Source organism: Rutidosis leptorrhynchoides, chromosome 7 (genome assembly GCF_046630445.1).
Source record: "Rutidosis leptorrhynchoides isolate AG116_Rl617_1_P2 chromosome 7, CSIRO_AGI_Rlap_v1, whole genome shotgun sequence".
NCBI lineage: Eukaryota > Viridiplantae > Streptophyta > Magnoliopsida > Asterales > Asteraceae > Rutidosis > Rutidosis leptorrhynchoides.
Window position 1 is genome coordinate 310,363,619 of NC_092339.1, and position 72,089 is coordinate 310,435,707.

Genomic DNA, 72,089 nt, shown 5'->3' on the forward strand with positions numbered 1-72,089 from the left:
CCTGTTGCGTCAGCAGCCTGAGCAGTAGTCATGGAAAAGATGCGTCCACCAGGAGCTGGAGGAGGAACCCTCACAACAAACCCAGGTCTAGGATTCTTGTAATCCTTAGCTAAGTGATGAATCTCTCCACAAGTAAAACATGAACCCGCACTACGATAACAAACTCTTCTAGGATGATTCTTTCCACAAGTCCCACAAGGTGCATTGGTATTAACACCACCATTTTCGTTACCCCTTTGTTGCCCTTGAGGACGGTACACTTATAATTGACCACGGTTATTATTATTTGGCCCGTTGTCAATCCTAGGCTGATTTCCTCTATTATTCAATTATTACTACGATATCCTTGGTTCCCAGATTGTTGACCCTGTTTGGTAGTCTGTGGCGGCACAGATCGTAGTGGTTGTACATTCTTAACCCTCTTATTTTTACCATCATCATTTTTAGTAGTCAAATACTCGGCTCGCTCCATCTCCAAATTCCGAGCATAATCGGCTGCCTCAGCGAGATCAAAACATTTCAGATTAATCATTTTAGAACGGTAACGCCTATGAACAGCCAATTTGTACTTACGGGCTTGGTCCTCGGAAGACCCAACAGCAGCCCCAATCAAACCCACAAGCCTCAAAAACTTCTTAGTGAAATCCTTAATAGACTCATCACTCCCTTGCTTAATATTCGCATACTCCCGAATCACAGCCTCTTTCTCCGCCTCAGAAAAGTACTGACGAAAAAATAACTCCTTGAAATCAACCCAATCTAACGAATCCTCAAAATTGATACCTCCTTTTGCTTGTCTCAAAGCGATCCACTAACGCTGAGCATCCCCTTCTAGTTTATAAACAACCAATGGAACCCAAAATCTCTCTTCACAACCAAGCACTCGATATATCTTCTCAATGTGAGTGATCCAATTCTCAGCTTCAACAGGAGTACTAGCAGTGCTAAATGACAAAGGACACTGTTTTTGAAACTGTCCTAGCCAAACATGAATAGCATCCCCCGTTACAGCATTCATCTCCACATACTCATCCTCATCCACATCTTCATGCTTAAAAGTCTCACCACCTTGCTTACGCATAGCGTCAATAGCTTGAGCTACAATGTTGGGTAACAAATTCGTGATTGTTTGGTTAATCTTGTTTTCTATCTCCTCCTCAGACATCCCCTTTCTTTTTGGTGCCATCTATGAAGGAGATGAGGATATAACGGTTACGATTAGTAAGAAGAAAACAAGAGAATATGAGAAGTGGAAACATATTATTAATGCGGAAAGAAAATCCTAACCCAAAGTCTACCCAAATCTCACAGGCCATAACTTAGGACGTAAGTTTCTACAAGAGGGAACCTAAGCTCTGATACCATCTGTAAAGACCCTAATCTTACAAATTCCAATCATCATTAACAAAAGTAACTTAAAAGATAAAAGTGCATTATTCTTATTCGAATTTAAACCATAGTCAAAACACCAAAGTTGACAAACTTATTCAAAAGTACTACTAAACCAAAATAAACTACTAAATCTTGATGGAAATCTCTAAGGCAAGGTGCTAAGTTCACTCCACTCTACACTCTTCCCTCGTTCCCAACGCCCCCTTGATACCTGTCGTATAAGAAGGAAAACAAAGAATACGACTGAGCTAAAGCCCTGTGAATGGATATAACAAAGAACATAATACATTATGACATGCAAAATTTAATTTCAAAACGAACTTATTTTCAAAATAACTTAGTTGCAAAACAAAGTGCGAATATGTATAGATCCACAATACCATATATCATGATGCAAGTTTCATAAAATAATGCACTAAGAGTAAAAAAAAATATGTATCAAAGTATCAAACTGAAATCATAGGGTAATTACTCCACTAATCATCCATATCGGTGACGTTTCGTATAACACTACGATGAACGTACACCGTCAAAACAAAATCCTAGAATCGATCTATACGCCTCCTATCAAAATATAATAATAAAGAGCTCGTACCACCACCGGGCAATCAAAAGGAGACGTCGTATATATAACAAATTACACCGCTACGGTTGATGCCACGTTACCGGTGTCACAATAACGCGCTCATGGGACCTCCACGAATAGGTTAATCTTAGGCACATTTTAAGAAAACGTTTTAACCGATTTATAAATTATAGTTTTTCAAATACCCTTTAAAGTGATTAATAGACTTTAAAAGATATTTAAAAAGAATTAATGATATGACTTAAATATTTTACGCATGACCAAATACTTAAAATGTTTATAATATTGTATGTCGTATTATTTTTAAAATCAAGTGTCAACCCAACCATTCGGTCCAACCTTTGTCACGAGTCATGTTACATAATATTTTAGCTCTTAACAAATTAATAACTTAAAACAGGACTTAAAGGGACATGTAAAGTCACATGGAATGAGGGACACTCGATACGAATCACCGTACCACTCGCAACACTCACACATGTTTTTTACAGGAATGTTTTTGACATTTTTCGGGGCTGTTTCGAGGCATGATTTTGACACAATTTTCACAGGCCAAAATATTATAATTTCCTCAATTAACAAACATAATTAGCAACCTTGTTAGTACATCCAAAATGAGGAAAACATAACACAATATATAGACTAACAAATATAATGAATTTCCAAATAAACATGTCATACTAATACTTTTTATACACAATTCGAAACAAGATTTTTAGAGGAAAGATATACCGAAGCGATCCTAAAACCACCTAGAATATCCGTACCTTATGTTGAATGATGAAATTCCAAGGACAACAAAATACCACCAAAGGAGGCGATCACCGAGCCAAACCTAATGAATACGCACATATGAGTACAAAACACATTCAAATAGGGAGTATGTAATATCCTTTATTAATAGTATTACTATATGATTCTTATGTTTTTATTTCTATCCAAATAGTTTCATTTTTTTTTTAATTTAAATATAGTACTAGTAATTTATTACGAAGTATTATTAACTATTAACTGATGGTAATCTGGATCTAAATTAACAAAAACTATTGAAAGGAAAATTGATACTCCGTATTAGATTATGAAAGAGCAATAAACTAATTTTTATTGCTAAATACTACTTCGTACTTCAAACTTAGTATTCAATACTGAGTGGAACTTATACAATACCAAATGATATGTTGCAAGGGTATTAATTTACATGTCGCTTTTCATTTAATTCTATAAGTTCTTGTATATATGTTTAAAAAAGGCATAGAGTTACTACTACCATAAAAATTTATACACTTTAATTTAATCATGTAATAATTTGATGGACTAGTTACATAAAGGTTTTGAATAATCCATTACTAAATATATGACTACCATTTCATTAAGATTAATATTCACAAAAGATGCTTATTTTGTACTCAAAATCTTAACATCTCATCCCTATAATAATTCATGTGATATGTAGTAAATCTAAACTAGTAAGTTGATAAACAAAAGAAAAACAATAAACAAATTATACATCAATAACAAAGATGGTGATTAGTAGTTACCTTTAAAACATGTTCGTGTTAGAACCGAAACTAGACCCGCACATATATTGTACTCTTCTTTGAATATCGCTATTCTCTTCTTCTTTAAAATGATGTTAGGTGGTAGTGAGTAGTAGTATGGGTCTATGGATAGTTTAGTTCATTTCATTTAGTAAACAGAATACTAGATGGATGGTACTAGTAGATATATAATTTTAATAAGACCTATCTCATTCCCTCTTTTAATATATGTTGGCCAACGAAATTTCCATCTAATCTGATGATATGACCTTTCACATTTAAATATTGAATTAAAAATTTTGGTTTTGCATATTAGTACAAAGTTAGTGACAAGTTTGGTGATCTTAATTAATCTATAGCATGATACAAAATCAAGTTAGTTGAGTAGGATACAAAATTAAGTTAGTTTAGTAGGATACAAAATTTAGTTAGTTTATGTTAATTAATTTACCAGTTAACTTATTTACCACTTATTACTTATGTATCTATCTTATATATTTTAATTATTTTAGTTTGAGTTATTTTAATTTGTATGTAAAATCACTAGTTATGAGTTATTGGTTTAGTTTTATAGGATATTACAACTTCACCTACTTAAAAAAATTTCATCCTTGAAATTGAACGAAGTTATAGAATTGAAACGCACCAATTAGCAAACAAATGAGGGTTCTCGGCCCGCATGGTTTTCTCGAGTTCCAAAGTGGCCTCACTAGCAGGATGATTCTTCCATTGCACTTTTACGAAAGGGGTGGAGCTTTTATGAGTTACTCGCTCCTCGCATTCTATAATAGCCTCGGGTTCTTCAACATAAGAAAGATCAGCTCGAATTTCAGAAAAAGGATATTGCACCACGTGCAATGGATGATAGTTGTAACCCCGCAACTGAGATACGTGAAATACGTTATGAACATGAGATAACTGTGGCGGTAATGCTAAACGATAATACACTTCACCAACTCGATCTAATATCTCAAACGGTCCAATATATCGAGGACTGAGCTTTCCTTTCAAACCAAAACGACGTATACCCTTCCAAGGTGACACCTTTAAAAACACCTTATCACCCACTGATAATGCTAAAAACGAACACATATTTCATAGCATTATCCTTCAAGAAAGACAAGCTTTTAGTTGCAATTGTTCTATTTACAAGTGATATTCGTTTAAATAATAAAAGGAGAAGACAAAAAACAGATTCGACGATTTGAAGACGCAAATGACCAAAAAGCTAAAAAGTACAAAGTACAATCCAAGTGGTTCAAATTATTGATGAGAAACGTCTAGAAATTACAAGAGTACAAGCCGCAAAACGCAAAGTACAAGATATTAAATCGTACGAAAGGACGTTCGAAAATCCAGAATCAGGACATGAACCAACTTTCAACGCGCGATGCAGCGGACCTAAAATTACAAGTCAACTATGCACATGAATATAATATAATATTTATATAATTATATAAAATTATATTATAAAAAACCGTCGGCAAGCTAGAAAACAAGATGAAGTGAGCTATCCCAGGAGGCCATGCGATCGCATAGTCTGGTAGTTATAAATCCATGCGATTGCATGGGAAGAAATCACAGGCCAAGTGCTATAAATAGCGAACGAATTGGACGAGTTATTTACACCTTCATTCACTGATCTCTTACTCTCTCTCAATATATTTATATTTATATTTTATAATTATAATTTTAATATTAAGTTAATAATAATAAGGTTATAGTGGCAAATGTTTTAAGTTTGTAAGTCAAAATTCTGTTCGTGTAACATTAAGCGATTAACACTCATTGTAAGTTATGTTCAACCTTTTTAAATTAATGTCTCGTAGCTAAGTTATTATTATGTTTATTTAAGCCGAAGTAATCATGATGTTGGACTAAATATTAAGATGGGGTTATTGGGCTTTGGACCATAATTGGGGTTTGGACAAAAGACCGACACTTGTGAAAATTGGACTATGGGCTATTAATGGGCTTTATATTAATTAAATGATATCTCGTTGATTTAATATAGAGATTTATAATTTGACGTGTTTATATATAACCACATACGCTTGACTGGGTACGGTGGGCGGGATATCTATAAATACTAATAATTATTCATTTGACCGGACACGGGGATGGATTAATAGTCACTGGACTTATTAAAACTGGGGTGGATTACATTCAAGGGTAATTGGTATAATTGTTAACAAAGTATTAAAACTTTGGATTACATGCAGTCGATAACCTGGTGTATTCATTAAACAAAGTATTAAGACCTTGTTACGGTTTAAATCCCCAATTAGTTAGAATATTTGACTTCGGGTATAAGGTTAATTTGGCGAAGACTCTCGCACTTTATAATTATGACCGATGGACTATTATGGACAAAACCAGATATACATATCGAATAATCCAGGACAAAGGACAATTAACCCATGGTAATAAATTAAAATTAACACGTCGAACATCATGATTACGGAAGTTTAAATAAGCATAATTCCTTCAATTTATATCTCATCGTACTTTTATTTATCGTCATTTTATTTATCATACTTTAAATTATTGCACTTTTATTTATCGCATTTTTATTTATCGTCATTTACTTTACGCTTTAAATTAAGTTATATTTATATTTAATATTTTACATTAGGTTTTAATTGTGACTTAAGACATAAAATCGACAAACCGGTCACTAAACGATAAAACCCCTTTTTATAATAATAATAATATTACTTATATATATATATATTTATACAAATATAGTTTAAAATAAATATAGCGTTAAAATTAGCCAGTTTGCTGTAAAACGAACCGGACTTACTAAAAACTACACTACTCTACGATTAGGTACACTGCCTATAAGTGTTATAGTAAGGTTTAGGTATATCCCATTCAATAAATAAATAAATAACTTGTGTAAATTGTATCGTATTTAATAGTATTTCGTAATAAAATTAATAGTATTACGTACCCCTTCGCTTCACACATCAAGTATTTTTGGCGCCGCTGCCGGGGACGCCATAGAATGCTATAAAAAAAATTTATTAGTTTTTAAGCTATTTCTGGAAAAATATATAAGTTTTAAAAAAATATATAAAAACATAAGAAAAAAAATATTTTTCTATATTTTTAAGTGTTTAAGTAAAAAGAAAATATATTTTATTTAATTTATATAAAGTTATAAAAGTATTATTTTTAGTTCTTAAAAATATTAATTTATTTATAATAAATATTACTTATATATTATTTTTATAAATTAAAAATCAAATTAAAATTAAAAGTATTCAGGCCGAAACTGTAGCAGCCCAACAACAAAGGCCTGGTATCCGAGTCCATGCGACCGCATGGCTTTTTATCCCTAAACTCATGCGATCGCATGAGCTGATGGGACAGTTCTGAAACCTCAGCCGACGAATTAGGGTTACGGTTTAATTAATTATTATTATTAATTAATTAGAATTAGGGTTTTAATTTAATAATAATTAGTATTAGTTTTTAATTAAAGTTTTAATTAGTTTTATTAATTTATAAATTAGTACCTTTTTATTAAATAATATAAAAATAATATTTTTATAAAAATTATATTTTTATAACTTTAAGTTTTATTTTTATATTTTGTATCTTTTTATTCGTTTAACTCGTAATTTGTATATTTTTATCGTTCGTAATTAGTTTTAAAATTAGTTTTTGCCGTAGTATTTTATATTCTTAGATTTTTAAGCTTTGCCGTAAAATCCCTTAAGTGCTTTTTCTTTAGATTAAGATTTAGGCGCTTTAGAATTTTACGACGTCACTTATCGCTTTAGTTTTAAATAGATTTTAGTGCCTAATTAAGTTATTGCCGTTTTGGATATAGAATTCCTTGTAAGCTTTAATTCCTTTAGACGCAATTTTTAATATTTAGTTTTTAGACTTTTAAGTTTCGACGCTTTACTTTCTTATTATTATTTTTCGACCTTTTATTTTTCGATGTTTTTCGACGCACTCTTTTTCTTCCTCTTATTTCTCGACGCTCTAGTTTCTAGGACATAGATTTTATCTTCAAAATTTCGGCGAAAAATTATTTTAAGCAGTTAAATTGATAGACTTCGAAATTTTCTGGTTCGTAGTAATAGTTGGATTTGTTAGTGGCGAATTGTGGGCTTCCGATTTAAACGGTCCTGGCTACCTGCTGCATCTATTGGCTATTCGAAACATGGGCAAAATCAGAAAAGTTTATTAATTTGATAACTTATATAATTTTTTATCTTTATAACTAATAGAATATTCAGTAAATGCACCGAGCAAAACGTTCACCACCTTTCATACGTTCCCCACCTGTAACTCGATCAAGACATCTAGCCAACATTGTTGCCGTTGATTTTTCTTTAGAATCATCATCTAGTCGACCAAGTACTCCAATTCAAATTTCTGATAATCCATTCTTTGAACCCGACCTCACAATTGAGAACCCGGAGGATATTCATGGACAATTCAGAGATCCTGAACCACTAATCATTCCTCCTGAACCACAAATTACTCATCCAGAGATTGTCGAGGAAGAAACTATTAAATCAGAATCCTCTAGTGATTCAGATTCAACAAATTCAATCATGGAAAATCAGGAACCTCTAAGTATGGAAGACCGAATGAGGGCTACACGCACTGGCCAAGGTCACGCAATTACCCAATCAGACATTAATGCGCCAGATTATGAAATCAAAGGAGAAAATCCTACACATGGTAACTAATCAATGCCAATTTAGTGGTACACCGAAGGAAGATCCAAACGAACATCTTCGTACCTTTAATAGAATTTGTACTCTATTTAAGATCAGAGAAGTTGAGGATGAACAGATCTATCTCATGTTATTTCTCTGGACATTAAAGGGAGAAGCCAAAGATTGGTTAGAATCGTTACCTGAAGGGGCGATTGATACATGGGATGTATTAGTTGAAAAATTTCTTAAAAGATTGTTTCCGGCATCTAAAGCCGTGAGACTTCAAGGAAAAATTGTTACGTTCACACAAAAGCCAAATGAAACTTTATATGAAGCATGGACAAGATTCGGAAAGTTGTTGAGAGGATGTCCTCAACATGGTTTAGACACTTATCAAATAGTACAAATATTCTACCAAGGATGCGACATTACTACACGAAAAGACATCGACATAGCAGCTGGTGGTTCCATTATGAAGAAAAACGCAACTGAAGCTTACAAAATTATTGATAACACAGCCTCCCACTCACATGAGTGGCATCAAGAAAAAGACATAGTTAGATCATCTAAAGCGGCTAGAGCCGATTCTAGCCATGACTTTTATTCCATTTCCACAAAGTTAGATGCTTTCGAAAGACGAATGGAAAAGATGACTAAAGATATTCACGCAATACGAATTAGTTGTGAGCAGTGTGGAGGACCACATTTGACACAAGATTGTCTCAGTATTGAACAGACAATGTAACAAAGAGAGAATGTTTCATATATGAACCAAAGGCCTGGAAATAATTATTAGAATAATTATCAACCGCCAAGACCAAACTACAATCAAAATCAGAATTATAACCGAAATGTTCCATACAACAACCAACAAGGTCCTAGCAATTAACAAGTATCTAACAATACTTACAACCAGCAAAGACCTATTTTTCCAAATAAACCACCACAAACCCATGATAAAAAGCCAAATTTAGAAGATATGATGTCGAAGCTAGTTGAATCTCAAACGCAGTTTTTCACATCTCAGAAACAAACCAATGAACAAAATGCTCAAGCATTTAGAAATCAACAAGCTTCAATCCAAAATCTGGAACAAGAAGTGAGTAACCTAGCCAGGTTAATTGGAGAAAGAAAACCGGGGAGTCTAACTAGCGATACAAATGCTATCCCCCGGAATGAAACATCTAAAGCCATTACCACAAGAAGTGGTATTACACTTAAACCACCTGAAATACCTGTAATTTCTGATAACTCTATTCCTACTCCACAAGCACCACAGCCTGATCAAGAGAAGGAAACAGAACCGGTAGTTGAAAAGGTTAATGAAGATAACACAGTTAAGGCAAAACCTTATGTTAAACCATACCGACCATCGCTTCCTTACCCGAGTAAAATGAGAAAAGAAAGACTTGAAGCCGAGCAATCCAAATTCTTGGATATGTTTAAACAAATAAATGTCAATCTTCCTTTCATTGATGTGATTTCAAGAATGCCAAGATATGCTAAATTCTTGAAAGATATAATCACAAATAGAAAGAAAATGGAAGAACTCTCGGCCGTTACAATGAATGCTAACTGTTCTGCAGTGTTGTTAAATAAACTACCAGAAAAACTTTCAGATCCAGGAAGTTTCACAATTCCATGTTTTCTGGGTAGTCTTAATTCAATAGAAGTATTGGCAGACTTAGGTGCTAGTATAAATTTAATGCCGTATTCATTATACGCTAAACTAGACCTCGGAGAATTGAAACCAACAAGAATAAGCATACAAATAGCCGATCGATCAGTAAAATATCCTAGAGGGATAATGGAGAACATGCTAGTTAAAGTTGGTACTTTAGTATTTCCAGTAGACTTTGTTATTCTGGACATGGAAGAAGATTCTCGAGTTCCTCTCATATTAGGAAGACCATTCTTAAACACGGCTAAAGCAATAATAGACGTGTTTGGTAAGAAACTGACCCTAAGTATAGAGGACGAGAGTGTTACCTTTTCCGTCGATAGAGCCATGCAACAACCACAATCTGCAGATGATACATGTTATTATATTCAAACTATAGATCCACATGCAGAATTGTTACAAGAATTTCCAGAATTACAAGGAACAGGAGAATGTTCTTTAGGAGAAGGATCTGAACCAATTGATGAAGTTGAAATCTTAGCCGCACTTATGGCTAATGAATACGAACCAACAACAGAAGAACTTCAAATGCTAAAAGAGGAAGACATATATCGATACAAATCATCGATAGAAGAACCACCGATATTAGAGTTAAAGCCACTTTCAACCCATTTGGAATACGCTTATTTACATGGTGAATCTGAATTGCCTGTAATAATATCATCTTCTCTTACTGAAAATGAAAAATCTCGACTCATTTCTGTGCTAAAAGCTCATAAACCAGCTATTGCATGGAAGATTCATGATATTAAAGGTATAAGTCCTTTGTATTGCACATATAAAATCCTTATAGAAGAAGGTCATAAAACATATGTGCAACGCCAATGAAGACTAAATCCTAATATGCAAGATGTTTTTAAGAAAGAAATTATTAAACAGCTAAATGCATGTTTAATTTATCCAATCTTTGATAGTCCATGGGTAAGCCCAGTTCAATGCGTACCTAAGAAGGGTGGCATGACTGTCATCACAAATGAAAAAGATGAGCTTATTCCTACTAGGACTGTAACAGGATGACGTGTCTGTATTGATTATAGAAAATTAAATGACGCCACCAGAAAAGATCACTTTCCCTTACCTTTCATTGATCAAATGTTGGAAAGGTTAGCTGGGAACAGTTACTATTGTTTTCTTGACGGTTTTTCCGGATACTTTCAAATTCTAATCGCACCCGAGGACTAAGAGAAAACCACATTCACGTGCCCTTATGGTACTTTTGCTTACAAACGCATGCCATTTGGACTTTGCAACGCCCCTGCAACCTTTCAAAGGTGCATGATGGCGATTTTTCACGACATGATAGAAGAATGCATGGAAGTTTTCATGGACGACTTTTCAGTCTTCGGTGATACTTTTAAAACATGTCTAGTTAATCTTGAATGAATGCTTATTAGATGCGAGCAATCAAATCTAGTTCTTAATTGGGAGAAATGCCATTTCATGGTTAGAGAAGGCATCGTTCTTGGTCATAAAATTTCAAAGGAAGGAATTGAAGTGGATAGAGCTAAAGTAAATGTAATTGCTAAACTTCCACATCCCACCAATGTTAAAGGAGTTAGGAGTTTTCTAGGGCATGCCGGTTTTTACCGACGTTTCATAAAAGATTTTTCTAAAATTGCCACTCCTATGAATAAACTCTTAGAAAAGGATGCTCCATTCATCTTTTCAGATAAATGCATCAAATATTTTAATATTCTTAAAGAAAAACTCACTAATGCGCTTATCATGATAACTCCAAATTGGAATCTACCATTTGAACTCATGTGCGATGCAAGTGATTTTGCAATGGGAGCCGTTTTAGGACAAAGAATTGAAAAACGATTTCAACCTATTTATTACGCTAGTAAGACGTTACAAGGAGCACAAACGAATTACACAACTACTGAAAAAGAACTCCTTGCTATTGTATTTGCTTTTGACAAATTTCGTTCATATCTTGTTCTAGCTAAAATGGTGGTTTATACCGACCATTCTGCTCTTAGATAACTATTTTTAAAACAAAATGCCAAACCACGATTAATCCGTTGGATCTTACTCTTACAAGAGTTCGATATTGAAATCCGAGACAAAAAGGGAGCAGAAAATCTCGCAGCTGATCATCTTTCTCGTCTTGAAAATCCCGAATTAGAAGTTCTAAATGAATCAGCTATACAAGATAACTTTCCTGATGAATATCTTTTGAAAATCGATTATAATGAAATTCCATGGTTTGCAGACTATGCAAACTACTTAGTATGTGGATTCCTTGAAAAAGGGTTGTCGTACCAAAAATGAAAGAAATTCTTTAGTGACATAAAACACTATTTTTGAGAAGATCCACATTTATTTAAAAGTTGTCCCGATGGAATAATACGCCGATGTGTATTCGGAGATGAAGCTAGTCAAATCTTAAACCATTGTCACACAGGACCAACACGAGGGCATTATGGGCCTCAACTTACAGCAAGGAAAGTCTACGATGTTGGATTCTATTGGCCTACGATTTTCAAAGATGCACACCTTATTTGTAAATCCTGTGATGCATGTCAAAGGGCCGGAAAAATAAGTCAACGTGATGAAATGCCACAAAATGTCATTCAAGTATGTGAAGTATTTGACGTTTGGGGTATTGACTTTATGGGTCCATTTCCAAAATCTCATAATAATCTTTACATTCTCGTTGCCATTGATTATGTATCTAAATGGGCGGAAGCACAAGCTCTCCCAACTAACGATGCACGAGTTGTAGTCAGCTTCTTAAACGTCTTTTTGCAAGGTTCGGAACACCGAAAGCTTTAATAAGTGATCGCGGTACTCATTTTTGTAATAATCAACTTGAAAAAGTTCTCAAAAGATATGGAGTAACTCATAAAATCTCCACTGCTTATCATCCACAAACAAGTGGACAAGTTGAAAATACCAACCGAGCTTTAAAACATATTCTAGAGAAAACCGTAGGATCAAATCCGAAGGAATGGTCCATGAAATTGGAGGATGCACTCTTGGCTTTTAGAACAGCCTACAAAACTCCAATTGGCACCACACCTTTTAAACTTGTTTACGGAAAAGCATGTCACCTTCCAGTAGAAATTGAGCACAAAGCATTTTGGGCTTTGAAGACATGTAATCTTGATTTGCATGAAGCCGGACGTTTACGATTAAGTCAACTAAACGAATTAGAAGAATTAAGACATGATGCATATGAAAATTCGTTAATCTATAAGGAAAGAACGAAGAAATGGCATGATAAAAGAATCAGAAGTTCAAAAGAATTCAAGGAAGGAGACAGAGTCCTTCTTTTTAATTCATGATTCAAGCTATTTCCTGGAAAATTGAAATCAAGATGATCTGGACCATTCATAGTCAAAAGAGTTTTCCCATACGGAACAATAGAGTTAATAAATTCAAATGAGATTGAATTTAAAGTTAATGGTCACAGAGTTAAACATTACATACATGGTCCGATGGAAGTTGATAATGAAGTTAATCATAATTTCACCACCCAAGAAAACCCTCAGAATGAAAACATAAATATGTTGTCAACGACATATGAAAAACCAAAATTGGAAGACCGAGAGGCTTCAAATTGGAGAGGTGAAGAAGAATTTCTATATAAACCTCCCATTCCAAGAAACAAAGAAAAATGTGAACAAGAAGTTAAAGTAGAAGTGAAAAAACCAAGAAAAGATCACCCGAAAAAGGTTAAAAAACCAACTCTACTTACTAAAGTAGGAGACCCAGGTGAATTTATCATTTCTTGCTTGCTTAATGACGGTGCTATGTATAATGGTCTCTCAGATTTAGGAGCAAGTGCAAATGTTATGCCTCTTTCCTTATACAAAAGATTAGGTGTGGGTAAATTAAGACCAACCAGAATAGCTGTTCAATTATTTGACCAAACCATTAAACACCCGGTTGGAATAGCCAATAATTTACTTGCTAAAGTGGGAAGTTTGACCTTTGTTGCAAATTTATTAGTTATTAATATGGAGGAAGACCTTGATATTCCTCTAATTTTAGGTCGCCCATTTTTAGCAACCACCGAGGCATTCTTTGATGTAAGAGAAGGTAGAATGACACTTAGGCATGGTGATAAATCGGTCACCTTTGTGAACCGAAAGTTTAGATCTCCACCAACCAAAACTGTTGAACTAATAAAAACGCCTAAGTGTGGGGAAGATGAAGAAACACCTAATGATGACCCGATAACAAAGAATCCCGTTATTGATACGAAATTAGATGAACCCATTTTTAACAGTGCAACGAAGAAACTTTATAAACGGATTCAAGATGCTAGGATTAAGGGAAACTTTAAGTTATGCAATCGATTAGTATCAAATTTGTCGCCTAAAGAAAAGGCGATATTAATTGAATTTGTGAATGTTACAGAGGAAATCAACAAATGGCTTGAAGCAAAAGTCAGAGATATGCAAGCTGTTGATGTTCCAATTGAAGTTAATAATGAAGTTAATCACAATTTCGATGCCACAGCTAACTAAGTGTGAGGAGATTCAAATATTTTAAAGGATAATATAATGCTGTCTAGGGTTAGATTTTCTTTTTTCGTGTAGTTCTCGAAAATGGAATCCGAATGGTCTTTCCCTGGCAGACCCTAAAGAACTAGTCTTCTCCCTCCATTCTGAATTTTTATTTCTTTTAGGTTTTACGAGATGAAGAATTCCTTTGATCTGACCCATGGTCTACTACTACACGCTATGATTACTAAACGTAATAATAACACTTTCCCGAGTGAATTGGTATCATTCATAAGAGGAAAAATGGACGAAGTAAGAAAAGAACTCAGGAAGAATCATAATAAGATACATTTTGGTAAAGGAAAATCAAAATCCGCAACAAAAAGAAGAGCACGACACCTTGAAAGATGTCATAAATGCGGAAAATGGTCACACGAAGGGAAATGTTTGAACAATCAAACACATTCCAATACCGAGTTCGTTACTTTATGCAGAGAAGGACCATTCATATGTTTAGAAGAAAAGTTATTGAAAATTCGAGGTTACGCTTATGTAGCTATGGAAAACCAAATCGAACAACTCTCTTATGATTCGACTAAAGCAGGTCTCTGAGAATTCTATCTCACAGGTAAGTATGTACAGTTTTTATTTATTTTTATTGCTTTTAACCTTTTGATAATAAACGCTGAATCGTTCGCTATAAAGTATTAAATTGATATTCAATAAAATTAGGTATGCGAAACCGAAATTATTGATATCATACAAAAATTTAATTCATCACTGTGAAATTTACCGTTTATTCATAAGGTATAAATATCTTTAATCAATCAATCCAAAATATTTCAGAAATTCGTCAGGAGTAAAACTAGGTAATATAGCCGAAATTACTTTACCCAAAAGAGGGACGTATATTATTGTAAATATTTGATTGATTAAAGTGGGATAAAAGACCAAAAAGATTTTAATTTTTATTTTTACCTTGTTTAAAAAAAATTAATATATAACTATATTATTTTCAAATCTAAGATTGTAAAAATATTAATATTTATATAAAATTTTATGCATTTTAAATTTAAGTTTGGTGTGAATTTAAAAACAAAAATGTACTTTATTTCATTAAGTTAAAAATTTGATATCTAAAATTCATCGTGAGTTGAAGACTAGGTCGTTGAACCGAAATTGCTTTACTCGATGGCGGGGCGAGAAATTTTATTATCATTATTTTTAATTTTATTGATCTAAAGTATGCCAAAAACATAAAAAAAAAACAAAACCAAAAATCTTTGCTTTTAAAACAATCGCTTTGAAATTGAAAATTTTAAAATTTTGACAAGGGACAAACTAGTAAACGTACCGAAACGACCTCATTCTAAATATCAAGGAACACAAGATTTTAAAATTAATTAATTAATTGTTTTTATTAGTTAAAGATTTATATATAAAAAAAAGACCCCATGCGATCTCATGGGGTTTACCCAGAAAAACCATGCGATCGCATGGAGCTTAAAAACAGATCAGATACAAAAAGCTCAACGAGCTGCTCTCTGTCTCATAACACCCACACACACATCCACGAAAACACACACACAAACACCCTAAAATCTTCAATTTTTCACCAAAATCATTCAAATTTCGTGCTATAATCCGTTCCAATCATGCCTTTCTTCTGATGGGGAAGCAAAAAGGTAGAAATTTCACCTCTAAACTCCTAAATTTCCTAATTTGTGTGATAATTATAATTAATTGTTCTAATTTAATTTTGATGATTTCTAGCTTAATTAGAGTTAAACTGTTAGTATATTATGCTTGTATAACCTAGATTGATGTTATTTGTCATGATTTGAAGCCTTAAACTTCAAAATTTTTAGAAATCTAGGGTTTGTGTTCTTGAGCAATTTGGGGCTTTTTGATATAAACAGGTTATGGCCGATTTTTGTTATGAATTATTGCTAAATTAAGTAGTGTAACATGTTTAGGTTGCTAAATAATCCAAACTTTGATCCTAAACATGATTTTTGAGCATCAAAGTGGACTTTTTAAGTCTAAAATTCATGAACTTGATTAAATTGATGTAATTGCCATTTGAAACTTGTTTAATTGCTAGTAATGGTTATTTTAACATGTTATTTGAGTTGAGTGTTTATGAACTTTTTATACCTTTTCATATATGCTTATTTGAAAAATTGTAGAATTGATAAAAATATGAAAATGAGTATAAGTTTAATATGGATTAAACATGTTATTGTAATTGTTTTAATTTGTTATTTTGCTAACACTGATGCATATTTGGATGCACAAATTTTGTGTTTAATGTATTTTGCAGAGAAATACAGATACGGATGGTGCATCATCGTCTAGACATCTTGAACAAGAACCTGAACAAGAACCTGATCAAGAACCACAACCGGAACCACAACCTGAGCAACAACAACATTATGATCAACACATGCTATATTATGAGCCGGAACCACTATTTTACACTCATTATCGTCAATTTCAGCCTCACCCGAGGATTATGCACCCACTTATCGATGACCAACAGTTACATCCCAATCTAAGATTCGATCGTTGTTGGACAGAATACCCTAAATTTCAAAAGAACGTGCACATTATTTACCACAAAAATATTGAAATGCCTCGAGTAATCGATTGGGAGCCTTTGGAAGCGGTTAACCTAGCCAAACCGGTTAGGGATTTACTAGTTCAGAGGTATGGTAGCTCTACATTTGACGATTGGATCCACTTATTTACTACACGTAGAACTATATATAGAGAATGGTGTGTTGAATTGCTTAGCACTATAGAGTTAAATAATGAAGTTACTATGATAGGTGATAAAAGTTTTATTAGATTTCTTTTAGGAGGTACAATGTACAGAATGTCCATGTTAGACATGGCTAGAGCTCTATTAATCTACACCCCCGCTGAAATTATTACACCTGATTGTAATAGTTTAATTACTGAAGGTGAAATAGTAGATAGGAATTTTGACGCTAACGTCATATGGAGGCGTATGTCAAGATTTAGGGAATTTATGCGGGGTGGAAGACACTCCTACTTAGATATTGATAGAGCAGAGCTCCAAGTAATACATATATTCTTAGCGAACTCGATTACACAAAGGGGTAGAAACAAGGAAAAAATGACCTTAAACGATTTATTTTACCTTAAGTGTATTCGAGACCCGAGGAGCTTTGTTAACATTCCTTATTGCGTAGGCCACTATTTGTCTAACGTTGTTGAGGGTATGCAAGCAGGAAGTATTATAGGAGGAGGTATTTTTGTTACTCTCATTGGAGAGTACTTAGGTGTAGATAAAGAGCATGGGGGTCTGATGGTAGAGATTGAGGAACAAGCCGAGAGCATAGGCTTGCAGGTTTATCAAGGTGCAAAGGTACTAAAACGGAGGCACAATATGCCAATACCATATCAGGGCACCCATCCACAGGTAGAGAGGGGTTCGGATGAGGAGATGGAGGAAGCAGATGACATTAGGGATGTCATTAGGGATAATTATACTGATGTCTTCCAGCATGATGAGGTGGAAATGAATAAGTAGACTAGGCATCATCAGTATGAGCAGTGGAGAGCCAGGGATGAGTATGAGCACTCCAGGCGACGCCAACACGATAGCTGGCAAGTTCATCAGCACCAAATCATGAGCCAGCTATCATATCAGGTACCACATAACTATATCCCGACTCGGCCTGCTTTTTATCCACCACATCAGCCCGACATGCGACCACCCTTTGACCTGTACGACCCCAATCAAGCCTACCAGGATACCTATCACCAACCATGGAACCCAAGCGATGATATGAACTGGAATCAGTATCCAAATCAATAGTGTTCCATTGGTGATTTCTTATTTTTTTTTATTTTTATCTATTTATGTTAAACATTTAACATTTTGATACTTTTATGTAATGTTTAACATTTTTATTATTTTGTACTAATATTTCATTTTTGTAAATTGAAAGTGGGATATTAAGTCCCATTTCAAAATACCATGCATATTTATATTTGTATTGTACGTATTTTATTTCATGTACACAACAGGGTAAAACAACGAACTTTCAAAAACTGGCATTAAGTTCAGCAAAAGTAACTAATTTTGACGACAAGATGCAAAATAAATGTGATATAACAACTGCAGGAATGAACAAATGATGTGCACCATTTATCATTCAAACAAACAACAATATATTTGAAAACTTTGGTAAAATTTAATTATTTTTCTACGCTAATCACCCTCACTAATTTAAATTGTTACTGATTTCTTGCAAATGAGGGCATTGCAAGATCTTAAGTGTGGGAAGGGATTAAATTCTTTCAGTTTTAAAAATTTGACTTATACACTTGGTTTAATAGTCATCGTTAAACTTTACTAGTAACGCAGTAGTTGTATTAGAATCTAGTGCTCTCTGATAATAAAGAACAGCCCTAGTCTTATATACTGACTAACCACTTCTAGTAAAATTTTTAAAAATTTTCAACTAAATGAACTCAAAATCATGTTTATACATATTTATGAACGATAAAACTAGGTGTTAACACCGAAATTATTGTTACCTCGGAAAGGACATAAATTGAGGAACAACCCAAAACGCTTGAATTCATTTAAAATGGAATAGAAGAGAATAAAAAGGCAAAGAAAGAAAAACAAAACCCAAGTGTGGGAAAAATTTACCTAGTTATTTAAAACATATATCACATATTTTTGTACAAATAATTGAAGATACTTTTGTTTTGGACAATAATAATCAGTTTTACCAAGTTTATTGTAATATAAATGGAATTTAAAAGGAAGTAAAGTCTTCCGAGAAAAAGACACGCGCTTCTTGATTTAGGTCAGAAAGTTGTCGTCCAGAACAGTTGTAGAGTCTACGAAAAACCTTGAAAAGTTTTCTTGAATATCAGCTGGAAATCCACGGACTTCAGCATCAAACAGGGTCGCCATGTGGTCAGACATTTAATAACCATGAGAGGTTCTGTCTCGTACAATGGGGGGCACCGTATAAATTAGCTTATAAGACTAATGAATCAGATCCCCAGAAAGGATAATCTCCTTAAAGATCAAAAAATCAGCTTTTAAGCCTGATATTACTCAATCCTTGAGATTGACCTTAAAGATTGAGAATTACAAACTCATGGAATTCGATGATATCTAAACTCGAGCTTGAACGAGAAAATATTTTGATCAAATTACAAACCGATTTGTTTTCTGAAAACCCATTTTCAATGCGTTCATTACCATTGAACGTAAAATCTTAGGAATTCACCAAAATTCATTAGGTCACCTGAACCAAATCGGGTGTCAACCGTAAGAATGATGGTTGCATAGCATGGTCGAAGACAGGACCTTGTGTCAGACCAAAAAATTATAGGGTGATCTTTGCTATTACTCCTACAAAGGATAGTAATTGCATCCGACACATTTTTGACCATAATTATCTGCATGTCATGAGACATTGCCTTAATAGTTGCTTGTTCAACGCTTTCCTTTACAACCGGACGGTAGTTTACCGAAAGGTAATATACGGAGCAAGTATACTGGACATGTTGCTTTCCTAATACAAGGTTAGCAAGCGGGTGACACAAAACCATAAGTTTTGAGCTAAAATTTTAAAATCTGAAACCCACAAAACCCACAAAAATATTTTGCAAACACCGATGAAGGGTTATTCCGGAAAACTTATCTAGGGTAAAAGCTAGATTGAATTTTCATTGATCAGATGTTTTCATAAAGATCCAATTTACTAAAGGATCTAAATTTTTATAGTCATGTGGGACTGTAAACCACAACGTTACTATCATTGTTCATACCGCCGTATCAAAATCACTGATGTACAAAGTGTGAAGAATAAAGAAGTGATTCTAGTAAAGTTATATTCAAGTTCTATATTGATTGAGGACAAGCAACGCTCAAGTGTGAGAATATTTGATAATGCTAAAAACGAACACATATTTCATAGCATTATCCTTCAAGAAAGACAAGCTTTTATTTGCAATTGTTCTATTTACAAGTGATATTCGTTTAAATAATAAAAGGTGAAGACAAAAGACAGATTCGACGATTTGAAGACGCAAATGCCCAAAAAGCTAAAAAGTACAAAGTACAATCCAAGTGGTTCAAATTATTGATGAGAAACGTCTAGAAATTACAAGAGTACGAGCCGCAAAATGAAAAGTACAAGATATTAAATCGTACGAAAGGACGTTCAAAAATCCGGAACCAGGACATGAACCAACTTTCAACGCGTGACGCAACGGACCTAAAATTACAAGTCAACTATGCACATGAATATAATATAATATGTATATAATTATATAAAATTATATATATTATATTATTAAAAACCGTTGGCAAGCTAGAAAACAAGATGAAGTGAGCTGTCCCAGGAGGTTATAAATCCATGCAATCGCATGGGAAGAAATCACAGGCCAAGTGCTGAATAGCGAGCGAATTGGACGAGTTATTTACACCTTCATTCACTGATCTCTTACTCTCTCTCAATATATTTATATTTATATTTTATAATTTTAATTTTAATATTAAGTTAATTATAATAAGGTTATAGTGGCAAATGTTTTAAGTTTGTAAGTCGAAATTCTGTCCGTGTAACACTACGCGATTAATACTCATTGTAAGTTATGTTCAACCTTTTTAAATTAATGTCTCGTAGCTAAGTTATTATTATGTTTATTTAAGCCAAAGTAATCGTGATGTTGGACTAAATATTAAGATGGGGTTATTGGGCTTTGGACCATAATTGGGGTTTGGACAAAAGACCGACACTTGTGGAAATTGGACTATGGGCTATTAATGGGCTTTATATTAATTAAATGATATCTCGTTGATTTAATATAGAGATTTATAATTTGACTTGTTTATATATAACCACATACGCTTGACTGGGTACGGTGGGCGGGATATCTATAAATACTAATAATTATTCATTTGACCGGACACGAGGATGGATTAATAGTCACTGGTCTTATTAAAACAGGAGTGGATTACATTCAACGGTAATTGGTGTAATTGTTAACAAAGTATTAAAACTTTGGATTACATGCAGTCGATAACCTGGTGTATTCATTAAACAAAGTATTAAGACCTTGTTACGGTTTAAATTCCCAATTAGTTGGAATATTTGACTTCAGGTATAAGGTTAATTTGGTGAAGACTCTCGTGAAGGTATTTCGTATGCCCGAGAGACATATTAAATTAATGTGGCTAATATGTTATGATCCAAGTATGGTAATACCCAATAACAAGCTTACCGACTCCTTATATGTATTTAATCTTAACGATTGGATTGTTAAATAAATACGCGACACTTAAACTTTGGAAAATCGGTTTTCTAAAATATTATTACTTGAGATAAATTATTTGGATAATTTATATTTAATTATTTATAGGTTTAAATAATTATGTTGTGTTATATTTTATAAAAGGTTATAAAATATATAAGTAACAAAATATATGTATATATATTTATACATGGGTTTATAAATATTGTTTTATAAAACAATTTGCATATTATAATGCCCATGATGTGTGCAGAATTTGGGACTCCAAGAGAGAGCTCACATGCTTATTTTGCTACTTCCTATATACACAACTTCATAGGTGCATGTCTCACACTTGAACCAAGGCTTGACTCACTTTCTCTCAAGTAATACTAGACTTTTATACTTGTAAAAAACGGCACAGAATTCTGCTCTAAATGAGCTGAAGGCCGTGGCCTATTAGGGACTCAAGGGAGTTCATATTTTGGTTTTTACAAGCTCATATCTAGTGTCAATCATATCCTAACTAATTACAAAGGTGTTGGTGCAAAGCTTGGGGTATAACTACTTGAGGTTTCATAGTTTTGGAGCTCCATTTATCATCATCTTCATCATCATCTATCATCAAGCTAGGAGAAGGTATAAACTCTTTTCTTGCTTGTAGTTTGTAAGTATGTTTCACAACTTGATCCAAATTGGGATTTAACTTTAATTGGTTAAATATATACATGTTCTTAATTGGTAATTAACATGCTTCCGCTTTCTTATTTCTTAAAATGGTTTAAGTATTATATGAACTTGTTAAATCCCAACAATGGTATCTAGAGCCGAAGTTGTTGAAATATGCTTCGAGATGATTATTAAACTCACTATATATTTTGCATTTTATGTACATGCATGATTGTAAAATGCAAAAATTTATAGTTTTGGGTGGGTTTATTATATGGCCGAATTTATGGAGTCCTAAAAGTGGGTTTTGGTTCTCCCATTTGGTTCATACTTGGTTGTATGTTAAAGTTCATAATCTAAGCCTTGACCTTGTGTTTGGTTGCATGCATGGTTGATTTATATTTATTCAATTGGTTTGTAATAATATTTATTCATTTGGCATGTAATAATTCATTTGGTTATGTAATTTATTTTATATTTGGAATGTAAAATAGATTAGGTTGTAATTTCATTTTTTAGACAAAAATGTATTAGGATATATTTTGTAAAATGATGAAGATAATGAAGACTTGAAGAACATATGAAGAAGCATTTGGATGCAATATTAAGTGGGAGATTTAAAATCTCCTACTTTGTGTAATTACCCCTTACCCGGTGGCATTTTGTTTTCGGCTAAACAAAATGCTTACCAAAAGGCTTGATTGTGAACATGTTGTTTTGCATGCTTGGTTGTTTATTGTATGATTGTGGATTGTATGTATGCTACAAGTTAATCACACAAGTTAACAACAAACTAAAATGACAATTTAATTGGTTAAATTTAACATTATTAACACGTGCAAAAGTACAATTTAATTGGTTAAATTGAAATGGCAAAAGACATTAATAAATGGTTATTAAGAATTAGAAACGGATTGCACATATAAAATGGTTTATATCAAAGTAATAAAATTGGCATTGTTACATGACATGAAAATGGATTTTCATAAGAACCATACACTAAATGCATGTTGGTGTATGGCATCAAAGTTTTCTCAAACTAGAAATAATGAAAACTTAAAATCCCTTTAACAAACAAGGTAAACAAGTTAAACGCCATCCTTTTATGTGACACTTAGACATATTAGGGAACTCATGATGGGATAAAGGTCACCTAACCGTCATGAACAAACTAATATGATTAAGGTGAATTTTGCATGCTTGTGGGATAAAGGTCACCTAACCACTTGCATGTTAAGTTTACACAAGTAGGACGACTTGATTTGGAAATCATGAACTTAGGGTTACCGAAGCATGATGAACAAATAGGCGTTGATGGGATAATATGCCATGCAAAAGGATTGCATGATCCCATAACTTAGAAGTTGCAAAAGGATTGCAATTGTCATATAATGACTACCTAGCTAAATCAAATGACGGGATAAAGGTCACCTAACCGAAATTTGGTTTACCGTTGGATTCTAAAATTTAATAAATATCAATTGGATTTAAAGGGTATTGATTGTTAAATTAAAATTGATACTTAAACAACTTTGTTAAATTTTGTAGATGGCCGCAAATAACAACAACATTCCAAACGCACCTATTAACTTGAACAACCTATCATTAAGGTCTCTCCTCGAGAAAGACAAACTCAACCATACGAACTTTATGGATTGGTTTCACAATCTTAGGATTATCCTCAAACTTGAGGATAAGGCGTATGTGTTGGAAGACCCCATTCCCGATCAACCCAACGAGGATGATACGAAAGGTATGGCTTATTGGGATAAGTATTGCGCCGATTCGGTGCAAGTCGCTTGCCTAATGCTTGGGACTATGATACCCGAACTCCAAAAGGATTTCGAGCATCATACTGCATACGACATGATCACGCAATTGAAGGAGATGTTCCTTCAACAAGCATGTGTCGAGCACTTCGAGACCGTTCGAGCGCTTCATGCATGCCGTATGGACGACTCCCAATCCGTTTCATCTTATGTCCTCAAGATGAAAAGCCTCATTGATCGCGCAAATCGTCTTAATCTCAACATATCTAATGAGCTAGCCACGGATCTTATCCTAAACTCCTTGTCAAAGAGGTTTGACCAATTTGTAATTAATTACAATATGAATGGGATGGATAAGACCATTGGCGAACTTCATGGCATGCTTAGGACGGCGGAAACTCGCATGGGTAAGAGGGCTTCACCCGTGCTAATGATCAATGATGGTGGGTCCAAAGGTAACAACACCTCTAAGCCAAAGGCGGCTAAGAGGAAAGGACCCGCCCATCAAGGCAAGGGAAAGGGGAGGATGGTTACCCCAACCAAAAACAAGAACAAGAAGCAAAAGGTTGCCAGACAAGCAAACCCCAAGGAAGACCCGTGCTTCGGTTGCGGTGAAATGGGTCACTGGAAACGCAACTGCCCGGTCTACCTCAAGGAGTTGAAAGAAAAGAGGGATGCGGGGCAAACCTCATGTAATATATATATGGTATATATAGAGCTTAGTATTACTTCTTCTAATACATGGGTATTAGACACTGGATGTGAAACTCACATTTGCAATTCTTTGCAGGGGTTCAAAAGAAGTAGCAAGCAAACGGGAACATCAAGTCTCTTTATGGGTAATGGAGCCAAAGTGTAAGTAAAGGCTCAAGGAGACTTTGTATTAAAGCTTCCAAGTGGTTTGGAACTTATTTTGAACAATGTTTTGTATGCACCGGATTTATGTCGAAACATTATTTCAGTTTCTCGTTTAAAACAATGTGGTTTTTATCTTAATTTTGTTAATGATGATATCCACGTTTATTTAGATAATGTATTCTATTTTAAGGCATCGCCTTCAAATGAAATTTATGAATTGGTTCATGATGACACATCATCTAGTAGCTCAATATACCATACTAGCACCAAGAAACTCAAAAGGGATTTGAGTGATTCCTACTTATGGCATTGTCGCCTTGGTCACATAAACAAGAATCGAATGCATACACTTCAAAAGAATGGCCTTTTGAAATCAAATGAACTAGACTCATTTGATGTATGTGAATCTTGTTTACAAGGCAAAATGACTAAAGCACCTTTCAAAGGGACCTACGAAAGGGCTAAAGACTTATTGGGATTAATACATTCGGATGTATGTGGACCCTTTAAGCCCATAACTAGGAATGGTGAAAGATACTTCGTTACTTTCATTGATGACTTCAGTCATTTCGGATATGTCTACTTGTTAAGACATAAGGACGAAACTTTTGAAGCATTCAAAGAGTATCAAAACGAAGTACAAAATCAACTCAATAAGACAATCAAGGTACTTCGTACCAATAGAGGAGGTGAATACCTAAGCGATGCCTTCCAAGATCATCTTAGAAGTTGTGGGATTATCTCGCAACTTACTCCACCCGGGACACCACAGCTTAATGGTGTGCCCGAAAGGAGGAACCGAACCCTAATGGATATGGTTCGATCTATGATGGCTAGAATCTTGTTACCTCTATCATTTTGGGGTTATTGTCTATGCTCCGCGGCTCGTATTTTAAATATGGCCCCAACCAAGAAAGTGGAACGAACACCTCATGAGATGTGGTTTGGAAAACCTCCATCTCTATCATACTTAAAGGTATGGGGATGTGAAGCTTACCCTAAGCGTTACATCCCCAATAAGTTGAATGATCGATCCACGAAGTGTATCTTCATAGGATATCCCAAGGATGATATGGGATACTATTTCTATGATCCATCCGAGCAAAATTTATTTGTTGCTCGGAAGGCTGAATTCCTTGAAACTAAGTTCCTAATGGAAGGTAATAGTGAAAGGAAGATAGATCTTGAGGAGGTTCAAGATCAAGTAGATGATACACAATTGGTTGACACTAGCACTCAACGTGAAAATGTTGAGAATGATCAAATGGATGATCAAAATACACAAGACATTCGCAGATCTGGTAGGATTAGTAATCCTCCTGAGAGATATGGGTTTCTCATGGATGGTTGCTATGTGGTTGATTTGGATGAACCAACAAACTACCATGATGCTTTATCAAGGATTGATAAAGATAAATGGCAGGAAGCCATGAATGCTGAGATGCAATCCATGTATGACAACCAAGTTTGGGAACTTGTTGAACAACCTACTGGCTCAAGGCTAGTTGATTGTAAATGGCTTTTCAAAATGAAAACCAACATACATGGAAACTTGGATACATATAAAGCTAGACTTGTAGCAAAAGGTTTCACTCAAACTCAAGGGATTGGTTCCAATTGGAGTTTTGTAGGCTGTTCTAAAAGCCCAGAGTGCATCCTCCAATTTAATGGACCATTCCTTTGGATTTGATCCTACGGTTTTCTCTAGAATACGTTTTAAGGCTCGGTTGGTATTTTCAACTTGTCCACTTGTTTGTGGATGATATGCGGTGGAGATTTTATGAGTTACTCCATATCTTTTAAGAACTTTCTCAAGTTGATTATTACAGAAATGAGTACCCCGATCACTTATCAAAGCTTTCGGTGTTCCAAACCTTGCAAAAAGACGTTTTAAAAAGTTGACTACAACTCGTGCATTGTTAGTTGGGAGAGCTTGTGCTTCCGCCCATTTAGATACATAATCAATGGCTACGAGTATATATAGATTATTATGAGATTTTGGAAATGGACCCATAAAGTCAATACCCCAAATGTCAAATACTTCACATACTTGGATGACATTTTGTGGAATTTCATCACGTTGACTTATTTTTCCAGCCCTTTGACAAGCATCACAGGATTTGCAAAGAAGGTGTGCATCTTTGTAAATTGTAGGCCAATAGAATCCAGCATCATAAACTTTTCTTGCTGTTAGTTGAGGCCCATAATGCCCTCATGTTGGTCCTGTGTGACAATGGTTTAAAATTTTACTAGCTTCATCTCCAAATACACATCGGCGTATTATTCCATCAGGACAACTTTTAAACAAATGGGGATCTTCCCAGAAATAGTGTTTTATATCACTGAAATTTTTTTTTCATTTTTGGTACGATAATCCTTTTTCAAGGAATCCACAAACTAAGTAGTTTGCATAGTCTGCAAACCATGAGATTTCTTTATAATCTATCTTCAATAGATATTCATCAGGAAAGTTGTCTTGTATGGCCGATTCATTTAGAACTTCTAATTCAGGATTTTCAAGACGAGAAAGATGATCAGCGGCGAGATTTTCTGCTCCTCTTTTATCTCGGATTTCAATATCAAACTCTTGTAAGAGTAAGATCCAACGGATTAATCTTGGTTTAGCATCTTGTTTTGAAAATAGGTATCTAAGAGCAGAATGGTCGGTATAGACCACCGTTTTTGCTAGAACGATATATGATCAAAATTTTTCAAAAGCAAAGACAATAGCAAGGAGTTCTTTTTCAGTAGTTGTATAGTTCGTTTGTGCTCCTTGTAACGTCTTACTAGCATAATATATAGGTTGAAATCGTTTTTCAATCCTTTGTCCTAAAACGGCTCCCATTGCAAAATCACTTGCATCGCACATTAGTTCAAATGGTAGATTCTAATTTGGTGTTATCATGATCGGCGCATTAGTGAGTTTTTATTTAAGAATATTAAAAGATTTGATACACTCATCTGAAAAGATGAATGGAGCATCCTTTTCTAGGAGTTTATTCATAGGAGTGGCAATTTTAGAAAAATCTTTTATGAAACGTCGGTAAAAACCGGCATGCCCTAGAAAACTCCTAATTCCTCTAACATTGATGGGATGTGGAAGTTTGGCAATTACATCTACTTTAGCTCTATCCACTTCAATTCCTTCTTTTAAAATTTTATGACCAACAACGATGCCTTCTTTAACCATGAAATGGCATTTCTCCCAATTAAGAACTAGGTTTGATTGTTCGCATCTAAGGAGCATTCGTTCCAGATTAACTAGACATGATTCAAATGTATCACCGAAGACTGAAAAGTCATCCATGAAAACTTCCATGCATTCTTCTATCATGTCGTGAAAAATCGCCATCATACACCTTTGAAAGGTTGCAGGGGCGTTGCAAAGTCCAAATGGCATGCGTTTGTAAGCAAAAGTACCATAAGGGCACGTGAATGTGGTTTTCTCTTGATCTTCGGGTGCTATTGGAATTTGAAAATATCTGGAAAATCCATCTAGAAAACAATAATAACTATTTCCGGCTAATCTTTCCAACATTTGATCTATGAAAGGTAAGGGAAAGTGATCTTTTCTGGTGGCGTCATTTAATTTTCTATAATCAATACACACACGCCATCCTGTTACAGTCCTAGTAGGAATAAGCTCATTTTTCTCATTTGTAATGACAGTCATGCCACCCTTCTTAGGCACGCATTGAACTGGGCTTACCCATGGACTATCAGAGATTGGATAAATTAGACCTGCGTCTAGCAGTTTAATAATCTCTTTCTTAACTACATCTTGCATATTAGGATTTAGTCTTCGTTGGCGTTGCACATACGTTTTATGACCTTCTTCCATAAGGATTTTATGTGTGCAATACGAAGGACTTATTCCTTTAATATCATGAATCTTTCATACAATGGCTGGTTTATGAGCTTTCAACACAGAAATAAGTTGTGATTTCTCATTTTCAGTAAGAGAAGACGATATTATTACAGGTAATTCAGATTCACCATGTAAATAAGCGTATTCCAAATGGTTTGGAAGTGGCTTTAACTCTAATTTCGGAGGTTCTTCTATCGATGATTTGTATCGATATCTGTCTTCTTCTTTTAGCATTTGAATTTCTTCTGTTGTTGGTTCATATCCATTAGCTATAAGTGTAGCTAACATTTCAGCTTCATCAATTGGTTCATTACCTTCTCCTAAAGAACATTCTCCTGTTCCTTGTAATTCTGGAAATTCTTCTAATAATTCTGCATGTGCATCTATAGTTTGAATATAATAACATGTATCATTTGCAGATTGTGGTTGTTGCATTTCTCTATCAACTGAAAAGTTAACACTCTCGTCCTCTATACTTAGGGTCAGTTTCTTACCGAACACGTCTATCATTGCTTTAGCCGTGTTTAAGAATGGTCTTCCTAATATGAGAGGAACTTGAGAATCTTCTTCCATGTCCAAAACAACAAAATCTACTGGAAATACTAAAGTATCAACTTTAACTAGCATGTTCTCCATTATCCCTCTAGGATATTTTATTGATCTATCGGCTAGTTGTATGCTTATTCTGGTTGGTTTCAATTCTCCAAGGTCTAGTTTAGCGTATAGTGAATACGGCATTAGATTTATACTAGCACCTAAATCTGCCAATGCTTCTATTGAACTAAGACTACCCAGAAAACATGGAATTGTGAAACTTCCTGGATCAGATAGTTTTTCTGGTATCTTATTCAACAGCACTGCTGAACAATTAGCATTCATAGTAACAGCCGAGAGTTCTTCCATTTTCTTTCTATTTGAGATTAGATCTTTCAAGAATTTAGCATATCTAGGCATTCCTGAAATCACATCAATGAAAGGAAGATTTACATTTATCTGTTTAAACATATCCAAGAATTTGGATTGCTCTGCTTCAAGTTTCTCTTTCTTCATTTTACTCGGGTAAGGAAGTGGTGGTTGGTATGGTTTAACATAAGGTTTAGCCTTAGCTGTGTTATCTTCATTAACCTTTTCAACTATCGGTTCTTTTTCCTTATCTTGATCAGGTTGTGGTTCTTGTGGAGTAGGAATAGCTTCATCAGAAGTTACAGGTATTTCAGGTGGTTTAAGTGTTGTACCACTTCTTGTGGTAATGGCTTTAGCTGTTTCATTCCGGGGGTTAGTATTTATATCACTAGGTAGACTTCCCGGTTTTCTTTCACCTATTAACCTTGCTAGGTTACTTACTTCTTGTTCCAGATTTTGAATAGAAGCTTGTTGATTTCTAAATGCTTGAGCATTTTGTTCATTAGTTTGTTTCTGAGATGTGAAAAACTGCGTTTGAGTTTCAACTAGCTTCGTCATCATATCTTCTAAATTCGGCTTTTTATCATCGGTTTGTTGTGGTGGTTTGTTTTGAAAATTAGGTCTTTGCTGGTTGTAAGTATTATTGGATACTTGTTGATTGCTAGGACCTTGTTGGTTGTTGTATGGAATATTTCGGTTATAATTCTGGTTTTGATTGTAAATCGGTCTTGGCGGTTGATAATTATTCTGATAATTATTTCCAGGCCTTTGGTTTATGTATGAAATATTCTCTCTTTGTTCCATTGTTAATTCAATACTGAGACAATCTTTTGTCAAATGTGCTCCTCCACACTGCTCACAACTAATTCGTATTGAGTGAATATCCTTAGTCATCTTTTCCATTCGTCTCTCCACAGCATCTATCTTTGCGAAAATGGAATCTAAGTTATGGCTAGAATCGGCTCTAGCTGCTTTAGATGATCTAACGATATCTTTTTCTTGGTGCCACTCATGTGAGTGGGAAGCAGTGTTATCAATAATTTTGTAAGCATCAGTTTCGGTTTTCTTCATAATAGAACCACCAGCTGCTATATCTATGTCTTTTCTTGTAGTGATGTCGCATCCTTGGTAGAATATTTGTACTATTTGACAGGTGTCTAAACCATGTTGCGGACATCCTCTTAATAACTTTCCATATCTTGTCCATGCCTCATATAGAGTTTCATTTGGTTTCTGTGTAAACGTAACAATTTCTGCTTGAAGTCTTACGGCTTTAGATGCAGGAAAGAATTGTTTAAGAAATTTTTCAACTAAAACGTCCCATGTATCAATCGCCCCTTCAGGTAATGATTCCAACCAATCTTTGGCTTCTCCCTTTAAAGTCCAGGGAAATAACATGAGATATATCTGTTCATCCTCTACTTCTAGGATTTTAAATAGTGTGCAGATCCTATTAAAGGTACGTAGATGTTCATTTGGATCTTCCTTCGGCGTACCACTAAATTGGCATTGATTAGTCACCATGTGTAGAATTTGTCCTTTGATTTCATAATCTGGCGCATTAATGTCTGGATGAGTTATTGCGTGACCTTGGCCAGTGCGTTTAGCTCTCATTCGGTCTTCCATACTTAAAGGTTCCAGATTCTCCATAATTGAATTTGTTGAATCGGAATCACAAGAGGATTCTGATTTAATGGTTCGTTCCTCAACAATCTCTGTTTGAATGATTGGTGGTTCCGGAGGAAAGTTTAGTGGTTCAGGATCTACGAACCGTTCCTGAATATTCTCCGGATTCTCAATTGTGAGGTCGGGCTCAAAAAATGGATTATTGGAAATTTGAACTGAAGTACTTGGTCGACTGGATGACGTTTCTAAAGAAAAATCAACGGTGGTAATATTTGCTAAATGTCTTGATCTAGTTACAGGTGGTGAACGTACAAAAGGTGGTGAACGTCTTGCTCGGTGCATTCACTGAATATCCTATTAGTTTTTAAAAGGAAAGAAAAATTATAATAAGTTATCCAATCAATAGACTTTTCTGATATTGCCCACGTTTCGAATAGCTAAAAGATGCAGCAGAGGGGCAGGATTCGTTTGGTCTCAATATAATTGAGGACTGTTTGGCTCCAATAACCCGGTCCACGTACAAATCCAACTATTACTACGAACCAGAAAATTTTGATGTCTATTAATTTAACCACTTAAAATAAATTTTCATAATTTTAAGAAATTTAGATAAGAAGTAGAATAAAAATCTATGTCCTAAAACTAGAATAGCGAGAAATAAGAAAGAAAAAGAGTTCGTCGGAAAAAGGTCGAGAAAGAAAAATGGTTGAAAAATAAAAGGTGACGGAAAAATAAAAGAAACTTATAGAACTTAAAACACTTGACTAACCTAACCTTATTACTACAACTAACTTAAAATTATAATCGCAAATTGAGATTACTAATTGGATTGATAATTGATACATAGGTAAAAGGTGTCTAAAAATATTAAAGCTTACAGGAAAAACTAAATCCCAAATGGAAATAACTTAAAAAGAAACTAAAACTTAAAAAGGCGTCGCAAAATTCTAAAGCACTTAAATATTAGTCTAAAGAAAAAGCACTTAAGGAATTCTACGGCAAAGCCTAAAAATCTAGAAGTAAAAATAATTATGGCAAAAACTATGAATTAAAACTAAATATGAGCGAAAAATACAAATATTACGCTAAAACGATTAAAAAGGGACAAAATATAAAAATATATAAAAAGTTGTAAAAAGTACAATTTTTATAAAAATATTATTTTTATATTATTTATTTTATAAAACTATTAATTTTACAATTTAAATAAACTAATTAAACTAAAAATACAAATTAATAATAAAAACTAAATTAATATATATTATATATAACCCTAATTAGGGTTTAAATATAATAATTATTATTATTATCCGTAATTAATGCAGGCTGCAGTCTGGCGTGTCAGATGGGCTCATGCGATCGCATGAGTCCTCAGTTGCCCAGCCATGCGATCGCATGGGCTAGGGTTTCGGGCCAAGAGCTGGGCTGCTACAGTGTTCGGGCCGAATTAATTATTTTTTTTTTCTGTTTTTGCTGTAAAATATAAAATATATTTATTAATTAAATAAAACTTATATTTTTACAAACTAAAAAAAAATAGAAATAAAGAAACTTTATAAAACTTAAATATTTACCAAACTCAAAAAAAAATATTTATATTTTTCTTTTTCTTTTTATATTTTCGAATATTTAAAACGTATTTTTATAAAAACGAATTTTAATAAAAGTAAACTAAATTTTTTTTTTTTTATATTAGCGTTGCGCTTCCGGCTTTTAAGCTAGAATGATGTTCCCCGGCAGCGGCGCCAAAAATACTTGATGTTTTAGCAGAGTAGTATATAAAATAGCTTATATTTTTACAGAAAATACTATTAAATACGATACAATTTTACACAAGATATTTATTTATTTATAGAATGGATATACTTAAACCTTGCTACAACACTTATAGGCAGTGTACCTAATCGTACAGTAGTGTAGTTCTTAGTAAGTCCGGTTCGTTCCACAGGGAATCTTTTTAAACAAAGCTTAACGCTATATTAGTTTACTTTTATAAAAATACAAATATATATATAAGTAATATTATTATTATAAATGGGGGGTTTTTACTGTTTAATGACCGGTTTGTCGATTTTAAAACTTTAGTCGCAGTTAAAACCAAATGTAAAATATTAAAAATAAATACAAGACTTAAATTAAAGCATAAAGTAAATAACGATAATGAAATTGCGAATAATAAAAGTGCAATAAAATAAACTTGCGATAATTAAAAAGTACGATAATTAAAAGTGCAATTAAATACAATAACAATAAAAATGCGATAATTAGAAGTGCAATTAAATATAAAATAAAGGAAATTAAATATGAAATAAAAGAATTATGCTTATTTAAACTTCCGTAATCATGATGTTTGACGTGTTAATTTTAGTTTTATGCCCATGGGTTAATTGTCCTTTGTCCTGGATTATTTAATATGTCCGTCTGGTTTTTGTCCATAACAGTCCATCAGTCATAAATATAAAGTGCGAGTGTCCTCGTCAAATTATCCTTATACCCGAAGTTAAATATTCCAACTAATTGGGGACTTAAACTGTAACAAGATTTTAATACTTTGTTTAATAATTACACCAGGATGTCGACTGAGTGTAACCCAAGATTTTAATATTTTGTTATCAATTATACCAAGTGTCCTTGTACATAATTTCACCCCTGTTTTAATTATTCTAGTGGCTATTAATCCATTCCCGTGTCCGGTTAAATGAACGATTATTCGTACATATAAATACCCCGCCCATCGTGTCCGATTGAGTGTATATGGTAATTTATAGGAACGCCCAATTGTAAATCTTTATATTAACATTAACAAACTATCATTTAGTTAAACAAATATAAAGCCCATTAATAGCCCATAGTCTAATTTCCACAAGTGTCGTTCTTTTGTCCAAACCCCAATTATGGTACAAAGCCCAATTACCCAATTTTAGTGATTAGCCCAACATCATGATTACTTCGTTTTAAATAAGCATAATAATAACTTAGCTACGAGACATTAATGTAAAAAGGTTGAACATAACTTACAATGATTAAAAATAGCGTAGTGTTACACGGACAGAATTTCGACTTACACCCTTACAACATTCGCTAACATACCCTTATTATTAGAATTATAATTAAAATTAAAATTAAAATATAAATTATAAATATAAATATATCGTATGAATGGAGAAAAGAGAAAGATGGATTGATATTTTTGGTGCACCAAAGCTCGATTTTTATAGGCATGTGGGCTGGAACTGGGGCTCATGCGATCGCATGGATTTATGCCTTCCAGGCCATGCGATCGCATGGCCAGCTGGGGAGGCTCATTTTTGGTTGTTTTCTTCTGTCGACGGTTTTATAAATAATATAATATATTAAATAATTATAAGAATTATTTAAATATTATATTATATTTATGTGCATAGTTGACTTGTAATTTTTAGTCCGTTGCGTCGAGCGTTGAGAGTTGACTCTGGTCCCGGTTCCGGATTTTCGAACGTCCTTGCGTACAATTTAATATCTTGTACTTTGCGTTTTGAATCTTGTACTCTTGTAATTTCGAGACGTTTCTTATCAATAATTGGAACCTCTTTGATTGTATTTTGTACTTTTGAGCTTTTTGGTCGTTTGCGTCTTCAATTCGTCGAATCTGTCTTTTGTCTTCACCTTTTATTATTTAAACGAATACCACTTGTAAATAGAACAATTGCAACTAAAAGCTTGTCTTTCTTGAGGAATAATGCTATGAAATATATGTTCGTTTTTAGCATTATCAATAAGGAGGAGCTCGGGTATAATGCAAGGTATATATTAAGGACGTATGTAGTCAAGATGGAATTTGTCCCTCTTATTTGTTGAGAGTCAGATGTCTAAGGCCTGATAAAGTTAAATCTAAAGGAGAGTGATCACTCTGTATCTCTTGGATTTAACATGACATCTAGGACAAAAGGATATAATGAAAAGATTCACCTATTCATATTCGATATGGGAACTCGTAAGGGATGATGTTATTGAATGGCACAAAGTCATAACATATTGGGGGTGATGGATGGTCGTTAGGTGGTATCCGTCACTTGCATTAATTTCATATGTTTCTCATGCAAGTGGGAGATTGAAGGTATTTCGTATGCCCGAGAGACATATTAAATTAATGTGGCTAATATGTTATGATCCAAGTCGGGTCATACCCAATAACAAGCTTACCGACACCTTATATGTATTTAATCTTAACGATTGGATTGTTAAATAAATACGCGACACTTAAACTTTGGAAAATCGGTTTTCTAAAATATTATTACTTGAGATAAATTATTTGGATAATTTATATTTAATTATTTATAGGTTTAAATAATTATGTTGTGTTATATTTTATAAAAGGTTATAAAATATATAAGTAACAAAATATATGTATATATATTTATACATGGGTTTATAAATATTGTTTTATAAAACAATTTGCATATTATAATGCCCATGATGTGTGCAAAATTTGGGACTCCAAGAGAGAGCTCACATGCTTATTTTGCTACTTCCTATATACACAACTTCATAGGTGCATGTCTCACACTTGAACCAAGGCTTGACTCACTTTCTCTCAAGTAATACTAGACTTTTATACTTGTAAAAAACTGCACAGAATTCTGCTCTAAATGAGCTGAAGGCCGTGGCCTATTAGGGACTCAAGGGAGTTCATATTTTGGTTTTTACAAGCTCATATCTAGTGTCAATCAAATCTTAACTAATTACAAAGGTGTTGGTGCAAAGCTTGGGGTATAACTACTTGAGGTTTCATAGTTTTGGAGCTCCATTTATCATCATCTTCATCATCATCTATCAACAAGCTAGGAGAAGGTATAAACTCTTTTCTTGCTTGTAGTTTGTAAGTATGTTTCACAACTTGATCCAAATTGGGATTTAACTTTAATTGGTTAAAGATATACATGTTCTTAATTGGTAATTAACATGCTTCCGCTTTCTTATTTCTTAAAATGGTTTAAGTATTATATGAACTTGTTAAATCCCAACATCTCGCACTTTATAATTATGACCGATGGACTATTATGGACAAAACCAGATGGACATATCGAATAATCAATGACAAAGGACAATTAACCCATGGTAATAAATTAAAATCATAATTCCTTCAATTTATATCTCATCGTACTTTTATTTATCGTCATTTTATTTATCGTACTTTAAATTATTGCACTTTTATTTATCGCATTTTTATTTATCGTCATTTACTTTACGCTTTAAATTAAGTTATATTTATATTTAATATTTTATATTAGGTTTTAATTGTGACTTAAGACATAAAATCGACAAACCGGTCACTAAACGGTAAAACCCCCTTTTATAATAATAATAATATTACTTATATATATATTTATACAAATATAGTTTAAAATAAATATAGCTTTAAACTTAGCCAGCTCCCTGTGGAACGAACCGGACTTACTAAAAACTACAATACTTTACAATTAGGTACACTGCCTATAAGTGTTGTAACAAGGTTTAGGTATATCCCATTCAATAAATAAATAAATAACTTGTGTAAATTGTATCGTATTTAATAGTATTTCGTAATAAAATTAATAGTATTACGTACCCCTTCGCTTCAATACTAATAATTTTTATACACAATTCGAAACAAGATTTTTAGAGGAAAGATTTACCGAAGCGATCCTAAAACCACCTAGAATATCCGTACCTTATGTTGAATGATGAAATTCCAAGGACAACAAAATACCACCAAAGGAGGCGATCACCGAGCCAAATCTAATGAATACGCACGTATGAGTACAAAACACATTCAAATAGGGAGTATGTAATATCCTTTATTAATAGTATTACCATATGATTCTTATGTTTTTATTTCTATCCAAATAGTTTCATTTTTTTAATTTAAATATAGTAATAGTAATTTATTACGAAGTATTATTAACTATTAACCGATGGCAATCTAGATCTAAATTAACAAAAACTATTGAAAGGAAAATTGATACTCCGTATTAGATTATGAAAGAGCAATAAACTAATTTTTATTGCTAAATACTACTTCGTACTTCAAACTTAGTATTCAATACTGAGTGGAACTTATACAATACCAAATGATATGTTGCAAGGGTATTAATTTACATGCCGCTTTTCATTTAATTCTATAAGTTCTTGCATATATGTTTAAAAAAGGCATAGAGCTACTACTACCATAAAAATTTATACACTTTAATTTAATCATGTAATAATTTGATGGACTAGTTACATAAAGGTTTTGAATAATCCATTACTAAATATATGACTACCATTTCATTAAGATTAATATTCACAAAAGATGCTCATTTTGTACTCAAAATCATAACATCTCATCCCTATAATAATTCATGTGATATGTAGTAAATCAAAACTAGTAAGTTGATAAACAAAAGAAAAACAATAAACAAATTATACATCAATAACAAAGATGGTGATTAGTAGTTACCTTTAAAACATGTTCGTGTTAGAACCAAAACTAGACCCGCAAATATATTGTACTCTTCTTTGAATATCTCTATTCTCTTCCTCTTTAAAATGATGTTAGGTTGTAGTGAGTAGTAGTATGGGTCTATGGATAGTTTAGTTCATTTCATTTAGTAAATAGAATACTAGATGGATGGTACTAGTAGATATATAATTTTAATAAGACATATCTCATTCCTTTTTTTAATATATGTTGGCCAACGTAATTTCCATCTAATCTGATGATATGACCTTTCACATTTAAATATTGAATTAAAAAATTTGGTTTTGCATATTAGTACAAAGTTAGTGACAAGTTTGGTGATCTTAATTAATCTATAGCATGATACAAAATCAAGTTAGTTGAGTAGGATACAAAATTAAGTTAGTTTAGTAGGATACAAAATTTAATTAGTTTATGTTAATTAATTTACCAGTTAACTTATTTACCACTTATTACTTATGTATCTATCTTATAAATTTTAATTATTTTAGTTTGAGTTATTTTAATTTGTATGTAAAAATCACTAGTTATGAGTTATTGGTTTAGTTTTATAGGATATTACAACTCCACCTACTAAAAAAAAATTTCGTCCTCGAAATTGAAAGAAGTTATGGAATTGAAACGCACCAATTAGCAAACAAATGAGGGTGCTCGCCCCGCATGGTTTCCTCGAGTTCCCAAGTGGCCTCGCTAGCAGGATGATTCTTCCATTGCACTTTAACGAAAGGGGTGGAGCTTTTACGAGTTCTTCAACATAAGAAAGATCAGTTTGAATTTCAGAAAAAGGATATTGCACCACGTGCAATGGATGATAGTTGTAACCCCGCAACTGAGATACGTGAAATACGTTATGAACATGAGATAACTGTGGCGGTAATGGTAAACGATAAGACACTTCACCAACTCGATCCAATATCTCAAACGGTCCAATATATCGAGGATTGAGCTTTCCTTTCAAACCAAAACGGCGTATACCCTTCCAAGGTGACACCTTTAAAAACACCTTATCACCCACCTCAAACTCTAACGGACGTCGGTGTTTATCGGCATACACTTTCTGTCTCAATTGGGCCTCCTTTAGTCGATTCGTAGCTATAGCGACCTTTTCATTAGTCACTCTAACCAACTCAGGCCCTTCTATCAATTTCTCTCCTGTTTCATTCCAACAAACTGGCGATCTACACTTCTGACCATAAAGCATCTCAAATGGCGTCATACGGATACTAGCCTGCCAACTATTATTATAAGCAAATTCCACCAAACATAAGTACTCATCAAAATTTCCTTTCCAATCTAAGGTACACGCTCGAAGCATATCTTCTAATGTCTGTATGGTACGCTCAGACTGTCCATCAGTTTGTGGATGAAAAGCAGTACTAAGCTTCAATCGCGTACTGCAAGCTTTGTGTAACCCCTTCCAAAATCTAGATGTAAACCGAGGATCACGATTGGATACGATGGATGAAGGAACCCCATGCAATCTCACAATTTCCTACTGAAAAATCTCTGATAGTTTACTTACTGAATAATCCATACGGATTGGCAAGAAATGATCCGATTTGGTTAATCAATCAATCACCACGCAAATAGCATCATGCCTTTTAACAGTCTTTGGTAACCCATAAATGAAATCCAATGAGATATCATCCCACTTCCACACAGGAATGTCCAACGGCTGCAACAAACCACTAGCACGTTGGTGCTCGATCTTTACTTATTGACAAGTAAGGCACTTCCCAACATATCTAGCAACATCCTTCTTCATGCCGCTCCACCAAAAGTGCTGCTTTAAATCCTGATACATTTTGGTCGAACTGGGATGTACAGAAAAAGGTGAGCTGTGAGCCTCAGACAACAGAGCCTCACGAATATTATCATCATTAGGAACATACGATCGATTCCCACACCAAATAACCCATCATCATCTTCTCTGAACTCTTTCACTTTACCCTCTTCCAAATTTTGAAACACTGTCCACAAATCCCCATCATCCAATTGAGCTTCTTTTATTCTAGTAATTAAATCTGGCTCGAATTTTAGATTTACCAACATCCTCAATGCTCCTCTTTTACTCAATCCCATATCAAGTCTTTCGAATTCTCGAATGTGAGTAACCAAACATGAGATACTACCAAATGACTTTCTACTCAAAGCGTCGGCTACCACATTCGCTTTACCCGGATGGTATTGAATGTTGGCATCATAATCCTTCAATAACTCAAGCCACCTTCGTTGTCTCATATTTATCTCTTTTTGAGTGAATATGTATTTAAGACTCTTGTGATCAGTGAAAATCTCACAAGTTTCTCTATAAAGATAATACATCCATATTTTCAACGCAAAAATCACAGCAGTTAACTCCAAATCATGAGTAGGGTAATTAACCTCATAAGGTTTCAACTGCCTCGAGGCATAAGCAATTACCTTACCGTGTTGCATCAAAACACAACCCAAACCATGCTTAGAAGCGTCACTATAGATTTGAAAACCCCCACTTCCTGACGGTAACGCAAGAATAGGAGCGGATACAAGTCTTTTCTTTAATTCATCGAAACTTTTTTGTCGTTCATCGGTCCACACAAAATTTTCCCATTTTCTCAACAACTTGGTAAGCGGCAAAGAAATGGTTGAAAAACCTTCAACAAATCTTCGATAATAACCAGCTAAACCAAGAAAACTTCGAACCTCAACAACAGAAGTAGGTCTTGACCAATTTGTAATAGCCTCAATTTTCGCTGGATCCATCATTATACCCTCAGCTGATAAAACATGACACAGAAAGGCAACTCGTTGCAACCAGAATTCACATTTAGAGAACTTTGCAAACAATTTCTTACTTCGGAGGGTTTCAAGTACAACACGAAGATGATTCTCATGCTCTTCTTTATTCTTTGAGAATACCAAGATATCGTCAATGAATACGATCACAAACTTATCCAAATACTCATGGAACACCCGGCTCATTAAATCCATGAATACCGCAGGAGCATTAGTTAATCCAAACGGCATCACTAAAAACTCATAGTGCCCATAACGAGTGCGGAAAGCAGTCTTAGGGATATCTTCTTCTTTAACACGTAGCTGATGATACCCAGACCTAAGATCAATTTTAGAAAAATACTTCGAACCTTGAAGTTAATCAAACAAATCATCAATACGCGGAAGCGGATAACGGTTTCGGATAGTAATACGATTTAACTCGCGATAATCAATGCAAAGTCTCATGCTACCATCCTTCTTCTTGACAAACAAAACCGGCGCACCCCAAGGTGACACACTTGGTCGAATAAATCCACAATCTATCAATTCTTGTAATTGCTCCTTGAGTTCTTGCAACTCGAGTGGTGCCATACGATAAGGAGCTTTTGATATCGGTTGAGAACCAGGAATCAAATCAATCAAAAATTCAACTTCACGAACTGGCGGCAAACCTTGCAATTCGTCAGGAAATACATCAGGAAACTCTCGAACAACGTCAATATTTTCAAGTGAAGGACTCTCGATAGACAAATTCTAAATCGAAGCTAAATAACCCACACAACCATGTGAAATGAGCTTTTGCGCCTTAAGCGCTGAGATAACCTTAATAGATTTTTCAGGAAGATCACCATTAAAGACACAATCGGGTATAGAATGATTTCCAAATAAAATTCTTTTAGAATAACAATCGATAGTCGCATGATGATGAGATAACAAATCCATGCCAAGAATAATGTCAAAGTCATGCATGGTCATAGGAAAGAGATTTGCGGGAAACATGCAGTCATTGAATTCCAAACGGCAGTTTTGATACACACTATCTATAATTTCAATACTACCCATTGGGGTAGAGATTGTAAACGGAGTAGACAACCAAGTTGGAGACACTTTCAAATATTTCGAGCTCTTAACAGACACAATCGAGTGTGTAGAGCAAGAATCAAACAGAACGAAGAGGGCACGATGGTGTACAAATACATGACCAGTAATAGTACCTAATCATATCAAGAATGTATGAACAAATAACTCAAAGGAAATATTTTTAAAATGAAAAGGGATCGAAATGTACCTGTTGCGTCAGCAGCCTGAGCAGTAGTCATGGCAAAGACGCGTCCACCAGGAGATGGAGGAGGAACCCTCGAAACAAACCCATGTTTAGGATTCTTGGAATCCTTAGCTAAGTGACCAATCTCTCCACAAGCAAAAAATGAACCCGTAATACGATAACAAACTCTTCCAGGATGATTCTTTCCACAAGTCCCACAAGGTGCATTGGCATTAACACCACCATTTTCGTTACCCCTTTGTTGCCCTTGGGGACGGTACACTTGTAATTGACCACAGTTATTATTATTTGGCCCGTTGTCAATCCTTAACTGATTTCCTCTATTATTCCAATTATTACTACGATACCCTTGGTTCCTAGATTGTTGACCCTGTTTGGTAGTCTGTGGCGGCACAGATCGTAGTGGTTGTACATTCTTAACCCTCTTATTTTTACCCTCATCATTTTTAGTAGTCAAATACTCGGCTCGCTCCATCTCCAAATTCCGAGCATAATCGGCTGCCTCAGCAACATCAAAACATTTCAGATTAATCATTTTAGAATGGTAACGCCCATGAATAGCCCATTTGTACTTACGGGCTTGGTCCTCGGAAGACCCAGCAGCAGCCCCAATCAAACCCACAAGCCTCAAAAACTTCTTAGTGAAATCATTAATAGACTCATCACTCCCTTGCTTAATATTCGCATACTCCCGAATAACAGCCTCTTTCTCTGCCTCAGAAAAGTACTGACAGAAAAACAACTCCTTGAAATCAACCCAATCTAATGAATCCTCAAAATTGATACCTCCTTTTGCTTGTGTCAAAGCAATCCACTAACGCTGAGCATCCCCTTCTAGTTTATAAACAGCCAATGGAACCCAAAATCTCTCTTCACAACCAAGCACTCGATATATCTTCTCAATGTGAGTGATCCAATTCTCAGCTTTAACAGGAGTACTAGCAGTGCTAAATGACAAAGGACACTATTTTTGAAACCGTCCTAGCCAAACATGAATAGCATCCCCCGTTACAGCATTCATCTCCACATACTCATCCTCATCCACATCTTCATGCTTAAAAGTCTCGCCACCTTGCTTACGCATAGCGTCAATAGCTTGAGCTACAATGTTGGGTAACAAATTCATGATTGTTTGGTTATTCTTGTTTTCTACCTCCTCCTCAGACATCCCCTTTCTTTTTGGTGCCATCTATGAACGAGATGAGGATATAACGGTTACGATTAGTAAGAAGAAAACAAGAGAATATGAGAAGTGGAAACATATTATTAATGCGGAAAGAAAATCCTAACCCAAAGTCTAACCAAATCTCACATGCCATAACTTAGGACGTAAGTTTCTACAAGAGGGAACCTAAGCTCTGATACCATCTATAAAGACCCTAATCTTACAAATTCTAATCATCATTAATAAAAGTAACTTAAAAGATAAAAGTGCATTATTCTTGTTCGAATTCAAACCATAGTCAAAACACCAAAGTTGACAAACTTATTCAAAAGTACTACTAAACCAAAATAAACTACTAAATCTTGATGGAAATCTCTAAGGCAAGGTTCTAAGTTCAACCCACTCTACACTCTTCCCTCGTTCCCAACGCCCCCTTGATACCTGTCGTATAAGAAGGAAAACAAAGAATACGACTGAGCCAAAGCCCAGTGAACGGATATAACAAAGAACAGAATACAGTATGACATGCAAAATTTAATTTCAAAATGAATTTATTTTCAAAATAACTTAGTTGCAAAACAAAGTGCGAATATGTATAGATCCACAATACCATATATCATGATGCAAGTTTCATAAAATAATGCATTAAGAGTCAAAATAAATATGTATCAAAGTATCAAACTAAAATCATAGGGTAATTACTCCACTAATCATCCATATCGGTGACGTTTCGTATGACACTACGATGAACGTACACCGTCAAAACAAAATCCTAGAATCGATCCATACGTGTAGTGACCCGAATTTTTCCATGTATATATATATTAATTGAGATTGATATTTACATGATTAAATGTTTCCAACATGTTAAGCAATCAAACTTGTTAAGACTTGATTAATTGAAATATGTTTCATATAGACAATTGACCACCCAAGTTGACCGGTGATTCACGAACGTTAAAACTTGTAAAAACTATATGATGACATATATATGGATATATATATAGTTAACATGATACTATGATAAGTAAACATATTATTAAGTATATTAACAATGAACTACATATGTAAAAACAAGACTACTAACTTAATGATTTTTAAACGAGAGATATATGTAATGATTATCGTTGTAAAGACATTTAATGTATATATATCATATTAAGAGATATTCATACATGATAATATCATGATAATATAATAATTTAAAATCTTATTTGATATTATAAACATTGGGTTAACAACATTTAACAAGATCGTTAACCTAAAGGTTTCAAAACAACACTTACATGTAACGACTAACGATGACTTAACGACTCAGTTAAAATGTATATACATGTAGTGTTTTAATATGTATTTATACACTTTTGAAAGACTTCAATACACTTATCAAAATACTTCTACTTAACAAAAATTCTTACAATTACATCCTCGTTCAGTTTCATCAACAATTCTACTCGTATGCACCCGTATTCGTACTCGTAAAATACACGGCTTTTAGATGTATGTACTATTGGTATATACACTCCAATGATCAGTTCTTAGCAGCCCATGTGAGTCACCTAACACATGTGGGAACCATCATTTGGAAACTATCATGAAATAACTCATAAAATAACAAAAATATGAGTAATCATTCATGACTTATTTACATGAAAACAAAATTACATATCCTTTATATCTAATCCATACACCAATGACCAAAAACACCTATAAACACTTTCATTCTTCAATTTTCTTCATCTAATTGATCTCTCTCAAGTTCTATCTTCAAGTTCTAAGTGTTCTTCATAAATTCTATAAGTTCTAGTTACATAAAATCAAGAATACTTTCAAGTTTGCTAGCTCACTTCCAATCTTGTAAGGTGATCATCCAACCTCAAGAAATCTTTGTTTCTTATAGTAGGTTATCATTCTAATACAAGGTAATAATCATATTCAAACTTTGGTTCAATTTCTATAACTATAACAATCTTATTTCAAGTGATGATCTTACTTGAACTTGTTTTCGTGTCATGATTCTGCTTCAAGAACTTCGAGCCATCCAAGGATCCGTTGAAGCTAGATCCATTTTTCTCTTTTCCAGTAGGTTTATCCAAGGAACTTAAGGTAGTAATGATGTTCATAACATCATTCAATTCATACATATAAAGCTATCTTATTCGAAGGTTTAAACTTGTAATCACTAGAACATAGTTTAGTTAATTCTAAACTTGTTCGCAAACAAAAGTTAATCCTTCTAACTTGACTTTTAAAATCAACTAAACACATGTTCTATATCTATATGATATTCTAACTTAATGATTTAAAACCTGGAAACACGAAAAACATCGTAAAACCGGATTTACGCCATCGTAGTAACACCGCGGGCTGTTTTGGGTTAGTTAATTAAAAACTATGACAAACTTTGATTTAAAAGTTGTTATTCTGAGAAAATGATTTTTATTATGAACATGAAACTATATCCAAAAATTATGGTTAAACTCAAAGTGGAAGTATGTTTTCTAAAATGGTCATCTAGACGTCGTTTTTCGACTGAAATGACTACCTTTACAAAAACAACTTGTAACTTATTTTTTCAACTATAAACCTATACTTTTTCTGTTTAGATTCATAAAATAGAGTTCAATATGAAACCATAGAAATTTGATTCACTCAAAACGGATTTAAAATGAAGAAATTATGGGTAAAACAAGATTGGATAATTTTTCTCATTTTAGCTACGTGAAAATTGGTAACAAATCTATTCCAACCATAACTTAATCAACTTGTATTGTATATTATGTAATCTTGAGATACCATAGACACGTATACAATGTTTTGACCTATCATGTCGACACATCTATATATATTTCGGAACAACCATAGACACTCTATATGTGAATGTTGGAGTTAGCTATACAGGGTTGAGGTTGATTCCAAAATATATATAGTTTGAGTTATGATCAATACTGAGATACGTATACACTGGGTCGTAGATTGATTCAAGATAATATTTATCGATTTATTTCTGTACATCTAACTGTGGACAACTAGTTGTAGGTTACTAACGAGGACAGCTGACTTAATAAACTTAAAACATCAAAATATATTAAAAGTGTTGTAAATATATTTTGAACATACTTTGATATATATGTATATATTGTTATAGGTTCGTGAATCAACCAGTGGCCAAGTCTTACTTCCCGACGAAGTAAAAATCTGTGAAAGTGAGTTATAGTCCCACTTTTAAAATCTAATATTTTTGGGATGAGAATACATGCAGGTTTTATAAATGATTTACAAAATAGACACAAGTACGTGAAACTACATTCTATGGTTGAATTATTGAAATCGAATATGCCCCTTTTTATTAAGTCTGGTAATCTAAGAATTAGGGAACAGACACCCTAATTGACGTGAATCCTAAAGATAGATCTATTGGGCCTAACAAACCCATCCAAAGTACCGGATGCTTTAGTACTTCGAAATTTATATCATATCCGAAGGGTGACCCGGAATGATGGGGATATTCTTATATATGCATCTTGTTAATGTCAGTTACCAGGTGTTCACCATATGAATGATTTTTATCTCTATGTATGGGATGTGTATTGAAATATGAAATCTTGTGGTCTATTGTTACGATTTGATATATATAGGTTAAACCTATAACTCACCAACATTTTTGTTGACGTTTTAAGTATGTTTATTTTCAAGTGAATACTAAGAGCTTCCGCTGTTGCATACTAAAATAAGGACAAGATTTGGAGTCCATGTTTGTATGATATTGTGTAAAAACTGCATTCAAGAAACTGATTTCGATGTAACATATTTGTATTGTAAACCATTATGTAATGGTCGTGTGTAAACAGGATATTTTAGATTATCATGATTTGATAATCTACGTAAAGCTTTTTAAACCTTTATTGATGAAATAAAGGTTATGGTTTGTTTTAAAATGAATGCAGTCTTTGAAAAACGTCTCATATAGAGGTCAAAACCTCGCAACGAAATCAATTAATATGGAACGTTTTTAATCAATAAGAACGGGACATTTCAGTTGGTATCAGAGCGTTGGTCTTAGAGAACCAGAATTTTGCATTAGTGTATCTTATCGAGTTTGTTAGGATGCATTAGTGAGTCTGGACTTCGACCGTGTTTACTTGAAAAATGATTGCTTAACAAATTTTGTTGGAAATTATATATTTTTAACATGTGAATATTATGTGATATATTAATCTCTTAACGCGTTTGATATTATGTGATAGATGTCTACCTCTAGAACAAGTCCCATTGACTCACCTAATAATAATGAAGAGTCAAATGTAAATTGGAATGATTCGTGGACTGATTCACAAGTTCCTGAAGATGAACCGGAAGAAGAGTCGGAACCGGAAGAAGAATCGGAACCGGAAGAAGAATCGGAACCGGATGAAGAAATAGAACCGGTGGGGGAAATAATAAAACGGTTAAGTAAAAGAAAATGCTCAACCAACCGACCAAGGTTAATTATGGTCAATGGTGTTTCCGCCAAGGAAGCAAAATATTGGGAGGATTACCAATTCTCCGATGAATCGGATTCCGACGAGAATTCCGATGATGTTATAGAAATTACCCCAACTGAATTTAAAAAGGCAAAAGAAAATAATAAGGGAAAGGGCATAAAAATAGAGAAATCTAATTCCAACCCCGATGAACTTTATATGTATCGTCAACCCCCGAAGTCCTTAAGTTGTAACAATGACCCGGGAACTTCTAAACCACTAGGTTTTTCTAAACCAATGTGGAAAACTACGGCTCGTATTAGGGGAACATCATATATCCCTAGAAACTTGGCAAAACGAACCAAAACTGAAGAAGAAGAAACAAGCGAGTCGGAATAAGATAGTTGTATTCGTGTGGTGTAATATATGTAATATAGTGTGCTTATGCTTTATGATATATGTAAAAATTCTTGTATTAATAAGTATTTTTTTTATGAATCTAACTCTTGTCTATTTTACAGTATAAAAACACAAAATGGATAGACAACCCAATATTTTAAGAGACCTACCCGGAGACATGATTGATGAAATCTTGTCTAGAGTCAGTCGGAATTCTTCGGCACAACTATTTAAGGCGAGATCAGTTTGTAAGACATTCGAAGAACGTTCCAAGAATGCCTTGGTTTATAAAAGGCTTTCGTTCGAAAGATGGGGGATATCACATTGGGAAATCCATAAGTTACGATGTGTTTACTTTGACGCATATATTGCGGGGAACCCAAATGCTATTTTACGCAATGGGTTAAGAAATTATTTTGGCTCAATATATCCGAATATTGGACTTCGTGATTTAGAAAAAGCGGCTAACATGCAACATAAAGAAGCATGTTATGCTTACGGATTAGTAATGTTCGCTTCTCACCAAAGTGAGAAAAAGAACATCGGGCTACAACTATTAAACAAAACGTTCCCACAAGTGACGGAGTCGGTAATTGGGGTAAGAAATGAGGTTTTTAGATTGTTACGGGACTGTTGGACATTACGTAACCCTCGTCCCTTTGACAACGTTACAAAACGCTGTTTTATCAACGGCCATAATGGTTATGTTCCACAAGACCAAGGATGGAAAGTAGTCCTAGTAAACCCAGAATGCATGACTTGTTTCTGGACGTATGAATTACGTGTCTTTATTGCCTTTGCTGAACGACTTGTGTACTAGCTAGAATTATCTTCACAACCATCTTGTATCAAATTTATTGTGTGCTATATTTCATGCTATATGTAAAATAAGCGGTATTGTAAGTTTGTAAAATATTGTGTAAAAGTTTGAACGCGAAATATTATTATAATCAGTTTTTCATATAGAATTGTAGTAGTTGAATTGTATATATTAGCTACTAAGTATGAACTTAACGGGTAGGTACTACCCGAATTTAAACTTATAAAACGCTAATATGAAGAAAAAGCTTTTATAAATGAGTTCATATTATGCTACGAAATACTATTAACTACTCTTAATATTCTGTATGATTAACTTGTTCCATTTGACTATTTTGAAGGAAATGGCACCGACTACTCGACACACCGTGAATATGAATGAAGAGGAATTCCGTACTTTTTTAGCTTCAAATATAGCCGCAGTACAGGCTGCGCTACATACCAACAATAACCTTGGATCTAGCAGTACAGGAAATCGTGTAGGATGCACCTACAAAGAATTTACTGCCTGCAAACCTTTAGAATTTGATGGAACCGAAGGACCGATCGGATTGAAACGGTGGACCGAGAAGGTCGAATCGGTGTTTGCCATAAGTAAGTGTACTGAAGAGGAAAAAGTGAAGTACGCTATGCATACCTTCACAGGTTCTGCGTTAACATGGTGGAATACCTATCTAGAGCAAGTGGGACAAGACGATGCGTACGCACTACCGTGGTCAGCATTCAAGCACTTGATGAACGAGAAATACCGTCCCAGAACTGAGGTCAATAAGCTCAAGACAGAACTTAGAGGGTTACGAACCCAAGGATTTGATATAACCATGTACGAAAGACGATTCACAGAATTGTGCCTATTGTGTCCGTGAGCATTCGAAGATGAGGAAGAGAAGATCGACGCGTTTGTGAAAGGATTACCGGAAAGAATCCAAGAAGATATAAGTTCACACGAGCCCGCCTCCATACAACAGGCATGTAGAATGGCTCACAAACTAGTGAACCAGATTGAAGAAAGAATTAAAGAACACTCTGCTGAAGAGGCCAATGTGAAGCAAGTCAAAATAAAGTGGGAGGAAAACGGTGATAAGAATCACCAATACAACAACAACAGCAATTACAACAATAATCGCAACAATTATCCCAACAATCGCAACATCAATCGCAACTACAACAAACGGCCCAACAACAACAACAACAACAACAACAACAACAACAGCAACATCAACTACAACAATCATCCCAACAACAATAATAACTGCAACAACAACAACAATCAGAAGCAGCTATGCCAAAGGTGTGAAAAGTATCACTCGGGGTTCTGCACCAAATTTTGCAACAAGTGTAAAAGAAATGGTCATAGCGCGGCGAAGTGTGAGGTCTACGAACCAGGGGTTAATAGAACGAAAGGAACAAATGGTGTCGAAACGAGTAATGGCGGAGCAAGTAGTGTCGGAGCAAGTTATACCAATGTAGTTTGTTATAAATGTGGAAAACCGGGCCACATTATTAGAAATTTCCCGAACCAGGAGAACACGAATGGACAAGGCCGCGGAAGAGTTTTCAATATTAATGCGGCAGAGGCACAAGAAGACCCGGAGCTTGTTACGGGTACGTTTCTTATTGACAATAAATCTGCTTACGTTTTATTTGATTCGGGTGCGGATAAAAGCTATATGAGTAGAGATTTTTGTGCTAAATTAAGTTGTCAATTGACGCCTTTGGATAGTAAATTTTTACTCGAATTAGCAAATGGTAAATTAATTTCAGCAGATAATATATGTCGGAATCGAGAAATTAAACTGGTTAGAGAAACATTTAAAATTGATTTGATACCAGTAGAGTTAGGGAGTTTTGACGTGATAATCGGTATGGACTGGTTGAAAGAAGTGAAAGCAGAGATCGTTTGTTACAAAAATGCAATTCGCATTATACGAGAAAAAGGAAAACCCTTAATGGTGTACGGAGAAAAGGGCAACATGAAGCTACATCTTATTAGTAATTTGAAGGCACAAAAACTAATAAGAAAAGGTTGCTATTGAAATGTCCCGTTCTTATTGATTAAAAACGTTCCATATTAATTGATTTCGTTGCGAGGTTTTGACCTCTATATGAGACGTTTTTCAAAGACTGCATTCATTTTTAAAATAAACCATAACCTTTATTTCATCAATAAAGGTTTAAAAAGCTTTACGTAGATTATCAAATAATGATAATCTAAAATATCCTGTTTACACACAACCATTACATAATGGTTTACAATACAAATATGTTACAACAAAATAAGTTTCTTGAATGCAGTTTTTACACAATATCATACAAGCATGGAATCCAAATCTCGTCCTTATTTAAGTATGCGACAGCGGAAGCTCTTAATAATCACCTGAGAATAAACATGCTTAAAACGTCAACAAAAATGTTGGTGATTTATAGGTTTAACCTATATATATCAAATCATAATAATAGACCACAAGATTTCATATTTCAATACACATCCCATACATAGAGATAAAAATCATTCATATGGTGAACACCTGGTAACCGACATTAACAAGATGCATATATAAGAATATCCCCATCATTCCGGGACACCCCTTCGGATATGATATAAATTTCGAAGTACTAAAGCATCCGGTACTTTGGATGGGGTTTGTTAGGCCCAATAGATCTATCTTTAGGATTCGCGTCAATTAGGGTGTCTGTTCCCTAATTCTTAGATTACCAGACTTAATAAAAAGGGGCATATTCGATTTCGATAATTCAACCATAGAATGTAGTTTCACGTACTTGTGTCTATTTTGTAAATCATTTATAAAATCTGCATGTATTCTCATCCCAAAAATATTAGATTTTAAAAGTGGGACTATAACTCACTTTCACAAATTTTTACTTCGTCGGGAAGTAAGACTTGGCCACTGGTCGATTCACGAACCTATAACAAATATGTACATATATATCAAAGTATGTTCAAAATATATTTACAACACTTTTAATACATTTTGATGTTTTAAGTTTATTAAGTCAGCTGTCCTCGTTAGTAACTTACAACTAGTTGTCCACAGTTAGATGTACAGAAATAAATCGATAAATATTATCTTGAATCAATCCACGACCCAGTGTATACGTATCTCAGTATTGATCACAACTCAAACTATATATATTTTGGAATCAACCTCAACCCTGTATAGCTAACTCCAACATTCACATATAGAGTGTCTATGGTTGTTCCGAAATATATATAGATGTGTCGACATGATAGGTCGAAACATTGTATACGAGTCTATGGTATCTCAAGATTACATAATATACAATACAAGTTGATTAAGTTATGGTTGGAATAGATTTGTTACCAATTTTTACGTAGCTAAAATGATAAAAATTATCCAATCTTGTTTTACCCATAACTTCTTCATTTTAAATCCGTTTTGAGTTAATCAAATTGCTATGGTTTCATATTGAACTCTATTTTATGAATCTAAACAGAAAAAGTATAGGTTTATAGTCGGAAAAATAAGTTACAAGTCGTTTTTGTAAAGGTAGTCATTTCAGTCGAAAGAACGACGTCTAGATGACCATTTTAGAAAACATACTTCCACTTTGAGTTTAACCATAATTTTTGGATATAGTTTCATGTTCATAATAAAAATCATTTACTCAGAATAACAACTTTTAAATCAAAGTTTATCATAGTTTTTAATTAACTAACCCAAAACAGCCCGCGGTGTTACTACGACGGCGTAAATCCGGTTTTACGGTGTTTTTCGTGTTTCCAGGTTTTAAATCATTAAGTTAGCATATCATATAGATATAGAACATGTGTTTAGTTGATTTTAAAAGTCAAGTTAGAAGGATTAACTTTTGTTTGCGAACAAGTTTAGAATTAACTAAACTATGTTCTAGTGATTACAAGTTTAAACCTTCGAATAAGATAGCTTTATATGTATGAATCGAATGATGTTATGAACATCATTACTACCTTAAGTTCCTTGGATAAACCTACTGGAAAAGAGAAAAATGGATCTAGCTTCAACGGATCCTTGGATGGCTCGAAGTTCTTGAAGCAGAATCATGACACGAAAACAAGTTCAAGTAAGATCATCACTTGGAATAAGATTGTTATAGTTATAGAAATTGAACCAAAGTTTGAATATGATTATTACCTTGTATTAGAATGATAACCAACTGTAAGAAACAAAGATTTCTTGAGGTTGGATGATCACCTTACAAGATTGGAAGTGAGCTAGCAAACTTGAAAGTATTCTTGATTTTATGTAACTAGAACTTGTAGAATATATGAAGAACACTTAGAACTTGAAGATAGAACTTGAGAGAGATCAATTAGATGAATAAAATTGAAGAATGAAAGTGTTTTTAGGTGTTTTTGGTCGTTGGTGTATGGATTAGATATAAAGGATATGTAATTTTGTTTTCATGTAAATAAGTCATGAATGATTACTCATATTTTTATAATTTTATGAGATATTTCATGCTAGTTGCCAAATGATGGTTCCCACATATGATAGGTGACTCACATAGGCTGCTAAGAGCTGATCATTGGAGTGTATATAACAATAGTACATACATATAAAAGCTGTGTATTGTACGAGTACGAATACGGGTGTATACGAGTAGAATTGTTGATGAAACTGAACGAGGATGTAATTGTAAGCATTTTTGTTAAGTAGAAGTATTTTGATAAGTGTATTGAAGTCTTTCAAAAGTGTATAAATACATATTAAAACACTACATGTATATACATTTTAACTGAGTCGTTAAGTCATCGTTAGTCGTTACATGTAAGTGTTGTTTTGAAACCTTTAGGTTAACGATCTTGTTAAATGTTGTTAACCCAATGTTTATAATATCAAATGAGATTTTAAATTATTATATTATCATGATATTATCATGTATGAATATCTCTTAATATGATATATATACATTAAATGTCTTTACAACGATAATCGTTACATATATGTCTCGTTTAAAAATCATTAAGTTAGTAGTCTTGTTTTTACATATGTAGTTCATTGTTAATATACTTAATGATATGTTTACTTATCATAGTATCATGTTAACTATATATATATATCCATATATATGTCATCATATAGTTTTTACAAGTTTTAACGTTCGTGAATCACCGGTCAACTTGGGTGGTCAATTGTCTATATGAAACATATTTCAATTAATCAAGTCTTAACAAGTTTGATTGCTTAACATGTTGGAAACATTTAATCATGTAAATATCAATCTCAATTAATATATATAAACATGGAAAAGTTCGGGTCACTACAGTACCTACCCGTTAAATAAATTTCGTCCCGAAATTTTAAGCTGTTGAAGGTGTTGACGAATCTTCTGGAAATAGATGCGGGTATTTCTTCTTCATCTGATCTTCACGCTCTCAGGTGAACTCGGGTCCTCTACAAGCATTCCATCGAACCTTAACAATTGGTATCTTGTTTTTCTTAAGTCTTTTAACCTCACGATCCATTATTTCGACGGGTTCTTCGATGAATTGAAGTTTTTCGTTGATTTGGATTTCATCTAACGGAATAGTGAGATCTTCTTTAGCAAAACATTTCTTCAAATTCGAGACGTGGAAAGTGTTATGTACAGCCGCGAGTTGTTGAGGTAACTCAAGTCGATAAGCTACTGGTCCGACACGATCAATAATCTTGAATGGTCCAATATACCTTGGATTTAATTTCCCTCGTTTACCAAATCGAACAACGCCTTTCCAAGGTGCAACTTTAAGCATGACCATCTCTCCAATTTCAAATTCTATATCTTTTCTTTTAATGTCAGCGTAGCTCTTTTGTCGACTTTGGGCGGTTTTCAACCGTTGTTGAATTTGGATGATCTTCTCGGTAGTTTCTTGTATAATCTCCAGACCCGTAATCTGTCTATCCCCCACTTCACTCCAAAAAATCGGAGACCTGCACTTTCTACCATAAAGTGCTTCAAATGGCGCCATCTCAATGCTTGAATGGTAGCTGTTGTTGTAGGAAAATTCTGCTAACGGTAGATGTCGATCCCAACTGTTTCCGAAATCAATAACACATGCTCGTAGCATGTCTTCAAGCGTTTGTATCGTCCTTTCGCTCTGCCCATCAGTTTGTGGATGATAGGCAGTACTCATGTCTAGACGAGTTCCTAATGCTTGCTGTAATGTCTGCCAGAATCTTGAAATAAATCTGACATCCCTATCAGAGATAATAGAGATTGGTATTCCATGTCTGGAGACGACTTCCTTCAAATACAGTCGTGCTAACTTCTCCATCTTGTCATCTTCTCTTATTGGCAGGAAGTGTGCTGATTTGGTGAGACGATCAACTATTACCCAAATAGTATCAAAACCACTTGCAGTCCTTGGCAATTTAGTGATGAAATCCATGGTAATGTTTTCCCATTTCCATTCCGGGATTTCGGGTTGTTGAAGTAGACCTGATGGTTTCTGATGCTCAGCTTTGACCTTAGAACACGTCAAACATTCTCCTACATATTTAGCAACATCGGCTTTCATACCCGGCCACCAAAAATGTTTCTTGAGATCTTTGTACATCTTCCCCGTTCCAGGATGTATTGAGTATCTGGTTTTATGAGCTTCTCTAAGTACCATTTCTCTCATATCTCCAAATTTTGGTACCCAAATCCTTTCAGCCCTATACCGGGTTCCGTCTTCCCGAATATTAAGATGCTTCTCCGATCCTTTGGGTATTTCATCCTTTAAATTTCCCTCTTTTAAAACTCCTTGTTGCGCCTCCTTTATTTGAGTAGTAAGGTTATTATGAATCATTATATTCATAGATTTTACTCGAATGGGTTCTCTATCCTTCCTGCTCAAGGCATCGGCTACCACATTTGCCTTCCCCGGGTGGTAACGAATCTCAAAGTCGTAATCATTCAATAATTCAATCCACCTACGCTGCCTCATATTCAGTTGTTTCTGATTAAATATGTGTTGAAGACTTTTGTGGTCGGTATATATAATACTTTTGACCCCATATAAGTAGTGCCTCCAAGTCTTTAATGCAAAAACAACCGCGCCTAATTCCAAATCATGCGTCGTATAATTTTGTTCGTGAATCTTTAATTGTCTAGACGCATAAGCAATCACCTTCATTCATTGCATTAATACACAACCGAGACCTTGCTTTGATGCGTCACAATAAATCACAAAATCATCATTCCCTTCAGGCAATGACAATATAGGTGCCGTAGTTAGCTTTTTCTTCAATAACTGAAACGCTTTCTCTTGTTCATCATTCCATTCAAATTTCTTCCCTTTATGCGTTAATGCAGTCAAGGGTTTTGCTATTCTGGAAAAGTCTTGGATGAACCTTCTGTAGTAACCAGCTAGTCCTAAAAACTGGCGTATGTGTTTCGGAGTTTTCGGGGTTTCCCACTTTTCAACAGTGTCTATCTTTGCCGGATCCACCTTAATACCTTCTTTGTTCACTATGTGACCGAGAAATTGAACTTCTTCCAACCAAAATGCACACTTTGAAAACTTAGCGTACAATTCTTCCTTCCTCAATACTTCTAACACCTTTCTCAAATGTTCACCGTGTTCTTGGTCATTCTTTGAGTAAATAAGTATGTCATCAATGAAAACAATGACAAACTTGTCAAGGTATGGTCCACACACTCGGTTCATAAGGTCCATGAACACAGCTGGTGCATTAGTTAAACCAAACGGCATGACCATAAACTCGTAATGACCGTAACGTGTTCTGAAAGTAGTCTTTGGAATATCATCTTCTTTCACCCGCATTTGATGATACCCGGAACGTAAGTCAATCTTTGAATAAACAGACGACCCTTGTAGTTGATCAAATAAGTCGTCGATTCTCGGTAGTGGGTAGCGGTTCTTGATGGTAAGTTTGTTCAACTCTCGGTAGTCGATACACAACCTGAATGTACCATCTTTCTTCTTGACAAACTAAACAGGAGCTCCCCACGGTGATGTGCTTGGTCGAATGAAACCACGCTCGAAAAGTTCTTGTAATTGGCTTTGCAGTTCTTTCATCTCGCTGGGTGCGAGTCTGTAAGGATCACGAGCTATTGGTGCAGCTCCTGGTACAAGATCTATTTGAAATTCAACGGATCGATGTGGGGGTAATCCCGGTAATTCTTTCGGAAATACATCGGGAAATTCTTTTGCAATGGGAACATCATTGATGCTCTTTTCTTCAGTTTGTACTTTCTCGACGTGTGCTAGAACTACATAGCAACCTTTTCTTATTAGTTTTTGTGCCTTCAAATTACTAATAAGATGTAGCTTCGTGTTGCCCTTTTCTCCGAACACCATTAAGGGTTTTCCTTTTTCTCGTATAATGCGAATTGCATTTTTGTAACAAACGATCTCTGCTTTCACTTCTTTCAACCAGTCCATACCGATTATCACATCAAAACTCCCTAACTCTACTGGTATCAAATCAATCTTAAATGTTTCGCTAACCAGTTTAATTTCTCGATTCCGACATATATTATCTGCTGAAATTAATTTACCATTTGCTAATTCGAGTAAAAATTTACTATCCAAAGGTGTCAATGGACAACTTAATTTAGCACAAAAATCTCTACTCATATAGCTTCTATCCGCACCCGAATCAAATAAAACGTAAGCAGATTTATTGTCAATGAGAAACGTACCCGTAACAAGCTCCGGGTCTTCCTGTGCCTCTGCCGCATTAATATTGAAAACTCTTCCGCGGCCTTGTCCATTCGTGTTCTCCTGGTTCGGGCAATTTCTAATAATGTTTCCCGGTTTTCCACATTTATAACAAACTACATTGGCATAACTTGCTCCGACACTACTTGCTCTGCCATTACTCGTTTCTGACACCATTTGTTCCTTTCGTTCTATTAACCCCTGGTCCGTAGACCTCACACTTCGCCGCGCTATGACCATTTCTTTTACACTTGTTGCAAAATTTGGTGCAGAACCCCGAGTGATACTTTTCACACCTTTGGCATAGCTGCTTCTGATTGTTGTTGTTGTTGCGGTTATTATTGTTGTTGGGATGATTATTGTAGTTGCTATTGTTGTTGTTGTTGTTGTTGTTGTTGTTGTTGGGCCGTTTGTTGTAGTTGCAATTGATGTTGTGATTGTTGAGATAATTGTTGCGATTATTGTTGTAATTGCTGTTGTTGTTGTATTGGTGATTCTTATCACCGTTTTCCTCCCACTTTCTTTTGACTTGCTTCACATTGGCCTCTTCAGCAGTCTGTTCTTTAATTCTTTCTTCAATCTGGTTCACTAGTTTGTGAACCATTCTACACGCCTGTTGTATGGAGGCGGGCTCGTGTGAACTTACATCTTCTTGGATTCTTTCCGGTAATCCTTTCACAAACGCGTCGATCTTCTCTTCCTCATCTTCGAATGCTCCCGGACACAATAGGCACAATTCTGTGAATCGTCTTTCGTACGTGGTAATATCAAATCCTTGGGTTCGTAACCCTCTAAGTTCTATCTTGAGCTTATTGACCTCGGTTCTGGGACGGTACTTCTCGTTCATCAAGTGCTTGAATGCTGACCACGGTAGTGCGTACGCATCGTCTTGTCCCACTTGATCTAGATAGGTATTCCACCATGTTAACACAGAACCTGTGAAGGTATGCGTAGCGTACTTCACTTTGTCCTCTTCAGTACACTTACTTATGGCAAACACCGTTTCGACCTTCTCGGTCCACCGTTTCAATCCGATCGGTCCTTCAGTTCCATCAAATTCCAAAGGTTTGCAGGCAGTGAATTCTTTGTAGGTGCATCCTACACGATTTCCTGTACTGCTAGATCCAAGGTTATTGTTGGTATGTAGCGCAGCCTGTACTGCGGCTATGTTTGAAGCTAGAAAAGTACGGAATTCCTCTTCATTCATATTCACGGTGTGTCGAGTAGTCGGTGCCATTTTCTTCAAAATAGTCAAATGGAACAAGTTAATCATACAGAATATTAAGAGTAGTTAATAGTATTTCGTAGCATAATATGAACTCATTTATAAAAGCTTTTTCTTCATATTAGCGTTTTATAAGTTTAAATTCGTGTAGTACCTACCCGTTAAGTTCATACTTAGTAGCTAATATACAATTCAACTACTACAATTCTATATGAAAAACTGATTATAATAATATTTCGCGTTCAAACTTTTACACAATATTTTACAAACTTACAATACCGCTTATTTTACATATAGCATGAAATATAGCACACAATAAATTTGATACAAGATGGTTGTGAAGATAATTCTAGCTAGTACACAAGTCGTTCAGCAAAGGCAATAAAGACACGTAATTCATACGTCCAGAAACAAGTCATGCATTCTGGTTTTACTAGGATTACTTCCCATCCTTGGTCTTGTGGAACATAACCGTTATGGCCGTTGATAAGACAACGTGTTGTAACATCGTCAAAGGGACGAGGGTTACATAATGTCCAACAGTCCCGTAACAATCTAAAAACCTCATTTCTTACCCCAATTACCGACTCCGTCACTTGTGGAAACGTTTTGTTTAATAGTTGTAGCCCGATGTTCTTGTTCTCACTTTGGTGAGAAGCGAACATTACTAATCCGTAAGCATAACATGCTTCTTTATGTTGTATGTTAGCCGCTTTTTCTAAATCACGAAGTCCAATATTCGGATATATTGAGTCAAAATAATTTCTTAACCCATTGCGTAAAATAGCATTTGGGTTCCCCGCAATATATGCGTCAAAGTAAACACATCGTAACTTATGGATTTCCCAATGTGATATCCCCCATCTTTCAAACGAAAGCCTTTTATAAACCAAGGCATTCTTGGAACGTTCTTCGAATGTCTTACAAACTGATCTCGCCTTAAATAGTTGTGCCGAAGAATTCTGACCGACTCTAGACAAGATTTCATCAATCATGTCTCCGGGTAGGTCTCTTAAAATATTGGGTTGTCTAGCCATTTTGTGTTTTTATACTGTAAAATAGACAAGAGTTAGATTCATAAAGAAAATACTTATTAATACAAGCAATTTTTACATATATCATAAAGCATAAGCACACTATATTACGTATATTACACCACACGAATACAACTATCTTATTCCGACTTGCTTGTTTCTTCTTCTTCAGTTTTGGTTCGTTTTGCCAAGTTTCTAGGGGTATATGATGTTCCCCTAATACGAGCCGTCGTTTTCCACATTGGTTTAGAAAAACCTGGTGGTTTAGAGGTTCCCGGGTCATTGTTACAACTTAAGGACTTCGGGGGTTGACGATGCATATAAAGTTCATCGGGGTTGGAATTAGATTTCTCTATTTTTATGCCATTTCCCTTATTATTTTCTTTTGCCTTTTTAAATTCAGTTGGGGTAATTTCTATAACATCATCAGAATTCTCGTCGAAATCCGATTCATCGGAGAATTGGTAATCCTCCCAATATTTAGCTTCCTTGGCGGAAACACCATTGACCATAATTAACCTTGGTCGGTTGGTTGAGAATTTTCTTTTACTTAACCGTTTTATTATTTCCCCCACCGGTTCTATTTCTTCATCCGGTTCCGATTCTTCTTCCGGTTCCGATTCTTCTTCCGGTTCCGACTCTTCTTCCGGTTCCTCTTCGGGAACTTGTGAATCAGTCCACGAATCATTCTAATTTACATTTGACTCTTCATTATTATTAGGTGAGTCAATGGGACTTGTTCTAGAGGTAGACATCTATCACATAATATCAAACGCGTTAAGAGATTAATATATCACATAATATTCACATGTTAAAAATATATAGTTTCCAACAAAATTTGTTAAGCAATCATTTTTCAAGTAAACACGGTCGAAGTCCAGACTCACTAATGCATCCTAACAAACTCGATAAGACACACTAATGCAAAATTCTGGTTCTCTAAGACCAACGCTCTGATACCAACTGAAATGTCCCGTTCTTATTGATTAAAAACGTTCCATATTAATTGATTTCGTTGCGAGGTTTTGACCTCTATATGAGACGTTTTTCAAAGACTGCATTCATTTTTAAAATAAACCATAACCTTTATTTCATCAATAAAGGTTTAAAAAGCTTTACGTAGATTATCAAATAATGATAATCTAAAATATCATGTTTACACACGACCATTACATAATGGTTTACAATACAAATATGTTACAACAAAATAAGTTTCTTGAATGCAGTTTTTACACAATATCATACAAGCATGGACTCCAAATCTCGTCCTTATTTAAGTATGCGACAGCGGAAGCTCTTAATAATCACCTGAGAATAAACATGCTTAAAACGTCAACAAAAATGTTGGTGATTTATAGGTTTAACCTATATATATCAAATCATAATAATAGACCACAAGATTTCATATTTCAATACACATCCCATACATAGAGATAAAAATCATTCATATGGTGAACACCTGGTAACCGACATTAACAAGATGCATATATAAGAATATCCCCATCATTCCGGGACACCCTTCGGATATGATATAAATTTCGAAGTACTAAAGCATCCGGTACTTTGGATGGGGTTTGTTAGGCCCAATAGATCTATCTTTAGGATTCGCGTCAATTAGGGTGTATGTTCCCTAATTCTTAGATTACCAGGCTTAATAAAAAGGGGCATATTCGATTTCGATAATTCAACCATAGAATGTAGTTTCACGTACTTGTGTCTATTTTGTAAATCATTTATAAAACCTGCATGTATTCTCATCCCAAAAATATTAGATTTTAAAAGTGGGACTATAACTCACTTTCACAAATTTTTACTTCGTCGGGAAGTAAGACTTGGCCACTGGTCGATTCACGAACCTATAACAAATATGTACATATATATCAAAGTATGTTCAAAATATATTTACAACACTTTTAATACATTTTGATGTTTTAAGTTTATTAAGTCAGCTGTCCTCGTTAGTAACCTACAACTAGTTGTCCACAGTTAGATGTACAGAAATAAATTGATAAATATTATCTTGAATCAATCCACGACCTAGTGTATACGTATCTCAGTATTGATCACAACTCAAACTATATATATTTTGGAATCAACCTCAACCCTGTATAGCTAACTCCAACATTCACATATAGAGTGTCTATGGTTGTTCCGAAATATATATAGATGTGTCGACATGATAGGTCGAAACATTGTATACGTGTCTATGGTATCTCAAGATTACATAATATACAATACAAGTTGATTAAGTTATGGTTGGAATAGATTTGTTACCAATTTTTACGTAGCTAAAATGAGAAAAATTATCCAATCTTGTTTTACCCATAACTTCTTCATTTTAAATCCGTTTTGAGTGAATCAAATTGCTATGGTTTCATATTGAACTCTATTTTATGAATCTAAACAGAAAAAGTATAGGTTTATAGTCGGAAAAATAAGTTACAAGTCGTTTTTGTAAAGGCAGTCATTTCATTCGAAAGAACGACGTCTAGATGACCATTTTAGAAAACATACTTCCACTTTGAGTTTAACCATAATTTTTGGATATAGTTTCATGTTCATAATAAAATCATTTTCTCAGAATAATAACTTTTAAATCAAAGTTTATCATAGTTTTTAATTAACTAACCCAAAACAGCCCGCGGTGTTACTACGACGGCGTAAATCCGGTTTTACGGTGTTTTTCGTGTTTCCAGGTTTTAAATCATTAAGTTAGCATATCATATAGATATAGAACATGTGTTTAGTTGATTTTAAAAGTCAAGTTAGAAGGATTAACTTTTGTTTGCGAACAAGTTTAGAATTAACTAAACTATGTTCTAGTGATTACAAGTTTAAACCTTCGAATAAGATAGCTTTATATGTATGAATCGAATGATGTTATGAACATCATTACTACCTTAAGTTCCTTGGATAAACCTACTGGAAAGAGAAAAATGGATCTAGCTTCAACGGATCCTTGGATGGCTCGAAGTTCTTGAAGCAGAATCATGACACGAAAACAAGTTCAAGTAAGATCATCACTTGAAATAAGATTGTTATAGTTATAGAAATTGAACCAAAGTTTGAATATGATTATTACCTTGTATTAGAATGATAACCTACTGTAAGAAACAAAGATTTCTTGAGGTTGGATGATCACCTTACAAGATTGGAAGTGAGCTAGCAAACTTGAAAGTATTCTTGATTTTATGTAACTAGAACTTGTAGAATATATGAAGAACACTTAGAACTTGAAGATAGAACTTGAGAGAGATCAATTAGATGAATAAAATTGAAGAATGAAAGTGTTTGTAGGTGTTTTTGGTCGTTGGTGTATGATAATGCTAAAAACGAACATATATTTCATAGCATTATTCCTCAAGAAAGACAAGCTTTTAGTTGCAATTGTTCTATTTACAAGTGATATTCGTTTAAATAATAAAAGGTGAAGACAAAAGACAGATTCGACGAATTGAAGACGCAAACGACCAAAAAGCTCAAAAGAACAAAAGACAATCAAAGAGGTTCAAATTATTGATAAGAAACGTCTCGAAATTACAAGAGTACAAGATTCAAAACGCAAAGTACAAAATATAAAATTGTACGCAAGGACGTTCGAAAATCCGGAACCGGGACCAGAGTCAACTCTCAACGCTCGACGCAACGGACTAAAAATTACAAGTCTACTATGCACAAGAATATAATATAATATATAAATAATTATATTAATTATTTATATTTTATATTTATATATAAAATCCGTCGGCAAGAAAGACTCCAAAAGATGTGAGCTGTAATTTCTATCTCCGCGACTCGCGGAGTGTGAAGGCCAAAAGGGCCGCGAGTCGCGGAGCCCCAAAATTGAAAACTGCCTATAAAGCCAACCGAATTCTGATCAAAATCATCATCTTTTTTTTTCCTCATTCATACGTAAAATTTATATTTATATTTATAATTTATATTTTAATTTTAATTATAATTCTAATAATAAGGGTATGTTAGCAAATATTGTAAGGGTGTAAGTCGAAATTCTGTCCGTGTAACGCTACGCTATTTTTAATCATTGTAAGTTATGTTCAACCTTTTTACATTAATGTCTCATAGCTAAGTTATTATTATGCTTATTTAATCCGAAGTAATCATGATGTTGGGCTAATTACTAAAATTGGGTAATTGGGCTTTGTACCATAATTGGGGTTTGGATAAAAGAACGACACTTGTGGAAATTAGACTATGGGCTATTAATGGGCTTCATATTTGTTTAACTAAATGAAAGTTTGTTAATGTTAATATAAAGATTTACAATTGGGCGTCCCTATAAATTACCATATACACTCGATCGGACACGATGGGCGGGGTATTTATATGTACGAATAATCGTTCATTTAACCGGACACGGGAATGGATTAATAGCCACTAGAATAATTAAAACAGGGGTGAAATTACATTCAAGGGTAATTGGTGTAATTGTTAACAAAGTAGTAAAACCTTGGTTTACACGCAGTCGATAACCTGGTGTATTCATTAAACAAAGTATTAAAACCTTGTTACAATTCGAATCCCCAATTAGTTGGAATATTTAACTTCGGGTATAAGAATAATTTGATGAGGACACTCGCACTTTATATTTATGACTGATGGACTGTTATGGACAAAAACCAGACGGACATATTAAATAATCCAGGACAAAGGACAATTAACCCATGGGCATAAAACTAAAATCAACACGTCAAACATCATGATTACGGAAGTTTAAATAAGCATAATTCTTTTATTTCATATTTAATTTCCTTTATTTTATATTTAATTGCACTTCTAATTATCGCACTTTTATTTATTGTTATTTAATCGCACTTTTAATTATCGTACTTTTTAATTATCGTAAGTTTATTTTATCGCACTTTTATTATTCGTAATTTCATTATCGTTATTTACTTTACGCTTTAATTTAAGTCTTGTATTTATTTTATATTTTACATTAGGTTTTAACTGCGACTAAAGTCTTAAAATCGACAAACCGGTTATTAAACGGTAAAAACCCCCCTTTATAATAATAATATTACTTATATATATATATTTGTATTTTTAATAAAAGTAAACTAATATAGCGTTGAGCTTTGTTTAAAGATTTCCCTGTGGAACGAACCGGACTTACTAAAAACTACACTACTGTACGATTAGGTACACTGCCTATAAGTGTTGTAGCAAGGTTTAAGTATATCCATTCTATAAATAAATAAATATCTTGTGTAAAATTGTATCGTATTTAATAGTATTTCCTGCTAAAATTAATAACTATTTTATATACACCTCGCATAACATCAAGTATATTTGGCGCCGCTGCCGGGGATTATCTTAAAAGCCGGAAGCGCAACGCTAATATAAAAAAAAAAAGATTTTTAGCTTACTTCTATTAAAAATTCGTTTTTGTAAAAATACGTTTTAATTATTCAAAAATATAAAAAGAAAAACAAAAATATAAGTATTTTTTAAGATTTTGTTAAATATTTAAGTTTTATAAGTTTCTTTATTTTTATTTTAATTTATAAAAATATAAGTTTTATTAAATATCTTTTATTTATAGAAAAAAACAGAAAACAAAAAAAAAATAAAGAAAAAACGCGTCGAATTTGAAACCTGTCAGCTGAAATTTGAAACCCCGCGACTCGCGGGGTTTGAAGCATTAAATACCGCGACTCGCGGAGGGTACCTGACACACGGACAGAAGCCCTAATTCAGCATTTATTACGGATTATTAATTATTATTATTATTATTAACCCTAATTAATATTATAATTAAGTTTTATTTTAATTTAAGTTTTATTTAATTTATATTTTAGTTTAAATAATTTTAATTAAATTGTAAAATTAGTAGTTTTATTAAATAAATAATATAAAAATAATATTTTTATAAAAATTGTAATTTTTACAACTTTTTGTATATTTTTATATTTTGTACCTTTTTAATCGTTGTAGCGTAATATTTGTATTTTTTAGCTCATATTTAATTTTAAACTTAGTTTTTGCTATAGTTATTTTTACTCCTAGATTTTTAGGCTTTGCCGTAGAATTCCTTAAGTGCTTTTTCTTTAGACTAAGATTTAGGTACTTTAGAATTTTGCGACGCCTTTTTAAATTTTAGTTTCTTTTTAAGTTATTTCCATTTGGGATTTAGTTTCTCCTGTAAGCTTTAATATTTTTAGACCTTTTACTATGTATCAATTATCATTCCAATTAGTAATTTCAATTTGCGATTATAATTTTAAGTTAGTTATAGTAATAAGGTTAGGTTAGTCAAGTATTTTTAAGTTTTTATAAGTTTCTTTTATTTTTCCGTCACCTTTTATTTTTCAACCATTTTTTCTTTTTCAACCTTTTTCGACGAACTCTTTTTCTCTCTTATTTCTCGCTATTCTAGTTTTAGGACATAGATTTTTATTCTACTTCTTATCTAAATTTCTTAAAATTACGAAAATTTATTTTGAGTGGTTAAATTGATAGACATCAAAATTTTCTGGTTCGTAGTAATAGTTGGATTTGTACGTGGACCGGGTTATTGGAGCCAAACAGTCCTCAATTATATTGAGACCAAACGAATCCTGCCCCTCTGCTGCATCTTTTGGCTATTCGAAACGTGGGCAAAATCAGAAAAGTCTATTGATTGGATAACTTATTATAATTTTTCTTTCCTTTTAAAAACTAATAGGATATTCAGTGAATGCACCGAGCAAGACGTTCATCACCTTTTGTACGTTCACCACCTGTAACTAGATCAAGACATTTAGCAAATATAACCGCCGTTGATTTTTCTTTAGAATCGTCATCCAGTCGACCAAGTACTTCAGTTCAAATTTCCGATAATCCATTTTTTGAACCCGACCTCACAATTGAGAATCCGGGGAATATTCAGGAACGGTTCGTAGATCCTGAACCACTAAACTTTCCTCCGGAACCACCAATCATTCAAACAGAGATTGTTGAGGAACGAACCATTAAATCAGAATCATCTAGTGATACCGATTCAACAAATTCAATTATGGAGAATCTGGAACCTTTAAGTATGGAAGACCGAATGAGAGCTAAACGCACTGGCCAAGGTCACGCAATTACTCATCCAGACATTAATGCGCCAGATTATGAAATCAAAGGACAAATTCTACACATGGTGACTAATCAATGCCAATTTAGTGGTGCGCCGAAGGAAGATCCAAATGAACATCTACGTACCTTTAATAGGATCTGCACACTATTTAAAATCCGAGAAGTGGAGGATGAACAGATATATCTCATGTTATTTCCCTGGACTTTAAAGGGAGAAGCCAAAGATTGGTTGGAATCGTTACCTGAAGGGGCGATTGATACATGGGATGTTTTAGTTGACAAATTTCTTAAACAATTCTTTCCTGCATCTAAAGCCGTAAGACTTCAAGCAGAAATTGTTACGTTCACACAGAAACCAAATGAAACTCTATATGAGGCGTGGACAAGATATGGAAAGTTATTAAGAGGATGTCCGCAACATGGTTTAGACACCTGTCAAATAGTACAAATATTCTACCAAGGATGCGACATCACTACAAGAAAAGACATAGATATAGCAGCTGGTGGTTCTATTATGAAGAAAACCGAAACTGATGCTTACAAAATTATTGATAATACTGCTTCCCACTCACATGAGTGGCACCAAGAAAAAGATATCATTAGATCATCTAAAGCAGCTAGAGCCGATTCTAGCCATGACTTAGATTCCATTTCCGCAAAGATAGATGCTGTAGAGAGACGAATGGAAAAGATGACTAAGGATATTCACTCAATACGAATTAGTTGTGAGCAGTGTGGAGGACCACATTTGACAAAAGATTGTCTCAGTATTGAATTAACAATGGAACAAAGAGAGAATATTTCATACATAAACCAAAGGCCTGGAAATAATTATCAGAATAATTATCAACCGCCAAGACCAATTTACAATCAAAACCAGAATTATAACCGAAATATTCCATACAACAACCAACAAAGTCCTAGCAATCAACAAGTATCCAATAATACTTACAACCAGCAAAGACCGAATTTTCAAAACAAACCACCACAACAAACCGATGATAAAAAGCCGAATTTAGAAGATATGATGACGAAGCTAGTTGAAACTCAAACGCAGTTTTTCACATCTCAAAAACAAACCAATGAACAAAATGCTCAAGCATTTAGAAATCAACAAGCTTCTATTCAAAATCTGGAACAAGAAGTAAGTAACCTAGCAAGATTAATAGGTGAAAGAAAACCGGGAAGTCTACCTAGTGATACAAATGCTAACCCCCGGAATGAAACAACTAAAGCTATTACCACAAGAAGTGGTACAACACTTAAACCTCCTGAAATACCTGTAACTTCTGATGAATCCACAAGAACCACAACCTGATCAAGATAAGGAAAAAGAACCGGTAGTTGAAAAGGATAATGAAGATAACACAGTTAAGGATAAACCTTATGTTAAACCATACCAACCACCACTTCCTTACCCGAGTAAAATGAAGAAAGAAAAACTTGAAGCCGAGCAATCCAAATTCTTGGATATGTTTAAACAGATAAATGTAAATCTTCCTTTCATTGATGTGATTTCAGGAATGCCAAGATATGCTAAATTCTTGAAAGATCTAATCTCAAATAGAAAGAAAATGGAAGAACTCTCGGCTGTTACTATGAATGCTAATTGTTCAGCAGTGCTGTTGAATAAGATACCAGAAAAATTATCTGATCCAGGAAGTTTCACAATTCCATGTTTTCTGGGTAGTCTTAGTTCAATAGAAGCATTGGCAGACTTAGGTGCTAGTATAAATCAAATGCCGTATTCACTATACGCTAAACTAGACCTTGGAGAATTGAAACCAACCAGAATAAGCATACAACTAGCCGATAGATCAATAAAATATCCTAGAGGGATAATGGAGAACATGCTAGTTAAAGTTGGTACTTTAGTATTTCCAGTAGATTTTGTTGTTCTGGACATGGAAGAAGATTCTCAAGTTCCTCTCATATTAGGAAGACCATTCTTAAACACGGCTAAAGCAATGATAGACGTGTTCGGTAAGAAACTGACCCTAAGTATAGAGGATGAGAGTGTTACCTTTTCAGTTGATAGAGCAATGCAACAACCACAATCTGCAGATGATACATGTTATTATATTCAAACTATAGATGCACATGCAGAATTATTAGAAGAATTTCCAGAATTACAAGGAACAGGAGAATGTTCTTTAGGAGAAGGTAATGAACCAATTGATGAAGCTGAAATGTTAGCTACACTTATAGCTAATGGATATGAACCAACAACAGAAGAAATTCAAATGCTAAAAGAAGAAGACAGATATCGATATAAATCATCGATAGAAGAACCTCCGAAATTAGAGTTAAAGCCACTTCCAAACCATTTGGAATACGCTTATTTACATGGTGAATCTGAATTACCTGTAATAATATCGTCTTCTCTTACTGAAAATGAGAAATCACAACTCATTTCTGTGTTGAAAGCTCATAAACCAGCCATTGCATGGAAGATTCATGATATTAAAGGAATAAGTCCTTCGTATTGCACACATAAAATCCTTATGGAAGAGGGTCATAAAACGTATGTGCAACGCCAACGAAGACTAAATCCTAATATGCAAGATGTAGTTAAGAAAGAGATTATTAAACTGCTAGATGCAGGTTTGATATATCCAATCTCTGATAGTCCATGGGTAAGCCCAGTTCAATGCGTACCTAAGAAGGGTGGCATGACTGTCATCACAAATGAGAAAAATGAGCTTATTCCTACTAGGACTGTAACAGGATGGCGTGTATGTATTGATTATAGAAAATTAAATGACGCCACCAGAAAAGATCACTTTCCCTTACCTTTCATAGATCAAATGTTGGAAAGATTAGCCGGAAATAGTTACTATTGTTTTCTAGATGGATTTTCCGGATATTTTCAAATTCCAATAGCACCCGAGGACCAAGAGAAAACCACATTCACGTGCCCTTATGGTACTTTTGCTTACAAAAGAATGCCATTTGGACTTTGCAACGCCCCTGCAACCTTTCAAAGGTGTATGATGGCGATTTTTCATGACATGATAGAAGAATGCATGGAAGTATTCATGGATGACTTTTCAGTCTTCGGTGATACATTTAAATCATGTCTAGTTAATCTGGAACGAATGCTAATTAGATGCGAAAAATCAAATCTAGTACTTAATTGGGAGAAATGCCATTTCATGGTTAAAGAAGGCATCGTTCTTGGACATAAAATTTCAAAAGAAGGAATTGAAGTGGATAGAGCTAAAGTAGATGTAATTGCTAAACTTCCACATCCCACCAATGTTAGAGGAGTTAGGAGTTTTCTAGGGCATGCCGGTTTTTACCGACGTTTTATAAAAGATTTTTCTAAAATTGCCACTCCTATGAATAAACTCCTAGAAAAGGATGCGCCATTCATCTTTTCAGATGAGTGTATCAAATCTTTTAATATTCTTAAAGAGAAACTCACTAATGCGCCGATCATGATAACACCAAATTGGAATCTACCATTTGAACTAATGTGCGATGCAAGTGATTTTGCAATGGGAGCCGTTTTAGGACAAAGGATTGAAAAACGATTTCAACCTATATATTATGCTAGTAAGACATTACAAGGAGCACAAACAAACTATACAACTACTGAAAAAGAACTCCTTGCTATTGTCTTTGCTTTTGACAAATTTCGATCATATCTCGTTCTAGCAAAAACGGTGGTCTATACCGACCATTCTGCTCTTAGATACCTATTTTCAAAACAAGATGCTAAACCAAGATTAATCCGTTGGATCTTACTCTTACAAGAGTTTGATATTGAAATCCGAGATAAAAGAGGAGCAGAAAATCTCGCCGCTGATCATCTTTCTCGTCTTGAAAATCCTGAGTTAGAAGTTCTAAATGAATCGGCCATACAAGACAACTTTCCTGATGAATATCTATTGAAGATAGATTATAAAGAAATCCCATGGTTTGCAGACTATGCAAACTACTTAGTTTGTGGATTCCTTGAAAAAGGATTATCGTACCAAAGACGAAAGAAATTCTTCAGTGATATAAAACACTATTTCTGGGAAGATCCACATCTGTTTAAAAGTTGTCCCGATGGAATAATACGCCGATGTGTATTTGGAGATGAAGCTAGTAAAATTTTAAACCATTGTCACACAGGACCAACAGGAGGGCATTATGGGCCTCAACTAACAGCAAGAAAAGTTTATGAAGCTGGATTCTATTGGCCTACAATTTACAAAGACGCACACCTTCTTTGCAAATCCTGTGATACATGTCAAAGGGCCGGAAAAATAAGTCAACGTGATGAAATGCCACAAAATGTCATCCAAGTATGTGAAGTATTTGACATTTGGGGTATTGACTTTATGGGTCCATTTCCAAAATCTCATAATAATCTATATATACTCGTAGCCATTGATTATGTATCTAAATGGGCGGAAGCACAAGCTCTCCCAACTAACGATGCACGAGTTGTAGTAAACTTTTTAAAACGTCTTTTTGCAAGGTTTGGAACACCGAAAGCTTTAATAAGTGATCGGGGTACTCATTTCTGTAATAATCAACTTGAGAAAGTTCTTAAAAGATATGGAGTAACTCATAAAATCTCCACCGCATATCATCCACAAACAAGTGGACAAGTTGAAAATACCAACCGAGCTTTAAAACGTATTCTAGAGAAAACCGTAGGATCAAATCCGAAGGAATGGTCCATTAAATTGGAGGATGCACTCTGGGCTTTTAGAACAGCCTACAAAACTCCAATTGGAACCACACCTTTTAGACTTGTTTATGGAAAAGCATGTCATCTTCCAGTAGAAATTGAACACAAAGCATTTTGGGCTTTGAAGACATGTAATCTTGATTTACATGAAGCCGGACGTCTACGATTAAGTCAACTAAATGAATTAGAAGAATTAAGACATGAAGCATACGAAAATTCGTTAATCTATAAAGAAAGAACGAAGAAATGGCATGATAAAAGAATCAGAAGTTCAAAAGAATTTAAAGAAGGAGACAGAGTTCTTCTTTTCAATTCACGATTCAAGCTATTTCCTGGAAAATTGAAATCAAGATGGTCTGGGCCATTCATAGTCAAAAGAGTTTTCCCATACAGAACGATAGAATTGATAAATTCAAATGGGATTGAATTTAAAGTTAATGGTCACAGAGTTAAACATTACATACATGGTCAGATGGAAGTCGACAACGAAGTTAATCACAATTTCGACACCACAGCTAACTAAGTGTGGGGAGAATCAAGTCTTTAAAGGATAATATGTATTTCTGTTAGAGTTAGATTGTCTGTTTTCGTGTAGTTCTCGAAAATGGAACCCGAATGGTCTTTCCCTAGCAGACCCTAAAGAACTAGTCTTCTCCCCCCATTCTGAATTTTTATTTTTTTTAGGTTTTTACAAAATG

General features: G+C 34.2%; 1 protein-coding gene and 1 non-coding gene across 2 annotated transcripts; both read right to left on the minus strand.

Annotated features, from left to right (window-relative positions):
* Positions 1-4,143: 4,143 nt before the first annotated feature.
* LOC139860155 (uncharacterized) lies at positions 4,144-43,034 on the minus strand. The gene is made up of 10 exons (XM_071848927.1): positions 42,858-43,034; positions 42,665-42,809; positions 41,849-42,556; positions 41,383-41,774; positions 41,056-41,313; positions 40,257-40,689; positions 39,693-39,899; positions 39,380-39,513; positions 38,428-39,292; positions 4,144-4,592 (listed from the first exon to the last, which is right to left on the minus strand). The coding sequence occupies exons 1-10, from the start codon at positions 43,032-43,034 to the stop codon at positions 4,144-4,146; spliced, it is 3,768 nt and encodes a 1,255-aa protein (XP_071705028.1).
* Positions 8,479-8,585, minus strand: LOC139860870 (small nucleolar RNA R71). The gene has a single exon (XR_011763491.1). It is a non-coding gene; the product is annotated as a small nucleolar RNA R71 (small nucleolar RNA).
* Positions 43,035-72,089: the final 29,055 nt, after the last annotated feature.

What these genes read in the sequence shown, in the direction of transcription:
- LOC139860155 (XM_071848927.1), bottom strand. Translation starts at nt 43,034, where the DNA reads ATGGCACCAAAAAGAAAGGGGATGTCTGAGGAGGAGGTAGAAAACAAG. An exon ending in AGTATGTGGAGATGAATGCT is followed by an intron (nt 42,810 to 42,857) that starts GTAACGGGGGAT and finishes TTTCAAAAATAG; the next exon opens with TGTCCTTTGTCATTTAGCAC. An exon ending in TAGTGACGCTTCTAAGCATG is followed by an intron (nt 39,900 to 40,256) that starts GTTTGGGTTGTG and finishes CTCACATTCGAG; the next exon opens with AATTCGAAAGACTTGATATG.